This window comes from Balearica regulorum, chromosome 22 (genome assembly GCF_011004875.1).
Source record: "Balearica regulorum gibbericeps isolate bBalReg1 chromosome 22, bBalReg1.pri, whole genome shotgun sequence".
NCBI lineage: Eukaryota > Metazoa > Chordata > Aves > Gruiformes > Gruidae > Balearica > Balearica regulorum.
Genome location: NC_046205.1, coordinates 3912921 through 3964722, shown reverse-complemented (window position 1 = coordinate 3964722; position 51802 = coordinate 3912921). Strand labels below are relative to the sequence as shown.

At 50.2% G+C, this 51802-nt stretch overlaps 5 protein-coding genes across 12 annotated transcripts; 3 read left to right on the top strand and 2 right to left on the bottom strand.

Moving 5' to 3' along the window:
- Window positions 1-2016: 2016 nt before the first annotated feature.
- Window positions 2017-6466, top strand: STMN1 (stathmin 1). The gene is made up of 5 exons (XM_075773921.1): window positions 2017-2103; window positions 3706-3776; window positions 4513-4685; window positions 5409-5600; window positions 5962-6466. Exons 2-5 carry the CDS (start codon window positions 3764-3766, stop codon window positions 6028-6030), a joined length of 447 nt encoding a protein of 148 aa, XP_075630036.1. The 5' UTR covers window positions 2017-2103; window positions 3706-3763; the 3' UTR covers window positions 6031-6466.
- Window positions 6467-8516: 2050 nt separating this feature from the next.
- PAQR7 (progestin and adipoQ receptor family member 7) lies at window positions 8517-12670 on the top strand. Of its 7 annotated transcripts, none has more exons than XM_075773906.1 (3): window positions 8517-8632; window positions 10374-10495; window positions 11335-12670. In XM_075773906.1, exon 3 carries the CDS (start codon window positions 11374-11376, stop codon window positions 12412-12414), a length of 1041 nt encoding a protein of 346 aa, XP_075630021.1. In that variant the 5' UTR covers window positions 8517-8632; window positions 10374-10495; window positions 11335-11373; the 3' UTR covers window positions 12415-12670. The 7 variants fall into 7 exon arrangements, with proteins under 7 accessions (XP_075630021.1, XP_075630024.1, XP_075630025.1 ...); XM_075773909.1 differs by lacking the exon at window positions 10374-10495 and adding an exon at window positions 11071-11150 and having other exon boundaries at window positions 8538-8632; window positions 11335-12664; XM_075773907.1 differs by lacking the exon at window positions 8517-8632 and adding an exon at window positions 8893-8911 and having other exon boundaries at window positions 11335-12664.
- A 900-nt stretch (window positions 12671-13570) lies between these two features.
- On the top strand, window positions 13571-15994 carry AUNIP (aurora kinase A and ninein interacting protein). Its single transcript, XM_075773953.1, has 3 exons — window positions 13571-13789; window positions 14260-14395; window positions 14810-15994. The coding sequence occupies exons 1-3, from the start codon at window positions 13697-13699 to the stop codon at window positions 15751-15753; spliced, it is 1173 nt and encodes a 390-aa protein (XP_075630068.1). The 5' UTR covers window positions 13571-13696; the 3' UTR covers window positions 15754-15994.
- A 1366-nt stretch (window positions 15995-17360) lies between these two features.
- On the bottom strand, window positions 17361-29130 carry MTFR1L (mitochondrial fission regulator 1 like). Of its 2 annotated transcripts, XM_075774000.1 has the most exons (8): window positions 29050-29130; window positions 28753-28878; window positions 27720-27824; window positions 26930-27039; window positions 25959-26170; window positions 22684-22996; window positions 18275-18400; window positions 17361-17839 (listed from the first exon to the last, which is right to left on the bottom strand). In XM_075774000.1, the coding sequence occupies exons 2-7, from the start codon at window positions 28765-28767 to the stop codon at window positions 18295-18297; spliced, it is 861 nt and encodes a 286-aa protein (XP_075630115.1). In that variant the 5' UTR covers window positions 28768-28878; window positions 29050-29130; the 3' UTR covers window positions 17361-17839; window positions 18275-18294. The 2 variants fall into 2 exon arrangements, with proteins under 2 accessions (XP_075630115.1, XP_075630114.1); XM_075773999.1 differs by having other exon boundaries at window positions 17361-18400.
- Window positions 29131-29380: 250 nt separating this feature from the next.
- SELENON (selenoprotein N) lies at window positions 29381-47387 on the bottom strand. Its single transcript, XM_075773992.1, has 12 exons — window positions 47201-47387; window positions 42360-42477; window positions 41418-41548; window positions 40734-40946; window positions 39756-39880; window positions 38928-39065; window positions 37218-37299; window positions 36068-36256; window positions 34890-34995; window positions 33898-34010; window positions 33093-33194; window positions 29381-32290 (listed from the first exon to the last, which is right to left on the bottom strand). Exons 1-12 carry the CDS (start codon window positions 47306-47308, stop codon window positions 32120-32122), a joined length of 1596 nt encoding a protein of 531 aa, XP_075630107.1. The 5' UTR covers window positions 47309-47387; the 3' UTR covers window positions 29381-32119.
- Window positions 47388-51802: the final 4415 nt, after the last annotated feature.

Sequence of the window (51802 nt, the reverse complement as noted above, 5' to 3'; positions counted from 1 at the left end):
CTAAAGGCAGTCACACAGGTACCAAACAAAAAGCCCTGAGCCCAGGAAGCCTTGTTTCCTCTGGGAAATCCTGAGATCATCCCAGGATAAGCTCATTGATTTTACTAAAAAACATTAATATTAAAGCATCCAACACACTGTTGATCTACACGGATGATAATTAATAAATGATAAAGTAAAAGACAGGCTGATGGTATGGTCTCTTGGCTGCTTTGTCTTCCCAGCCACATTTGACGCAATTTAATCCAAGCACTCAAAACATTTCATTTAAAAACATGTGTGTTGTATGTGATATCTATGCATATACCGCTGGTATTGAGCCAGGAACTCAGTGAATGTACCAGGCATGATCCTGAAGGGCCAAGCAGCTGAACCGTTTTGAATCTGAAATCCCTTCAAACCTACAAAAAGGCTCTTCCATGCTGCTGGAAAATGGCTCTTCCCATGCCCAGCGAGCCACTCCGGCAGAAAGCTCTCCCAATTCTAGCAGCTCGGCGGCTGGATGTGGTTTCCATGGAAATAGACGTCAGATCAGCAAAAAAACAGGGCAAGTGTTTAAAATAATCTCTGTTTTGAAAGCTTTATGCATTTCTGTCACAATATTAACCTTCCTCAAGGTAGGATTTTTGGGTTTTTTTGGTGCAAAATCCTTGTTTTTAAGAGCGTGCACAACAGTGGGTCCCCTCAGAAAAGTCCTTTCTTCGGTGTTTCGGGTACGGACACTGCTGGGCTTGCATCGTAGCAGAAGATTTGTGCTGTTCTCCAGCCATCTGCCTTTTATACGTATTGACTCTTGGTGTAACTGAGGTGACCGTAGCAGGGAAACCACCACGGGAATTGTACAGAAGTCATTTGTATGGAACATGCAAAAATATAGACAGTTCATTTAAAGCACATTTGTGAGCGAACCACTTCTTTACGCTTGGCAATGGTGTTGTCTTGGGAAGGGAACCGCTCACTACACAGCCCGTAGGACAAGGACAGATGGTCTTTACACGGCCATTATAGACATACTGTGGAATCCACATGAACGGTGGCTTTTCTGGATGTGCTTTGACTTGCTGGTGTCACCCCGAAGGAGAGGGTGGCCGTGCAGCTGTCCCCCAAAGCACACCGCCAGGGTGGGGGCCAACAGTCAGACCCACAGATCCTCTTTGGGCTTGGCCTGCAGTTGCTATGACCCTGAGGTGACCAAAGGAACAGGGCATCTCGATGATGACCAAGAGCTCCAAGGTTATCGTGGCCCTGAGATAACTGACTGGCCCTGAGGTGACCATGGCCCTTAGGTGACCGTGGCCCCAAGGTAAGTGGTGATGACCCTGAGGTGATCATGGCCGTGAGGCGACCGAGGGCCCTGAGGGAGGTGGTTATGGCCATGAGGTGACCGTGGCCCTGAGGTAAGTTGCCATGGTCTTGAGTTGACCGTAGTCCTGAGGTAGATGGCTGTGGCCGTGAGGTGACCATGATCTCAAGGAGTGGCCATGGCCCTAAGGTGACTGTGGCCCTGAGGTGACCGTAGTCCTGAGGTAGGTGACCATGGCCTTGAGGTGACCACGATCTCAAGGAAAGTGGCCATGGCCCTGAGGTGACCATGGCCCTGAGATATGTGGCCAGCCTCGAGGCGACCATCCGAACGACGACTCCCGCTCCTGCCAAACGCCCCTGAGGGGACGAGGCCGCACCGGGGCCCCGCTCCTCCCCATCACCGGGGTGGGAGACAAAGGGAGTCCCGCCGCCCTCCGGACGCGGGCGGAGAGCGCGGCGCGGGGGCGCACAGCCGCGGGGCGGCCCGCGGAGACGAGGGGCGTCCCGGCGAGGTCCCACACCTTCCTCCCCGGCCCCGCAGGGCCGCGGGGGTCGCCGTCCTTCGCCGCCACCGCCCGCCCATGGCGGACTACGTGTCCCGGCATGCAGCGGGCGGCGGGGAGGGGGAGCGCGCGCCCCCCGCCTCACCCTCCCCGCCGGCCCCCCCGGCGGGCGGCACGTGCCGCCGCGCTCGGCCAATGGGGGCGGGGCGGGGCGGGTCACGTGCTATTGTTTGGCGCTTTTGTGCGCGGCGGGGCGGGCGGGAGCGGAGTGTGACGGGAGCGGCGGAGCGGGCAGGTGGGTGCGCGGTGGTGGCGGCGGCGGGGGGCTGCTGAGGGGCCACCCGGGATGGGAGCCGGGTGTCCGCGGCCATGCTGGTGTTGAGAAGCTGGGGGAGCGGGGGTCGTGATGGTTCACGGAGGTCCGGTGCTCCGTGGGATAGGGCGGTGGTGCCGCAGCGGAGGGGGGTCTCAGGATGGGTGTCAAGGCGAGGGGGGCCGTAGGGGGCTCCGCGGTGGTTTGCGGGCGCTTCGGAAGGGGGCCCCGCGCCTGCCCCTTTTGTTCCTTCTCCTCTCCGGGGTCGCGTTCCCACCCGCCGCCTGCTTCTCTGGCGTCGCGGTGACAAAGGGAAGGGGCTGCGGGAGACAATGGGTGCGTGGGGGTCTCCAGCTCCCCCCTTCCCCAATTCCTGCGGGCAAGGGGATGTCTATTGTCCCGGGCGACGCTCTGTGAGGGGCGACGCCCTACTCACTGCTGTGGCGGCGCCCCCCTCCCCTCCCTGACAGGACCCCGCCATTGTTAGTGGGGAAGGGGCGGCGCCCGGACGGCCTCGCCCCGACGCCATCGAGCTCGGGGATCCGCCGTTGAGCCCCACTTAAATGAGGGGGTGTCCATCCTCCTTCCCCCCCTTTCACCCCGGGGTAGAGACGCGGGGGGGGGGGGGGGGAGAAGAGTCCGCACCTGCGGTGGGTGGGTGGGGGGAGCGGCAGGTGCCCGGATGTTACCGTTGGCCCCGCCCTCTTTCGAGCCCCCCGCGCGGGCGCGCGCGCTCTCTTTCTCTCTCTCTCTCTTTCCCCGGCGGTTTGAATTCGGTGCGGTTAGGAAGGCGCGTGCGGGGAGGAGGCGGGGCCTCCGCCCGGCCGCGCGACGGTCTCGGTGCCTATTGGTTGAAGGTGGGAGGGGCGTTACTGCTGGAGGGCGGGGGGGGGGATGCGCGGTCCTAGCGCCGCCCGGACGGGCGGCGCTAGGACCGCGCATTCCCCCCCCCCTCCGATTTATCATCAGCTTAAAACCTGGGGAAAAACCTCTCCTTTTCGGGTTTTTAGAGGGTTTTATGTCTCTTCTTGTTACGTCCCTTTATAACGAGTTGCTGGGCAGTGTGTGTGCTTGCTGTCTGTCGTGATGTGCAGCATCGGGCTATGTACAAATAAAATCGAATTTTAAACGAGCTCAGTGCACATATTTAAGATCTCTTGGTAGCAGCAGGAGTCCTGGCTGTACCGTCCTGTTGTGTGCCGTATTTTAATTCGGAGAGTTATATCTGCTGTGTCCAATATTGGTGAAATATCCATAGCATTGTATGCCGTTGAATTAACGGTAAAATTGGAGTCTTTGTTTGCATATCTTAGTTATGGTGGAGTAAAACAGGGACTGTAAATCCCAGCTGTACAGTCGTACATACAGATAGTGCAACACCAATAATTGAGAGCATTGCTGCTGTTCCTAGCAATGTGCATCAGCCTCAGCCCTGCAGACGGACTGGAATTACTGACTGCAGTAACCTTCTCGACTGTCTTTTGTTCAGCAGGTCTAATTATACTTAGCAATTATTTCATTAGGAGTTAGAAGAAATGAAATTTATGTACTTACTGTTCAAAGGAATGTCTCTTTGTCATCTAGGAATCCAACCAATTGAAGTTCTCTCAGAGTTGGCTTCTGGAGTCATATTTTCTTGGTCATGGCTACTTCTGGTATGTAGTATTAGGTCTTAAATGCTCTTGTGGTTTTTCCCTCTTCATTTCATCAGAAATAATTTTAATATAGTAAAATAAGCTGTCATCACCATGTTTTTCTCCCATGTCTAGGCTGCTTTGGAGAAGCTGTTAGAACCGGGTGCTTGTGAAAACATACCAAAAGCCCTCTCAGCTGAGGCTGTTAGCAGATGGGCTTCAGCTCATCTGCATGCCCATCTGCTCTGTTAACAAAACTGACTATCATCTAGACATCTTGGTGATCAAAACTGGTGTGCTGGTACAACTGACACAGTGCAGGGCTGACGTGCCTGTTCAGAAGTGTTTGAAGAGAGAACACTGGCTTACATATTTCTTTGAAAACTGGTTTCAGTTCTTGGCAGTGTCAGGTCTTAGTCGAACGCCTTGAACTCTTCCTCAAACTTGTCATTGGGGAAAGAATGATTTTTTTTCATTTGAAGTACTGATAAACTTGTTTTCATGACCCTGGATATTAAGGGCTAAAATAAAATGTCAGGTGCTTGAGTAATGTAGGATCAAGGAAGAACTGCAAACAAAATTGCCTGCTATGTTTTTGAATTGTGGTGCTGCTGCTTAAAACAAAACTGTTGGCTCAGATCCTAACTGTCCCCTTAAGTGAGCTTTGTGGCATTGAATTTGTGAAGGCTATTGTTCAAGTTACCGAAGCCAGTTCCTGGCTCAAAATACCATTTAGTTTCTTTTCCCGTGTTCCTAGATATTCAAGTGAAGGAACTGGAAAAGCGTGCCTCTGGGCAGGCATTTGAGCTGATACTCAGTCCCCGCTCAAAAGAAGCAGTCCCAGAATTCCCTCTTTCTCCCCCAAAGAAGAAGGATGTGTCATTGGAAGAGATTCAGAAGAAGTTGGAAGCAGCAGAAGAGAGACGTAAGGTAAATTTGAAATGACTTAAGTGAGCTCTGCTCAACTAGTCTGTGAGAGTTGTGTAGCTTGGGTTTTAATTTACTTGTTGCTTGGGACAAGCGATTAGCAGTTTGTGTTATGGTAAAGGGAATATTGAGCTTTGGAATCTCTGGGGCCCTTATGAACCTCTCTTATGGTCTGCAAAGCCATAGCTTTGCTCCCAATGTGATCTTGAATGGTCGCTTGAAAAACTGGGAGAAAATGTTTAAGTTGAGAGGAGGATGCTCTTTCAGGAAGAAGCTGTTTGGTTTTTTTCTTGTCTTAAGCAGAACAGATTAATTTTCTCCTGGAAAATGTAGCTGTGAGGGTGTAATGAGAAGGTTTGCCAATACAATGTCTGACTTGATGTAAGACCTTGCTGTTGAGATGTAGCTTGGAGCCATTGGCTGTGCAGAGCCTTACTAATTGAAGTGCAGCCTCCTGTGTCGCCTGAATCAGTGATTCACCATTCTGAGAAGTGAGAATCTTGTAGGAAAGATCTATCAATGTTAACATAAAAAATAAATCCATGTTCTTTCTTCCAGAAAAAATCCCATTTAACAAGACTTGCAAGTAATGACAAAAACTTAACTTTCTGGGTAGTTTGCAATGGTAAAATATCCTTTTTCTCTGGAGTTGCGAGCGACTTGACTGTAGCTGTCTGCGTAGTTCCTCTGTCTTATGTTCAAAGCGTGCATCCTCTGTTTTGTTAGTCTCATGAAGCAGAAGTCTTGAAGCAGCTAGCTGAGAAGCGGGAGCATGAAAAAGAAGTGCTTCAGAAAGCAATTGAAGAAAACAACAACTTCAGCAAAATGGCAGAGGAGAAGCTGACCCACAAAATGGAAGCTAACAAAGAAAACCGTGAGGCACAAATGGCTGCTAAACTGGAACGCTTGAGGGAGAAGGTGAGCGTAGAGTCCTAGTTCCCCTTTGGGAGAGAGTTCATCCGTGCTCCTTACTGTGAGAACTGGCTAAATAAAGCCAAGTAAAGGGCCATGTGAGGAGGGTGCTGTGAATAGACAGATATCCTTGGGGTTCTGTGGTGGTCTTTCAAGGTAAGATTATTAAATCTGCAAAAGACTTTACAGAAGTCTTACTCTTTGGGGAGAGGGGATGGATTGCATTAGAGCAGCATCTTGCTTTCTGTTAGAAAACTTAATCCTTCGGTAACACCCACTGACAGGTTCCTGCTGGGGGGTGGGAAGCAAGCCGGAGCCCTGCCTCTCTGCCTGGGCAGCTAACCGCTCCCCTGCGGTTGTCTTTCAGGACAAGCATGTCGAAGAGGTTCGAAAGAACAAAGAAGGCAAAGACCCTGGTGAGGCCGAAACCGACTGACTTCATTCTGGAAACTGACTCTCTCCCCCTCCTCTAAATATCCAAAGACTGTACTGGCCAGTGGTTTTATCTTTGGTTTTGGTTTTTTTTTTTAAGTTTCTAGAAAAACTGATGTAGAACTGTAAAATTAGATCCAAACTGTACACTTTCTTTGGGGGCTAGAGGGGAGACCTTACATGTTTCACTTTTTCTAAAGTGTTGTCTTTCCAGTGTAGCTATCTTCTTGTTGCATCCTTTTCTACTCCAGTGCGCTTGCTACTGGGTTGATGGCTAGTACTGTATCAGCTCTGTAAGACATTTGTGAAAGGAATATGTAGTATACTGTTCCATGCTGAGTATCTGTTACACTTCAAAAATCTGACTCTGTCCCAGTCTGCTAAAATACTGCTGTAACTGAGTGACTAAATAAAGCTGCACAGTGCTGTTATCATGAGAATTACTTCGGAAAAATGACATAAACCCCAAAATCAGTTGGCTGAGGTCTGCAACAGGCGTACTTATCCAGGGCTGGGCGGAAAGGTCTGCGGCAGCACTCTTCCTTACATCCACAGGCATGCTGCATGACTGCCTTTCCCCTAGAGCACACTCATTGTCTTAATTTTACAATAAGAGCTTTGTTTTGACACCTCAGCAGTTGTCAGCTGTTGTGTGTTTTTGCTAAAAAGAGTTCAGAACCACCTCCCTTTGGATGCTGACACTTGAACAAATGAGTCCTTGTTACCACATGACTGATCTGAGCCTGGGGTTGGGGTTTTTTTTGGTAAGGGTTTCTAGAAGATGGCTTGTGCTATTGAATGGTGACTTGTGTACCACATCCTGCAGTGTCAGAGCACAAAGTCACAAACCTGTTCTGCGCTGGGAGTGTCAGCCAGCCTCAGTTGAAAATGCTGTTGTGGATAAAAATTAAGAATTATTTTTGACCTGGTGTCTGCTGCAGAGGTGTTGGATAAGTAGATTGTGCCGCAGGGTGTGTCTGAAGATTAACTCCTGCCTGCAAGGAGATGTGTATCTTTGTTTTTTTCTGGGGTGTGAGAAATGGATGTGACTGTACTTGTGCTCTGAGGAAAGATGCTTTTGAGGTGGATTGGGTACAGAGTTGCTGTACCAGACCAAGCAACCCAAACCCTGCCTCTAAGGACACCCACAGGTAAAACCGAGGTTGCAGTTGGTATGAACAGCCACCTAACTTCAGTACAAACACTCTGTTCTGAAGGACTCTGCGGGGAAGCCTTGGGTTTCACAGCTTCTGTTAACGCCAGACACGGGGTGGCAGTGTGCTCTGCGAGGCGCGCTCAGTCCCGTCTGCCTCCACTTGTGTCCTTGATCTTGAGGCTTGGCTACCAGGTTTGTTTTCAGGATGGAGAATCTGGTAGGAGTATTTATTTTTCTTTTAAGGCGTAATTGGGTCCTGGACCGCTTAACCTGTCTTCTGGGGCTTGCTAAAGAAGGAACCTCAGTTTAGAAAGCTTTTATGTACCACACTTACCACTTTTGATTGCATCAGAGTTGTACTTAACCAAAAGCTGATATTACACTGTTTTAATGAAAGAAGAGCAGTGAGATAAAGCCAGGCTCGATGTGCTGGAAGGCTGGGATCACATCCTCTGCCTGGAGGATTTGCGGAAGTGTTTTGATACGTCATAATTTAAGGTAAGACAGACTGTACTTCTGCCTGTTGGGGAGCAGCCACCCACCTGCATTGGGGACACAGGGATTTTAGTGGTGCCTACCAACGCTGTGTAAGCTGGGAGCGCGGGGATGCAGGTCAGGATCCACCCAGGGAGGCGCAGAGGATGGGAACACAGAGCCAAACGTGGAGGCAAAGGCCTGAACCCCTCATGGTGTGCTCACCAAAGAGCTTGAGCGTATCTAGTACCACGTCATGGAGGTTTGTGATCGCTGGATCTGTTCCCATATATGAGATTGAGCATAATTAGCGATCAGCGCCCCCCCCCCAGCTCTTATTTCTGCTGAGAAAAGACCAAGTGGCCTAAATACTGCGTGTGGGTTTCCCCCCGTCTTTTCAAGGGGTCGGGGAGGAGGAGGACAGCACTGCCAACCCCCAGAGCACAAAGAAACGTTAAACGTGAGGGTTTGACTTGCCAAAGCCGTCAGATCTCTGCTCGGGGCCTTCTGTTCCCTTGTCTGAGTTCTGCTTTACAATACACTTAACTGGAGCTTAATGCCCAGGGTCTGAGCTTAGTCCAGCTGAGAGCTGCTGGGGGAAGCTCTGAGGGGTGGGAGTGAGATTGGGGGATGCAAATAGCAAGAGGATGGTGGTGATCTGAGAAAGGGGGGGGGGAAAAAAAACCCTATAGCACAGAGCAGGAAATAAAAAAAATAGACTTTGTGGTGGGGAAAGCCGGACTGTAAACAGGTTGCTTAAAAAAAAACAACAAAAAAACCAAAAGCTCTGCAGCTTATTTCCTAGGCTGGATAGCCCGCCATGCGGCAGCAAGTCACAAAAGCAGCTGCAAGGCTTGTGGTGGGTGTGGTGAGGGAAATTGGAGAAGTGACAATTCAAACCGGCTCGGAGATAGAGAGGGGCTGTGCCCGGGGCCAGGGACCCCGCCGGTTCACCTCACCTTTCAATTCCCGACAGGTAAATCATTAAGGAGAGAAGCCCGGCGAGCGGGGCAGCACGGCCGGGTCCTGCGCCCCGGTGGATGGGAAACGGCGCGTTCTCCGTGCGCTGCCGCCGCCCGGAGCCGGGGAGAGCCGGGGACTCTGCCCGGAGCCGGGGACTCTGCCCGGAGCCGGGGACTCTGCCCGGAGCCGGGGGCTCTGCCCGGCGGGGCTGCGGGGTAAGCGGGCAAGGAGGGCTCCGGGGGGAGGGGGGGGCACGGCCCGGTCCGGCCCGGTTGGGGCTCGGCGTCCTCCGGTAGGGAGCGGAGCTGCGGCGGGTTCAGCCGGTGCCTCGGTGGAGGGGGGGGGGGGCTTCCCCCGGGGCCGGGCAGGGGGGCAGCGGGTCCTGCTGGGGCACCGGGAGGGGAGGGCAGGGTCCAGGGCCACACCGACCCTGACCTCCAGCTGTGCCCGTGTCCTGAAATATTCCCCGGGAAGCCAATTCCCGGGAGGGAAGGGGGGGGGGATCGATCCCTGGCTGCCCCAGAAAGGGTTTTTGGCAGGGCTGGGGTGCCGCTGCTCTGCCGGGAGGAGGGAGAGCCTGCCCGGGCACAGGGCCTGCTGGAGCCCAGCCACCGAAAACACTCGGGTTGCACCTACCGGGGGCTCGGTGAGCCCGTGCTGAGAAAAAAAAAAAAGATAATAACTTAAAAGAAACATATTTGTGCTTTAGAAGGCTAAATACAGATCTATGCATGGGAGCAAACAGGCATGTAAACAGCTGGGGGGTGAGTCTGTGCCATCAAGAAAAAAATTCAGCAGGATGCATGGATGCTGCTTGAGAAAGGAAATGCTCCGTAGGAAATGACAGGCCTTTGAGGCAACGTTATTGACATCTCGTGGGCATGTGGAGGTTATTATTCGGAGTACAAGCCAGATTAATGATTTCCAGCACTGCGCGGGGTGTGCTCCGTTCATAATTGTGTTGCTCAAGGCTTCATAGCTAGGAAGAGCTTTGCAAATGAAGTCCTGCTCCAACAAGTCTTGAAGGACCTGGAGTAAACACGGCTCCCTTTCCTGCCTCATGCCTAGCTGCTCTGAACGCAGCTTTTCCTGCTGCTTTCGCCACGGCGTCTCCCTGCGCAGAACCAGGGGTGCCTTTCCCGTAGGAATTTGTCCTCTGGCAGCCGTAACGGGGTCAGACGCAGCCTGGAGCTGAGCCCCCTCCCCACGTACCCAGGCATCCTTGTGGGCAGCGGCAGCCCTGGCACAGAGGCAAGTTCTCTGGGTGGTAAAATGGCAATGTTTTCTTCCAAACTGCCCATAGAATTTTGGTCAAAATAGCTTAAACTGGCAAGTTCTGCTTTTTCCCACACCTCCCCGGCAGGACTCGAGGCTGTTTCAGTTCAGTGAAGTAGCTGCAAGTCCGGAAGAGGTTCATGAAGTTAATTTTTCACTGGCAGCCTGTGCATGTTGCAGTGTTACAGGAGGGTTTAGGAGGCCAAGCGAGGGTCGGGATTATCCTCCACGAGGTGCTGCCTTGAGCCAGGGTGGGGGTTTTTTGACGTGGGGCCTCTTGAACCAGGTGAGGTGGGAAAAGAGCATTCAAGAGGGAAGCTGAGCAGCAAGTAGCCTGTTTTTATTTGCATCTGTGCTCCTCAGCTTCAGGCAGGCATGAGTTACAGACCCATCTACTCCATCTTGATGAGGAAATTACAGAGATTTTTAAGATAAACAGTCCTGTCCCCTCCTCTTCCTCCTGTTCCCAAACTTTGAAGAGCTTTTCCTGTCTGAGCCGTCCCTGAAATGACTGCACTTGCCAGGAGTTAAGGCGTAAATCAGTGCTGGAGCTGGACAGGAGTCGGCCTGTTTTCTTCAGAACTTGTCTCAGCAAGAGCAGGTAAAGATGGGGGGAAGTCTCATTTCGATTGTGTTCTGTTCAGTATGTTTTTAAGGCTGCGGTGAAAAGGCAGAATGAGCCAGCAAGGCTGCCTTTATCTTGGTAAGAACAGCAGCTTCAAAAGTGTAAACATGGAAACGCTCGCTTGCAAAGATTACGCTGCTGGACCTCAGTGATGCAACAGGATGAACTCACTCGAGCTGCGTTGGTTTTGCGCAAAGCTGCTTGGAAAATCAGGAGCTGAAAAAAGGTGGTTAAAAACTCTAAACACAGGAGTTACATCTGCTGTTACCAGCATCATAGTCATTTACGTTCTCAAATGCACCCCTTGTGAGGCAGAGCTGGTCGTCCCGCTGCTTGTGGGAGCACAGCTCGTTATTTGTAATGACAGATACTGCAAACAGTTTACAAGGGGGAGAATTTGGGCCGTTCCTGGACTGGGAAGTTTGTTTAGGATGGTTGGTTTCTTTAGCAGTTCCCAAACTGCTGGGAGGGGTTGAGCTGGGAACTGATGTGTCTGGTGGGTTTGTTTTTTGTGTCCATTAACCTCATACTTGTATCTTCTATTCCTCCAGACGGTCTGTCGCTAGTACGGCATGGGGAACTCCAGGGGTTCTTAAATCTCCCTTCAGCATCCTTCCTATTACTATTTTTGGTGATTATTTTATTTCAGCTATAATGAGGCTATTCTCCAGTCATGCATGATTTCACATCTCTTTGGGGGGGGGGAAAAAACCCCACGAACCAACAGAGCATTCAAACAGCCCCTGCTTGTTGATCCCCCCCCCTGGTAAAGTCACTATTAAACCCTGCAGCAAAACTTTCTTTCCATCCCAAAGGTTGTTTTGCGCAGCAGGGACCCGGAGTTTGGCTGCATCATGGCAACAGTCGTCACCGAAAAGCTTAGCCGCCTCTTTATTAACGTGCGGCAGGTCCCTCAGCTGCTGGCCCCTCTCTCTCCCTCCACCGTCAGCAGTTCGGAGGTGCCAAAGATCTTCTGGAAGCCCTACATCCACACCGGCTACCGGCCGGTGCAGCAGACCTGGCGCTATTACTTCTCGACACTCTTCCAGCAGCACAACGAGGCCATCAACGTCTGGACGCATCTGGTTGCAGCGCTGATCCTGCTGCTGCGGTTCCAGCAGCTCTCCCAACGGGTGGATTTTGGGCAGGACCTGCACGCCCAACCCCTCCTCATCATCATCGTGGCGTCCATCACCTACCTGACGTTCAGCACCCTCGCTCACCTTCTGCAGGCCAAATCTGAGTTCTGGCACTACAGCTTCTTCTTCATGGACTACGTGGGGGTTGCCGTTTACCAGTACGGCAGCGCTCTGGGGCACTACTACTACGCCATCGAGCCAAGCTGGCACGAGAAGATCAAGGGGTTTTACATGCCGGCGGCTGTCCTGTTAGCCTGGCTGTCCTGCGCGGGTTCCTGCTACGCCAAGTACCGGTACCACCAATCCGCTCACCTTCTGAGCAGGCTCTGCCAGGAGCTGCCCTCCGGCCTGGCGTACGTGCTGGACATCAGCCCTGTGATCCACCGCATCTACACCGCGTCGCCCTCCGGGCGGGCTGACCCGGCCCTTCTGTATCACAAATGTCAAGTGCTCTTTTTCCTCATTGGAGCCTTTTTTTTCTCACACCCTTACCCTGAGAAGTGGTTTCCCGGGAAATGTCACTTCTTCGGGCAGAGCCATCAGATTTTTCACGTGTGCCTGGTACTCTGCACGTTGGCGCAGATCGAGGCGGTGGTGTTGGACTATGAGTCCAGGCGACAGATCTATTCCGCTCTTCAGGGTGATTTGGCGCACAACTTCTCTGCCCTGTGCCTCTTCACTGTGACCTGCTCTGTCCTCACAGCCGCTTACATGGCCCGGAAGGTGAAGACCAAGCTGAGCTTCAAAGAAGAGTGAGAGCCCTGGAGGAGAAGCAGGTGAGGGGGCTGCAGCCAGCTGTGGTGATGCTGCCATGAATCCGGCCACCAAGTTCAAGGAGAAGAGGAACGAAACGCTTTGCAAACTGTTACTTGGCAGTGCTCTCTCCAGGGAGAGAAAGTAAGAGCTGCTTTTTTTTTTTTAATGCTTTTTTTTTTAAATTCAGAATTAGTTCCAGCTTGCTTAATGGTACACTGGCTTAATTCACGTGTCTGAATAAACAGTTGGAACAAAATGGTGTTGGTGCTGCGGCCCCGCGCCCCACCAGTGGTGGGCTGGGAAAGGTTCTTGGAAGCTCCTGGGTCTCGGCAAAAGGTGAGGAGATGCCATCAGGCTCCCTGTTAGTGGTGGCGGAATCTAACCCGTGAAACCAGCGTGAGGTGTGGTATAAACCACAAACACAGGTAGCAAATTTATTTAATATCTTTTCGGGCCCCTTTTACGTGGCTTAGGGAGATGCACGGAGCTCTCTGGGTGCGAGCGTGGGCGTGTGACATGGGAGTGCACAGAGAGCGTGCTCGGGGTTGGTTTGATGGAGCTGAGCCCCAGGGCAGTAACAGGGACCTCTGCACCCTCAGCGCTGGATGAGGCCCCGGGAACAGGCACTGCCGTGTGGGGGGCAGTGCGGAGGAGCACAGAGGGTGCAGCTGCTGGGCCCGCAGCTGCGGCTGGTAAAGACAAGGCGAGAGGGGCTGGGGGAGGTCGGGGCTGGGGCTGTTTAGCAAAGGGCTGGGCTGGGGGCAGCTGAGGGAGAGAGAGAGAGGAACCCCCAGGTGTGCTGTGCTGTTCCTCCTCCGACCTGCACAGCAGCCCCCTCTCCTGCCCTGCCCCCCGCTGGCATCTCTCGCCGAGGAGCCTCTGGCACCGGCCGCCCCTTTTCTGCTGCTCACGGGCCGGCCCCGACCCCGGTGCCCGCACGACGCCGCCTGTGCGCGGCCCCACGGCTGCCGCTCCGCTCCCGGCCGCCATTCGCTCCCGTCAGGGACCGCCGCCCCGGCGCCTTATATAGGGCACGGCCCAGAGTGGGCGGGGCCCCGCCTGCCGCTCATCCCGCCCCGCCGCTCGGATTGGTCCCTCTCTACCACGAGCGCGCGCGGTGGTGGCCGTTAGGCGGGTGGAGCGCGGGGCCCGGCGGGAAGAAGGAGCGGGGCCGGGGCCTGAGGGGGCGGCTCGGGGCGCCGCTCTGCCGGGGGTCCCTGCCCTTCTCTGGGGCGCAGCTCAGCTCCGGGGGGGTGCTCACGGACACGGTCCGGTGCCGGGGATGAAGCGCAGACGTAGAGGCGGCGCGGCCCAGCAGCCCGAAGCGTGCGATGTCTGGCTGGACACCGCCGCGCTGAAGCAGAGCGCGGTGCAGGTGGGGCTCGGGGTGGGGGCTCGGGGGGGGTGTCCCGGTTTGGGGGGCTGCTGCAGCCGGCGTGTGCCCAGATCCCCGTCCTGAGGGAGCGTGTGGCTCCCTGGGGTGGGAGACACCGTGGTTCCAGAGAAGCTGCCGCGGTGTTGCGGGTCAGGAGGGGCTGGGAGGTGGGTGTGAAAAGTGTTCGCAGAGGTGTGAGAGGGAGGGATGGGGTCAGCAAAGCTCGGGCAGGGCAGCACGGCAGGGACAGCCTGCAGCCTTGCTCCTGAGCGCCCTGCTGAGCTGGGGGTCGGACAAGGTCTGAGGTGACCTCCATGGGCCCCTTCCAAACACAACCGCTCTGTGACGGTGTCACAGGGAGAGCTGAAGCGTTTCACAAAGGTGGGAACTACGGCATGATGCTGGAAGAAGGGTAGAATTGTTATTAACAGCATATACTCACTCTCTGCTTCATTTCTTTCCCTACCTAGTCTCTCGTAGCCAAGCCAAAAGTATCTAGTCGAGTTCTGGAAAGGAAGCACGCCTCAGTCGCTTTCACGCAGACAAGAGCATCTCAGCCCTGCACCAAGCAAACCACCATCCCCGTCTTCTTCAGCACTCAGACAGGTAACGTGGAACAGCGTGTCCCCTGTAGGGAAGTAGTTTCAGGCTGGAAACCCATCCTGTTTTATTTCTTGGCAGCTTTACTAGGCAGAAATTTTCTAGTGAAACCTAAAGGTTAAAGGCTTGAACTCCCAGAAAGAATGTTATTGTGATGGTTCATCTAAATGCCAGCACCTTTTACAGCGTCGAACTAAAGTGGTCCCTCCTGCCGTTCCCTTGCAGCCTCGGCACCACAAACCCAGGTTCTTGAGGCAGAGGCCGTGTTGGCTGGTGAGAACTGTCTGTATGGCGCCACTTGAAGGAGCAGTGAAGCAGCAGTTCCAAGTCCAGCATCAAGGGCTGGAGCTGTGTGTAGTTACTAACCTTGAGAAATGTGTGTGCCAGCTCTGGCTTTAACCAATTCCCTGTTGTTTTCAGGTGAAAAAGACAAAGAGAACTCCATGCCATCTCCTTTTATCCTGAATAACGACTGTAAAGAAAAAGGTATTTCCTTGGCTGCCTCCCCTGTGAAGATCTTGGCTTTGCCGCGGATGGAGGAAGCGCAGAGACAATCCTTCAGAACCGAGGTGGAGCTGGTGCAGGTGACACCCCGGCCTCGTGCACAGAAAGCGCCGGCCTCGCCGACTCCTTGGCAGGTACACACGGAGCCCCGCGGCAAGAGCGAAGCCTCCTCTGGGGTGGGAGGGGATTGCTGCTGCCTCAGCTTCACCCAGGACTCAGAGGGCAACCGGATCATCGCTCACAGAAACGAGTCCGATGTATTTGCTGGAGAAACAGTTTCAGCGAGCGGCAGCTTAACTGCAGACTGCGGGATAAATGAGCGAGCGGGCCAGCCACTCCCCGAGGAGGTGAAAACTAGACTTGATTTCCAACCAAGACTTGGTGCAAACTGGCATAAGAAACCACAACAATTGAGTAGCGTGAATTCTTTAATTGATTTCACTGAGACTGAGAATATAAATCCTGCTATAACGAGAGACAGTGCCTGGGCTGCCAGCTTTTATCCATCTCCACGAAGAGCAGGTAGAGCACAGCCGCTGAGAGAGCGCAGCCAGAACACCGGTGCTGGTTCCGCTGAGGAGGGATGGGGCAGCGAGCGGGGACCGAGCAGTCCCTGCAGGCAGTTGTTCACCCAGGATTCCCAGGGGAACAGAGTCATCGCTCACCGCTGCCAGAATGTCCCGTCCCCTCGCAAGGACCACGGCAGCTCTCGCGGGCAGCTGCCTGACTCTGCCTGCAAGAGCTGTTCCAGCGATGCTGCGAACAGGCGCTTGAGCAACCTGGGGGAGCAGCAGGTAGATGTGTGCTATGATTTACTGTTCACGCAGGACTCGGAAGGGAACAGAGTGATTAAACACTAAGAAGTGACCTGGAATGGAGTCACGTAATGCTCTCTTGTGAAGTTTCAGGAAAGCTTTTTTTTTTTTTTTTGTAAGAAAGCAGTCAGAATTAGGGATGTGTACTCATTTTATATATATATAGATGGTCTCACCAGCATATGCAATAGACCCATGCAACAGGCAGTGTCTCTTTGTTCTCTAAAATTTTACTTTAATGAAAATAAAGTTTTGAAGGAGTACGGTTATAATAGTTTCGCTGTTTCAATCAATCACAATTACAACCAGTGTCGCCAAGGCTCAGCGTTCCTACACCTGGTGCGTAAGTAAGTACTGTGCTGCCAAGCAGCCTGAAAGCCCGCTGCTAATGAACGCATCTGTATTTCTTGGGATCCTGAAAGTCCACAAATTTAAAGGTGTTTTTTTTCTAGGCTCAGCTCAGGAACCACACCAGCTATCTAGGACTTACCACCTAGCACCCATCTCTGTGCAGACATGAAAGAAATAAAATATTGGTGTACTGCACACTGGGTAAACGATCCCACTTTTGGGACAACAGGATCACAGCACCTAACTGCTGCGGCCAGGCTTACCAGAGGTTTAAAGCGAGGAAGACTGTGACAAAGAGGAGGAAGTGTAACAGTGCATCTCTTTGGGTAAGTCTGAACTGTAAACCTGACAGTGGACACACCTCGACGGAGTGGGGTGGCCCACGAGGGCTTAGTGCCGCAGGTTGATGCTGTCGGTCTGGCCTAGTGAGGTGAAAAGCGGAGCAGCGAGCACTCTGGGCTGGAGTAAGGCCCGGTCAGTATTGGTTTAACTGTGTTTGCTGCCCCATCAGTAGCAGCAGCAGCACTGCCTGTACACTGCTTGTGCGACTGGTTCAACACGAGCACCCGCTTTTGGATACGCAGCGTTCTGCACGGGTGCGCTTTAGCTTGTGTCTGTTCTGAAGTGCAGGGACCAGCTGCTCAAACCCTGCCCGGGGTCACGAGCAGCAGCCAGCAGAGTCCATCTGTGACCATGAGCACGCTCCAGAGCAACAGCCTGCTCTGTCAGCAGCAACCACCCAGTTTTTTACCTTTTTTTTTTTTTTTTTTTTTAAAACATTGCATCTTTACTTTCCATTGGGCCAGAATTTCAGTACAATAGACCCAACTGGACTTCTGTCATAGTCCAGCAGTTAATTCCTCTGATACACTCTTGTATCCAGGCTGCACACGGAGCAGGGGCTCTTGCTTACAGCTCCATCTCCTCCGCAGGCCGGCGTATTCCCATTGCATCCTTGTGCAGAGGAGCCTCACTGGGACAGAGAGAGAGACCGATCGCATCGACCAGTGGCATACGGTGCCCAGCTGAGAGGGGAAGGGCTGTGGCAACCCCCCCATAAAACTGATTAAGTCATAAATGCTATTTCTGCTCTCACTGGGTGGCCAGAGGCAATTCAGCCTCTTCTCTCACTTTTAAGGTGGGGATGATGGTATAATTTAATCCTTGGCCTGTGACTGCATTCATCTGCAGCACCACACGCCCACGCTTCAGCAGCTGGAGTTCCACCCACCCCCCCAACCTGCCCAAGACACTGCTGACATCTTTGGGCATCTGTGTGTTAATAATAGCAAGGACAACCGTTGTCTTATTAAGGCTCCATTTTATATAAAGAAAAAAAAAAATCATACTTTAAATACAGCCATGAGGAACATCGCAGAGAACGTGTAGCTGAAGGAAACCTCTTCAGTTAGTGAGAACTGTAGCCACAGACAATGCCAAGTTCCTTCTTCCCTTTTCGCAGGTGAGAGCTCTTGCAGTGGGTGCTTGGTTCTTAGCATTGGTGGTTCAATAAATAGACCTTTTGAGTGCTAAATAAAATACAGTATCTGAATACAAGGACTATTAATGAAACATTAAATTACTGGCAAGAAATTAAGGCCATTCTGTCATGCAACTGTGGGGATAATTTGTGAGTTAAATAATACCCAGGGCGTTCTAAAACCAGCAGCATCCTGCAGACGTGACGGAGTGGTTTGATCATTGACTGCGGTTTCATCCTGCCCTCGGGTCAAAGTTATCGAGACGATGCCTTTTACCACCGTGACTCAACACTGAAGACCTGGAAGCATTAATTAGCTTATTCTCAGTAGCTCTGTACCACACTCAGAACAGAGGAAGAACTGGATGTTTGACACCCGTTTATACTGGAAATGGTAACTAGTTTTATCATAACAAGGTCGTTGTAAGTTAATGCTTAATTTGAACCTAAGGAAAATTGTAGGTAGAAAGAATGTCATCCAGCAGCACTTGTTGCACTCTTTAGAAGATCCTTATCAATAATCAACATCAAAATACAGGTGGAAAAGAATTTCCATCATCTTAAAAAGTTTTTTCTTAAATATAATACATGGAAAACACATCAAATTCGTAGGGTCTTTCCTAGTATGTGTCCAGTGCAGAAACCATTTCTAATTAATAAAAGAGGCAAAAGGCTCGATCCTTAGGAAGGCAGCTACTGTGGAGAAAATTCTGGGAACGTAACACTTTTGCTTACAGAGTTTAGTGACAGTGACATCATTTCTCCTTCATGGCCAGATCTTCATCCTTTAGAGCAAATTTTCTTCTCAGAACTTCTGCTATAAGAATGGCCGGGTCTTCCTCCTTCATTGAAGTTCGGGTTCTACAAGGCAGACAAAAGCACAGTGTATTAGTACAGAGAAGTGCCAAAATCGATGGTTTACAGCCCTGGTTTAGAGTCTTTTTAGTATTTTTCTGCAGCATTTATCAGCTTTTGTCGCAAGGGGAGGAGGTGCAAGAACAATACCACAAAACAACAAAAAACCAGCTGAAAATTCAGACCTTTCATCTTGGCTTAGAAAACCTGGAGCTCATTTTGTGGATCAAGGGGTATCCTGAAAATCTCAGCATCAAAGATCTTTGTCATTTTTTTATTCAACTGTGTTAGTAAAATAAAATTTCATTAATTATTTATGGCCTATGTCCCCTCAATATAAATCTGGAAGTGGTATGCTGTTTGAGCTGAAGTCCTGGAACTATTTTTTTCCTCCATGAATTTTGCTATACAATGGATATATCCTTTCATATTTAAACATGGGTAATGACAGGTATTTTAAAGGAGAGCTGGTATACGTTTCCGTCTGCTTGGCTACTGCACATGAGTTTTCCTGTAGCATTCTCCCAGGCCCATCCTGCCTCTTTCAACAAGTTCAGACAAGCAGTTCACGTTAGAAGTGTTAGTGACCTTATTATATAGAAAGCCAAAACCCTGTTCTTTTTCCTCAAGGTACCACAAATTGCTCACTAAGGTTTTGTTTAGAACCTGCAATAATAGTTTCAGAGCTTAACTTTTTTTTTTTAAAAAAAATAGCTGAAGTCCTCCCTCGGTCAGAAAACATTATAGGTGTTTTAAACATTCCTAAAAGAACACCCCCCCCCCAAAAAACTATTTCCATATGTGTTTGGGAGGGGCTTGTTCTCAAATTACAGTGAAGGTTTTTAGTAAGCTGTGTAAGATGCCATGGAGCCGCTCACAGGTAACCCCTAGCACTACGTCAGATTTGTCTGATGCCAGTTCTTAATTTGCAGTTGCATAAATGCATCACTATTTAGAAGATGATTTTGTAGCCAGAAGCATGCCTTAGATTTCACCCAGACAGAATCATTCCTTCTGAAAAGGGTGCAGAGAAAGAGCAGATACAGGGTCTGGAGCCCTCCCCAAACTCTTCCTTCCACATGGGCAAACCTGAGAATTGGGAGCTACCCAAGTATCCATCTGTCAGCTGCCTCGGAAGAGGGATGGGGGGAAACCAAAGCAGCCAGAGAAGGAGGCAACACTGACAGCAGCAAGGACAGACAGCAGCTCATCAACAAGGAAAAGCTCTCTCAGGGTGAGCGAAGAGACAGATAACCCACACCAGGGTGAGAAAAGGAACCTCTCCTACCAGGGGTACCGTGTCCTACAGCGCGGCACAACCAGCAGCAAAGCACAGAGCACCAGCTTCAAATTCAGCGTCTCAGCCCTTTATGGCCGCTCGAAGGGCCAAGGAAATAACCACGGGCAAATTAAGTTATTCAGTCCCACAACAGTAGTACTTACAAGTAACGGCGTACTCACAGTCCGAGCAGGTCCTCACGCGACCTGTCCTCACCCCCACCCTGAGCACCCAGCGTGCAGGCACGCACTCAGCCGCTCCCCTCGCAGAGGGCATCACGCTTAACAGGCTCTAGTTCACATTTGTTGAAACACACACATTTCTGCAAGTGCTTCTCACTCATTCCTGAAGCTTCCAAGGTTGTGTTTAAGCACCAACTCCTAAATAGGAGCATCGGAGAAGCACTGATGTAGTCATCTCGTTAAGCATCATGTGGTACCTTCATCCACTTAAAAAGTACACGACCCTTTTAAGTGCTACAAGCGCTGCATGCCTACATGAGCACAACTGCTCTGCGTAACCCAACGCAAGGTGAGCGCAGCTCTAGAAGTACGGGTCTGCTCATAAAACTGCACCGACACTAGAGGATTGTGTCTTGGAATTAAAGCTCATCAAGTAATGAACATCAGTGATTTATTGAATTGTAATTTTTCAACTACCTGTGATTTCTCGAACAGCTTTAATTAAGCTGTAGTAACTGTATCCTAAAAAGTCACTGTTGCACGTAGGGGACAAGTTAGAGGCCGAGATAGAGAAACAGATGAGAAGAAAACAGTTCAGCACCAGCAAGAAACAGCCTCAAGCTTTTCTGCTGGAGTGTCCCTAGCCCCGACGCAAGCAGCAGCAGAAGTAGCAAGTGTCACCCAGCCCCTGGCTAATCAGTCAAGCTGTCACAAGGGGAGAGAGGGGTCCCGGTGATTCAGTTCCGTTGCCCACTGTAGCCCAGCGAGGAGGGATTTGGTGGCTATCCCCTTCCTCCCAAGTATTCTACAAAAATCCTTGCTCTCCCCCATCTCTTGTAACATTAAACATCAACGCTGTTGGTAAATCCCGTCTTTGTGCACAAGCTGTCTCTCCTTCCACTCATTCACACAGCTTCTCCCCAGGGTAGCAGCAAGATCAAACACCCTCACCTGCTATTAGCTGTTACCAGACATTCTGTCGGGGAAATTGAACTCAAATTGTGACCCATTATATCACAACGTTCCCCGTCACCTACACACGCTGCTTTTCACACGGGATCAGCTACGAGGCTGCTGAGAACACACTGACACGCCTCACAGCTACCACACGCGGAAGGGTAACATGGGCAGAGGATTATCCCAGGTTCAGCCTCACGACTGGTAACGGCCCAGCATGGGAACGGGGCTGTGGCTCATACACGCTCCTGCGTGCAAGTCACAGTTTCATTTCTGCCTTGTGGATTTACTCCAGCCCCACCTCAAAGACTTTGCAAACAGCCTCCCCCCAGGCGGCACCTGGCTCCTTGCGATTCGGCCAGTGCTGGCAGGAGCCTTGTTGGCATATCCAGGATTTCCCTACCCTGATCTGTATTGGTACGAGTTTTCTTTTCTCCCTGAATAATGCACTTTTCCCTATCTTCATCTGGCACAGATGGTAGTAGTTTTCTTACCCTGAAAAGTCTGCTTCCATAGCAGGCTGAGATACCACTCTGCACTAATTAGAAGATTTGATAATTATATTGTTGCATGTGAATGCTTAGTCCTAGAGGTACACATGTTTCTGATAAGGTTCAAACATGTCACAACATGAAGCATCTGCGAGCTTTTCTAGATCAAACAGAGCCAGTGAATGACCACTACAATAGCGCAGTTATAGAATTCTCTCTCCCTTTGACTAATAATTCAGAATTATTTTCGGATGCCCAAAGCACTGCTTTGCAACAGACAGGAAGAAAGAAGAGGAGCAATTAATCTGTGGTCCATAAATCCTACTCACCCCCAAGAAAGATTAGAGGCATTTATATAAAGCAAATGAGCATTTAAGCTTTGAGTAGTATTTAACACTTAGGAAAACAAGAGCAAAAGGGTACGCTGTGTGAATTATGGATGGAATACTGTGCTGACATTCTGGATGCAAGCTGAACATATTTCTCTCATTTGACTATATAATTTTTTCAGTGCTGAGAATTTAATTTCTTTTAAACTGAATTAGGCATAGAAATTGCGAGCAGCCATCACACAACATGTTATTTTTTGGCCAGGAATCTTACTCACACAACAAAATGGCTGGACAGATCTTTGGGCTGAAAAATGTGGAAACTGAACATTGTGACTGTGATTTCACATGTAAAACGAAGGCAGTACAGCTAGCATGAAGGGAGGTATTTTATCAGCTGGGCAGAATCCTGTCTCAGCCATGCAGCAGCTGGCATGTCAGCAGCTTGAGGCGTTCTCATCATCAATGTGTAAACTCATCATGAGACAAGTGAAAACTCACTCTGCCCACACTCAGAGCTGGGCCAGATGCAAAAGCTGAGAAGCTGAAAACCTCCGCGTGTTAATTCCTGCGTGTGCCACGCTGAAAAAGCTACCGAGCTTCCCAACTGCTTGGGTCTCCAGGATGGTCTGAGCACCAGCACCCGGAACCACTGGCAGCAGAGAGGGCAGTGCGTTCCTCACCCTGACGGTTGCCAATGCATGGTTCTGGTTTCCATCAGGGCAAACATGAGCTTTTTTTTTTCTCAGGTGAACAAGCTGAAACAGCCAAACATTGTGGTAATCAATTTAAGTTCCCCTCCATCGCTTTCTATCCAGGCAGGTAAGCCATAATTTAAAAAACAAAACAACTCTCAGAAATGTAAGTGTTGGCAAGTTCTGCTATAAACAGCTATTTCCCCCTGTGAATCATGAATACAGAGCAGCACCAACAAGCAGTGAATGCAATGTCCAGTGTCTACAATGATCTGACAGACACAAAAAAAAAAAAAAAAAAAGATGACAAACTTTGAAAGAGAAAATAAAATCAAGAGAGTTCAGGAAGCACTTACAAGTCTTTGCTCTGCTTCATCCTATGAATGTCTTTAAGAATGCCCATCATATCTGCAAAACTGCTGGCCTTTGAAAGAGACACGGAATCTTCCTCATCAGGATCCTTTGGTTCTGGTTTACAACACTCGGAGGTTGCAGAACAAAGCATGGAGACTGACGGGAGCTCAGGGCTTTCGAGTTCTGCCTCCTCCTCTGTGATATCACTAATGACAAAGGAAGTTGTAGATTGGAAAGAGGGTCCAAAACAAGGTAAAGGAGAAGATGCGTTTGAACTTCCTGGAGATAATAAATCTGGTGTTAATGAAGCAGAAGCTGAAAAAGAAAACAATATAGGTGGATAGATAAACTCATACCAAACCATGTAGGTATTTTTTCCTGCAGCAGAATATAAATCAAGAGGCATCATCAGCCAGCCTCCCCCCATGCTATAAGAAAACAAATTCATCATATTCTGTGTTACCTTCCATGTGCACTCTACTTCCTATGACACCATGTTGCAACACAAGACCTTCTCCCGCACCTTCCATCCCACCAACCCCCTTATGTATCTCTATTCTTATCGCGCCCATCACCGTATCACCCCCCTGGTTCAAACACTGTGCCCTGGCCCTGCAGAAATCAGGCAATGTTTACTTTTTCCCATTTTTACAGATAAGAAATGGAGGAACAGAGATTTAGCTGCTGCTCGGGGTCACAAAGGGAGCCTGTGTCAGAATGCAGGTCTTAATTGTCTTAATTTTTCTCCTTTTCTTCATCGCCTTGAGAACTGCTTGCTTTTCTTCTCCTTTCAGGCTCCTTCCCCCACAACCATTACGCCTGGTGAGAACGCAGAGCTGGTTCAGGAGCTCCAGCTTTTTACACTAGACGGTCACAGCAGTTCACTCTGTGACTGCAGGCATCTGGACCTGTTTTGCTTTCCATCTCATCTGTAAAACGGGAATAGCATCCACCTATTCCACAGGGGAGATGGGATTTATTTGTTTACACTTTAAAATGCAGTGAGGATAAGAACAGCTAAATAAATTCCGAGTGTTATTAAGTGAAAATGAGTTAGGTATTTCCAGTGTAAAACACTAAGGGAAAACAACCCAAAACCTAGAAAAATGCTTAGCATGCATCTCCTTGAAAGAACCTTCCTGTATTGAAAATTGTACCTTAAAGCACTAATGCCCTTGGCCTCAAGAGTAAACTTGTAGATAGTTATCAATTTCCAATTAAGGGATTTCTCTTAACAGTATATAATAAAGCAGATTGCACAATATTTCTTTTTTGGCATCAATCTTTCCAAAATAAGCCTGTTAAATAGTTATCTCCCTCATCAGATTACCGAACTACAGCTAGGCCCTAAATCACAGCTCCCCGTTATTGACTTAGAGGACGCGAAGTCAATACGAACTGTTCTGAAATGCCAGCTGATAACAACCAGGGTCATTGCTGAGTAGAGAGGGAGAGAAAAAGGTATTAAATGATTAAATCATTTTTCTCCCTTCTGGATCTCTAATTTTTCCTTGTTATTACTCTCCTTGAATTAAAGTGGACTTTTCTAGCACACAGCTTGAGCAACTGTAGGGCTGAGACAACACTTAGAAGGGAAAAAAAAAAAAAATCACAATTTCCTCTGTTCTTTATTCCAATTCAGTTGTTCCTCTGATCTTGCATGAAGAAGAAAGAGGACACACGCAGCCTCTCCGAAGGGGACATCTGTGGTGTCTCATTTTGCACTTATTCCCTGCAGAGCTGAGGGTAACGTGGCTCCCTCACCCCCGAGAGGCTTCATTTTACCATGCTGCTGTAAGAGTTGAGGCAAGTGGCATACAGAATCCCGTGTACTGTGACAGGACCAAAGATGACAAGAAACACCAGCACAAGGAGACGGTAATCTCCAAGTGGGCATGGATCATCATAAATACCTCATCTCATCTAAATAATACTTTGCATGCTAAAACCATCCCATGTGTTCTCATGTGGTGGCATATATATTTACATTATTAATATCAAGTAGATTCTGAGAGTCCACTGACCATTACACAGAACTGAAGAACCGCCCCAAATCTCTCATGTAGAACCAGCATTTCAACTAAATCAAACTCCACAGCTCTGTTTCATTTTCAAATACATTTATGGCTTGTGGACAGCTGGACTAAATATAAGCAGCCATTAAAGCTGCAAGTCCCCGGGGCTACAATGATCAGACAACCACGGCGTCTTTTGCAGACCATGAGAGATTTGGTCCCGTGCACACCCTGTGCACTGCAGCGCAAAGCAGCAATCCAGTAATTAAAAAAAATATTTGCTTTCAGATGTAGGATAAGGAAGGTTTCATCAGCCACTATTACCCATCATAAACAGGAATTAACCTGTCTGATATCATTTCAAGTGTGGCATGATCCTGCTTTTTTTTTTTTTAAGTAACGGGAAGAATTATAGGTCCTTCTTTTCCTTGGGAAAGCAGCCATAATACAGCTGTCATCTTGGTTACTGGCAAAAGTATTCTGCATACAAGAAACGCAGCTTTTAAGAAAAACTGTCTTCAAGAAGGACTAAATTATTTTAGTTTGCAAAACCGTTCAATGTTTTCAAGTTGGGAGATCAACAACTCTGCCTTCTGAATACTCCATAAATAGATACGAAGTTATTGCTATCTTACCGGTTTCCACACTCTAAACCAGCCACTGTTGCAGCAAGCCTACCAAATCCTCAGAGCTGAGGATACAGGGAAAGCCATGAAAGGAAGAGAAGTCTTTCCTCACGGTTCAGTTTTGTGGCTAAACCATGGCTTTTAGTCACATACAAATTTACTAAAAGAAATAAACAAATCCATTCAGCTAGGCTTTTCCCCAAATACATTATTTGCTACAGAAATGCCACAGTCATTTTCACAGAAGGAACAAACACTAACATCTCATTCCTACCCAAATCAAGATGTAACCTTCTTGCTCATGGCTGACTTGGAGCAGAAATGGCAAGAATACACCAAATGTTTCATGAAACAAGGTACTTGAGACGAGTAGGCCTCCAGATCAGATGCAGCAAATGCAGTCACAAAGCAGCACTTGGTATTTCTCAAAAACAAGCAGGACTCCTCCAACGAAACAGATGCAAACATCTAAACAGAGATGCAGCACTGAGCTGACCCCGAAGATGGCACCCCACCAACAGGAGCCACTGCTCTGCTGGAAAAACAGCATGCAAGTCTACTCTGTTCAGAGGAAATAACATGGTTCACTAATTCAGCTCTTCTCGTTCTTCTAGAAAAAGCTCATTATGTTCCTACCTGACTCTGCAGCGACTATTTTAGCTATCTGACTCCGAAGGTGACTCAGCTCATCCTGGAGCTCTGTCGTTCGGCTCAGTGCTGGTAAACCAGGTTTCTTCAAGGCGAGCAGCTTCTCCTCCTGCTTCCTCAGGTTGGGGACTGAAGCATTTCGCTGTATAACGGTGAAGGGACTTGGCTTCCACTTGTGCTTCAGCGGGCGAGTGTCACTTCTACAGGACAAAAACCTGTCGGTCACTTACAAGGTCCAGACCCCTCCGTGACAACAACGCTCTGCCTCCACCTCAGGACAGCAGAGACTTCACCACAATGAATTAAACCCCTGCGCCACTCTGCCATATGTACCGCTGTATGTTCCACCGTATAGACGTGCTGTGCCGCTGTATGTGCTCTCTCTGCATTACAAGGAACATAAAGCCTGTCACAGAAAACACGACTCAATGGCACAAGATGTGAAGGACTCAGGGACAAAAGTCTGGACATGCTCACACGGTTTCAAGTAATTTCTCTCCTGGTTACTGTGTCTCCATCCAGGCAGTACTTTGGGCGCACATGGGAAATGTCACTCACCCATTAAGTTTTGCCTCTGATTTCAAAGTCCATTTTATCTTTTACAAGATACCTGTTACTACTGCCCTGCTTTAAGGGGAAAAGTTCAACTGACCAGAACCAAACTACTGGGGGCAGAATGTTCCAATCCCACGAGAACTCAGCTTTCCAACTTTCTAACCAGAAAATACCACAAATCACAGGGGTTACACATGGCACAGGCTCTTAGCACTTCTTACAGGAATTCCTCCCAGGTTTCTTTGTCCAATTTTTATTTTTCCTGTTTCTTGGGAAAAATGTCTTTCAACAGGCACCACATCAGACCTCAAGAGGACTGGAAGTTGTGAGCATTTGGTCACTGTCTGGCCTATGCCATGCAAACCAGCGTATAAAAATGAGGATCAGAATAAGAGAAAACCAACCTGACTCTGGCATATGTTTCTTCATCATCTGCTGCGATCCACACAATGTCTGCCAAGGTGGGGACTGGAGGGACGTCATTTAAATAGAGCTCTGAAACATTTGGTAGAACCTAAAAAGAAGAAAGTTACATTAAGCAAATGGTGGTCCTGCCTGCTGGAGCCACCCCAGATGTGCTGTACTGGCTGTCAGAGCCTTTCTCTTCTGCACCAGGGCAGCAGCTGCATCAGTCAGATGTGCGACAACAACATCATTTGGCTCATGGAAACGTGTGTCGGCTTCTGCATGTGTTCCTGGTTGTGTTACTGTGCTCCATGAGACTCAACAGCAAGGCAGCAAAGGGACACCCGATACAGCTTAGCACACTGCCAAGGCCACGTGCAACACTTTGGCGCTACAAGTCCCAGCGCTGTCCTTGAGCTTAAACAGTGACGTAAACGTTTCCATAAGCCTTTTTTACTGTTGAGGAAACACAGGCCCAGAGGGCATGTGGCTTGCTGGAGGTCACACGACGAGGGACCCATGTTTCTGTCTCCTCTAGCTTGCTAACCCAGTCCTCAGGCGATATTTGCGGAGGTATTTTTCTCAAGTTGCCAATGATCACTTAGAAGAGAATTTCCAAAAAGAGAAATAAAATATCTTAAAATTAACTATATTGCTACATGAGTTCTGTGGATACAACTCTGCGGACAGGTTTGGGTGACAGAACAGCAACTCGTGACAGTGCCTCGTCTTGCTCAAGAACGGCAGGTTCCTAGACGCGATCACCAAACCCCCTCCCAGTCTGCTTACCTCAAAGGTTGCTCTAGGACAGGGCTTTAGAGGGAGGTTTGACCCGATCCTCCTGACGACGCTGCGTGCTGAGCCATGGGGTTTGTTCTGCCAGATGGGGATTGTCTATAAGAAGCCATGTAATATAATTAATATTTCAAATTAGTTTCCTCTCTTAAAATTTATTAAATTGGAAATTGTCCTACACAATCTACTCAAGAGCTCTGATCTCTGACTTTTTATTTGTTGAGTTATACTTTTAATTGGGAACCTGCTAATAACTACGGTTCTAATTCCATAAAACTGTGTTTCAGCTGAACATACGTGAAAGTCAGTCAGTTACTAAGGGGCATTTGAAACACGGGTATAGTATTTTTAGGACTGAAAACTAGAGGCACTCAGTAACACACACTGAGCTCTGAATGAAAAGACGCCAAAAGGAGGAAAACAATGTCACTTGAGGGACCCAGAAGAAAAATTACATCAGAAGAAAGTCTCATTTAAAGGAACACTCTCGCTTCCACGTGATCTTTAACACAAGCAGCACTGGCAGGACTGTGAACATTTCTGGGATGTCAGCAAAGTGACAAGTGTCCAGTGCCTGTCCCCACTGAGGGCTGATCAGAATGGCCTTGAAGGGCGTTTGCAAAAAGAGCAAATGTTTTAGGGATACTTCTGAAACGGATTCACAAGGTGAAGCGCTCTGTCCTTTGACCGTCTTCCCCTCTGCCAGTTTTATGGCCATCACAGGCTGTCACGACAGGAGACGGCACGAGACTCCGGCCAGTGACAAACCAGACTCCAAAGAGGTTATTTGCTCAGTCCACCAACAAGTCCAGTAATTTATTATTGCTGGAGCTTGTTACACAGACAATGCCTGAACGTTTGGCTTAGCCACTTAGATTTACACTTCCTGATCTGTATTTTAAATTGAATCTCCGGGCTGGGAGTGCACCGACCGCTGTGACGGCCCTCTGGCTACCGGCCACGGGAGAGCCGGGGTGCCCGGGTGCCCGCCGGCGGAGGGAGGCCTCTCGGGCGGCGTTACACTTACGGAGTCCGCTGCCATCTCCGGCTCTGGCGGTGGCCGCCGGGGCGGGCTCAGCGCTGGGTGCTGCGGGTCCCGCGGGCTCGGACCGGGCTCATCTTACCCCGCTCCCCGCCGCGCTGGCGGTTCTCACTGGAAGACAGAAGCGACCCGCTGCGGGCAGTGCCGGAGGCCGCCTGCGGAGCCGGCCCACACGGAGCCCCCGGGGACGGGCCGAGCCCGGCTCCCCCCTCCGCCCCCGTCCCTCGGCCCGTGCCCACCCCGCTCCCTCCCGCTGCCACCGCCCCGAGGCCCCGCCGGTACCTGAGGGGCGGCGGCGCAGCACGGCCCCGCTCCCGGCCCCTCCGCCGCCATCCCCCGGAAGCAGAACCCGCCCCCCGCGCTTCCGGCAGCGCATGCTCCGGGACCCCGGAAGAGGGGGGGGGCCCGGGGGTGCCATGGCGTGCGGGGTCCCGCCCGCCGCGGGGGATGTGTTGTGGGGCAGCCCCGGTGCGGGGACAGGCCACCCCCTGCTCACACCGAGCCATCCCCGCCGCCGCCTCCCCGCTCCCCCAAACCCGGCCCTGCCGTGTGTCCCGCCCCCCCCCCCCCCCCCCCCATCCCATCCCGGAGGAGGCAAGGACTGCAGGAGGCCGAGGGTGGTGGGACGGGTTTAACAAGTGGCAGCTACAGCCGGGCCCGGCGGCCCGTCACGGCAACCGGCACCGAACCGCGCGGGGCTGCTTCCCCCCGAGCCTCGCTGGCAGACATCGGCTCTGACCCGCTGCGGGTTTCAGGCCAGAGCGTCACGAAGCACAGGAGGTGGGGAAAAGCAGCGCCTCCCCCCCGAGGTATCACAAACCTATCGAAAAAACTTCGTGAGGTTACAAATAGGTGACAAAAAGCTTGGCGCGTATTAATAAAAGCCTCACCCACGGCAGCGAATGGGCGGCGACAGATCAATTAGGCAGGTTTGCAGTTAATGAGTTAACGAGGGGACGCAGTCGAGTCCCCCCACACCCCTCCAGCCTGGGGAGACTCCTTCAGCCGAACCCCCTTCACCCCAGGAGCGCTCAGAGGTGCCTCCGGGCAGAGCTGCAGGGGACCGGCAGTTCCAAGAGGGAAAACTAATGTATTTTCAGGGATCCCAAAGGCTTCGTGGGGGCCCGGGCTCAGCGCGGGTTCAGGCAGGGGCCCTGCGTGCGCGTGGGCCTGTCGCAGGCACTGGCTCTGCTGGGATCCGCAGGGTCAGCCGAGCGACGCTGCCCCTCGCAACTCCCCACCTGCGGAAGGCTGCAAGGCTGCCCTGGCGCTGCAGAGCCCCTGCTCTGCCTGTTTGGGCCTTGGGAAGACAACAGCAATCCCTGCCTGCTCAGCCACTGCCCTCTCCGGCCCCCTTCTGCTGCAAAACTGGTGGAAAGGAAAACAAATGGAAGGAACTCTCCACCCGAGCACAACTGACAGGCGCCACTTCCACATCCGAAGCCCCTGACCCAGGGGTTCAGGGAAGATGCAACAAAACCTCCTCACGTGAAGCTTTGTAAAAGCCAGAAGGGCAGAGGTACCCTACAGCTGTGCCGCCCGAGAAGCCGGGGGAGGCAGGCATTCGGTCTCCTCTGCCGCTCTCCGCTTGGGCCAAAGTCCCCCGAAGGGCCGAGACCGCCGCTGTGACAGGAGCTTGGTCTCGAACGCTGCCTGGAGGCTTTGGCGCTTTCCACAGCTGAAAGCGCTGTCAGATCCGAGCCTATCATTACTGTAGGCCCTTGGAGTGCTAGAAAAGTGCAGAGCTAATGCATAGTTATAAAGCCGATACTGAGAAACATCCCAGGGGCAATTAATCTCACTACAGCAATTAGTGAAGCTACACTGGCTCAGCCCAGAGGTCCATCTAAGCTCAGTCTCCAGCCACAGACACAGGCAGGAGGGCCGGGGCAGAGTGAGGACAAGGTAATCACCACCCCTGGGTCCCTCCCAGCTATGAAAATACCCCTTCCGGAAAAAAAAAAAGGTTTTTCCCCCCCGTTTGATTTGGTCCAACAAAATTGTGCTTCAGAGAGCAGAAAAAGCATCAACAGCCATGGCTGTTTGCAGCCATCTATTGAGGATGCTTTGTCTCCTCACCTACCTACAGGTAGATGCTTTGAAACCCATTTCATTTAACCTTTCCTTCTCCAATTTACGCTCACTCTGTAGCCAGGCATTGGTACAGAATAGGAGCAACTGCTCAGGGTGGTTACAGATAAGGGACAATGGTGTTCTGTCCAATTTCTTTGGAAAAATCTCCTGAAGATTTCTTTAGTACTGCTGGCTTTAGAACTGCTCAGTTCTCAACCAGTTAATGCTCTCAGTGCAACACTGAACGTCCCGTTCCCAAAGGGAACTTCACACTTCAGTGTGACTTGGAAGCTCAAAGCAAACATGGACGGAGTATTTCACCTCTGAGGAGACACCGGGAGAACAAAGCTCTCAAAGCCAGTGGGGTGAGAGCAGCCCTGGGCTGAGTGGGGGGGGCACGACGTCCCGTAGCCTGGAGTGCATGTACTGTGCTGGTGGAGCTAACAGAAGCTCTGGCCCCCGAGTTAATCCATGCCTGATGTCTCTGAGCTGCACCATACCCCTAATGCCCTGGTCTCTGTTCCTAATTTCACTGTGTCAGCCTCACCACCTCCCTCAGGTGCACAGAACCTAAGTGAGACTGCTCTCCCACCATCTCACACAGGGTGCTGAGGAGGCTGCTCCACAGCTCCAGCCTCTGGTTCGAACCTCCTACGTTCACGTCTACACGTTACCAGCTACAGTCCCATTACACACTGGTCGCCACTGCTGTCAACAAATGCCATCGTGAAGAGCTGGCGTCCAAACCACAGGGCAGCTTACAGCTCAGAGCTGCCACTGGTGAGGAGCTGTGGAAGCCACTGGCTACCAGGATGGAGCTTCCCACCTGTGCTGGATTCTGCACCTTCGCCCACAGGGCACAGGCGCTCACCACGAGTGTTCGGTCGTAATGGCAATGCTTGTTCTCCATGATTCTACACACAGTCCAGTCCTTGAGATCTGGGGTTTCTGGGTGACGCTTGGTATAGCTGTTACATGAGTTTCACCACAGAGTCTGAATAGGAGCTGGAAATACATGAGGGTGAATGGCAGACCAAGGCGTATGCACCGAGAATATTTAGAGATTCAAGTATTTTCACTCCTCTAAAGATTTGCCTGAACTCAAAAGGGCAGGTTATGTAAACTGGTGTCACTTGAAACTTAGCCTCAAACCGACATCCTGGGACTGTCTGCATCTTAACACCGATGTCTGCCATGAAGATGAGGAAGAATTGCTGTAATCAAAATAGATCTCTGAAGTCTTTGGCCATCTCTGTGGGGCATACAGGTGCCTTTGTTTTTAGGTCTGCAGGTATGGTTTTGCTCTTTGCAGTCCTTCCTTCAGGAACTGGAGGTAAGTTGCAGTAGAAGGGTCTTCAAAATTGGTGGAGAAACTAAAGATGCTACTTTCAACATCTTCGGGCTTCATAGAAGTAATGTCCAGGAAGTAGTTGGCATTGATATGGTGAACCTGTGAAAGAAAACAGCCGAGGAGAGGAGACTTTAAAGGCCAGAACAATTCCCCAACCACTGCCTTGGCCTCTATCCAGGACACGGGTGACAAGACTGTAAAAATCTCTAATACTCTGCAAATGCTAATTCGGCATCCAGGATTCAGGTCTGCATTTTAGTCAGAGAAAGATGTGTGAAAGACAATGATCTCTTTCTTCCCCCAAGAGTCCCAACACCTCACTTAGGTTAAGAAGATGATTGAAGGCGATCTGGGAAAAATCATGCAGGCATAAAACGTAGCTCTGAGCATGGGTTGGGGAGATGGCAGCCCGACCATGCTGACTGCTGGGGCGCATGCTCTCAGCCCAGCATAGCTGCAAAACCAGCACCTGAGCTTCAAATGCCTCTGTGCTTTCAGCTGACAAGGAGAGATCTTCTCCAAAGCACGAGCACAAGGGACAACGGGTGCAGGAAATGAGCTACAATGGCTTCCCAAAGGTCACGGCCTCCAGCCAGGGACAATGATGAAACACAGGCAGACATGGGGTTCAAGTCTGATTGTTTCTCTCCCTGCCCAGAGCTGCTGCTGTTCTGTCTCTAAATAAAAAAACATTTGTTTCAGATTTCTTGATAGAGCTGCTGTATGTCTGCCACAGCATCCCTGAGAGCACAGCAACATGAGGACTGTGGTCCCACAAAGGCTCGAGGAGCCAGGGAACGGCTGGGGGAGCAGACACTCACTTCAGGGTCTGCAGATGACCCTGAAAAGAGCACGTTCTGATGGGAAGAGCCAAGCCCAGCTAAAGAGGTAATGAACGTACCACCGTGCCGTTGGGGAGGCAGATGATCATCTCCACAGGGAAGTTGTACTTCTCCAGGTGCAGGTCAGCCAGCTTGCTGTAGAACTCATTCTCTCTGTTGGTCTGTAAGAAGACCCCCCCCCCCCCAAATCATGTTTGCACACACCAAAACTAGCAGAACTGCGCAGGAGGAGTACACTGAACACCGGAGGAAGGGAGGGACCGAAGAGCTGCTTTGCAACATTGTGGTAACTGGTTCCATTCTCACCATCTGTTTTACTACTCCCTTTCAGTCTCCCTCTCACATCTTGGCTGCAGATCTTCTCCCCAAACAATAAAATCATCCCATCCCTGGCAGTTCCCAGGCACACCAGCAGTCTGATCACAGCTTTTCCCAGAGTCCGCAGCTCTGTGACTGACTCCAGCTGACAGCACAGGCCCAGAGACAGGCTGGTAAGTGGGGAAAGGTACAATCAGGAGACTCAGGGTTCAGACAGTATTTGGTTGCTCCCTGGGTTACAGAGAAGTCAGTTTGTCGGTGGCACAAATGGCCTTGCGCAGGGCTATCTCGCAGTGAAGCATCTGGTTTAGCTTTCAAAATTGGCACCATGACAGAGCAAAGGGGGTCATTGTGCCATTTTCTTAGCCTGCCTCCATCTGGTGTTTGCTTGGCCCCTGCAATCACTAGGATACGGAAGGCTTGGAACCGAAATCCCCCACTGGTGCAGGTGTGAACTCGCCCCTCCTGCTAGCACCCCCACGTCAAGCACCGCCTGCGTTCACCAGCACTGAATGCAAAGGCAGCAGCTGTGGCTGCGACACTCACCTGCAGCTCTTCCAGCTCCTTCACCAGCGACCAGCTGCTAATGAAGCTCTCGTTCAGCAGGGCGAGGATGGGCGAACTTTCCAGGACGGTCTCCCGGAGAGTTCGCCCTGAACCTGGCATAGGAAGAGGCTGACAGTGGTTTGCTGTGCTTCCTGAACTGACTTGCCATGTTTGATGCCACCACAATGCCACCGCTCTGGCTGCTGCAGCAGCTGGCTCACGTTCCCCCCAGCCCAGCCCATTGTCTTTTTTCTCCTTTGTTGGCAGTTTTCCACAGCTTATTGTTTCCCATGTGTGCTGCTGGCAGAGAAGACTCACTGAAGCAGACCCCAGCCCCTTGCAGGGCAACAGAAGGACCAGGACAAGCTTGCCACAGAGACTGACTGGTTTGGTGCATTTGGGAAAGGATCAGGCCCTGTGGATCCACCCCGAGTGCCTCGTACTGTTCATGCCAAGCAGAGCCCACACAAGCTGGAGTGTTTTTAAGCACGGATAGGGCTAAAGATACCTGCCCCTCTCCCACCCATCACTCCTGCCCAATGTGGTGTGCAAGTTCTTAGGTGTCTGTTTGGGAAACAGCTACACATCAGGACATCCCCAAACCCGTATCTGGCTCTGGCTTCTCCTGCGCAGGCGTCAGGGACAAAGCAGACAGCAGTGTCCCTTTCACCCTGCAGATGCTGCCTCTATCCAAGCAGACTGAGAGGGGAAGACAAAGGGGAAAATTAGACCCATGCCTCCCCCTTGACGAAGGCATTTGAATTAGCAAGTTGGTCTAGGGCTTGTCTCAAATAGATCTGATCCTGCCACTGGGGACCTAAGCTCTGGTCAGTAATTCCCCAATTCCAGGTCCTTTCTATTCAGGATCTTCAGTGCCAAAACAAGTAACACAACATTTACCACTGGCTCCTGACCAGCTCCCTGACCTCCAGCCATCCTCTCAGCCTGAAGGAGGCACATCATTTGTCCAACCATGCTGGGAACGTCCTCACCTCAGCAGGACTGGTCGTCCAGGGCACCCCACAGCAGGATTGAGTGTACCAGCTTCTTTTCTGCTTTTGCTCTCTCAAAAGCTTGTGTGAAGGGAAGATAGGAGACCTGGAGGCAGAGAGAGGGCTTGAGAAACAGACACAGAACAGCCCACTTCAAAACCGAGCAGGGTCTGAAGGAACCAGACCTGCCACATCCCACAGGTGACACACACAGAGTTAAATCTGCAGTAGATCCTGCAGATTAAAGCAAATGACAACCGCGGTGCTCTCCTCAGGGACAACTTCATCTCCTGGTGAGGTTGTAGCGAGTCCCTCACAGCTTGTGGGCTGCTACCAGCACCTGCAGAGCCCCATCCTTACACACTGCAGAGAGCATCTGCACAACTGCGGGCGGGCTGTCTGCAAACACACCTCAGCAGTCTGGGAAATCTGGCCTCGAGGTATTTATTACAAAACCTCACTGAAACGGCCTAAAAACTGTTTGTGAGGGACTCTGCACAGAGATTGTTCCAATCGCTCAAATGAAGGGAATTTTATTAACATCTTGGCAGCTGAAAGGGACATTTGTAAGCTCAGGCGCAAGGAGGCAGCCACTGAAATGTGTCCCTTCAGCCAAGGAAGCAGCGACAGGCAGTAGCCATCTGCTCCACAGGCTACTGGCATGTTAAATAGTTTGGGTCACCCAATGCTATAAATTTGTGTCTCACTGCGGGATGCAGAGGCACAGGCGTATTGTGTGTTTTCTGCTGATAAGGAAAGCTTGGTCCAAAGGTAGCTGAACATTGCAAAAGTAACGCCAGAGGAAAACCATTTGTAAGCAGTGCGATTACCTGCCTCGCTCAGAAATCGCGTCGGCAGCTACTGATAAGAAGAAGGAAGGATGAGCCGACATTTACAATACAAGCCTGGGACGCATGACATCTAGGCTTTGCTCCTGCCTGTGCCGCTGTGCGACCCCAAACGGCCTTTCAGAGATGCTGTACTCCCTCATCTGGAAACTGGAAGTCCATCAAACCACACACGCAGTGCCTGGGAGGGAGAGGGACCCTCACACTATCACAAATGCTGATCAGGTTGTGGCCTCTGGTTTCTGCTGGTACTCGAGGTGACTGGTGATCTCAGTGAACGTGACCTGCCTCAAATAAACGTGCCAAGGAAGAGCATGGCCCCTTCCTCACCTTCTTAAATGGATACATTGCCACTTCCAGCTTCTGGGCTGCCTCTTCCCAGGGGATTTCCTGCTGCCAGGTTATCTCTTCGAACACAAACTGAATGGGCTCCCCTGAGGGATCCCTGCTGTCAATCACATTTCCATTCTCGTCATGGATCACAGAGGGGATTGAAGGCCCTGTCGACTCCAGCTCCATCTGCAGGAGGACAGGTTGAGAGTTGGACATTGCAAACATCCCAATCCTGTTTTTTCTGTACTCCAGGACAGGACAAAGATGCGAAATAAGACTGTGCAGCTTCTAATGAAGATACAGCTTGATCTACTGTCTCCTGGAGCTGCACTTCACCAGTTGCAGATGTGTTTTACTGGGGAATAGCAGGAAAGCAACTTCATTTCCTTCAGATACTGACTGTGCTCTAGATTGGAAATGCATGAGACCTGTTCACTCCATGTTCCCACCTTCCCAGTGGAGATTTTTGACTGTGGGACACCAGATCCTTAAATCATTGGGACCTGCAGGGCTAGTTGGAAGCTCTTGCTCATATCACCAGCAGAGCCCTGTGGCTAGCCACAAGAGGGTGCAACAGGGAAAGCTGTTCAGGACCCTCCTGAACAGTTCAGTGTTCTGGTACCTCTGAAATTATTTTGTAAGTCTCTTTTCCTGATTTTTGGCAATTATAAAGAAACATGGATCTACTTTAGGAGAAAATGGGACTGTTAAATTCAGGCATTCAAAATCCTGACTTATGTTTCTGTCCCAAGAGCGGGGATTACCATAAAATAGAGGAATAACCTCATGCAGTTTCAAGATTCAGAGACACTGTTGTTCATAAACCCCTCTGGGCTTAGGGCCTGCGTTCAGCTCCTAATCTTCACCCCTGCCTGTCAGACAACTTTCTAAAAATGGAAAAAGACACATGACTCCAGGAGCTTAGGATTCAACCCACACAGAGAGAAAAAAAATAAAGTATCACAAGAACTGGCAATAGGGAGCCACACAGCTGCAGAGGACATAGACACATCAACACAGATTATATTGTTATACCTAAATGTTCAAGAGAAAGCTCTAAAGAACAGGGATAGCTGAGGTTATACAGCTTAGGGATATGGCAGCAGAGATGCTGCACACACAGAGAGGACTGAGAGTGACGACAGACCTGAGGCAGGTAACCGATATCCACTTCCATGTTGCTGCTTTCGCTCGCCCCATACAGCCACTCCATATCAACGTTCAGAGACCTGCAAGGCGAACCCGATATGTTCAGAGTCACCCAAGACTAAAGCTGTGTATGGGGAACACCAAAAAATGAGAACATCCAACGCCTCCCCTTGCAGGGCCAGCACTGAAGCCTAGAGCCTCTGGCTCCTCGGAGATCACCGTGTTCCCTGCACAAGACCAGCAACACTAGATCCCTGCTGGATCAGGGCCCAGGCACCCACCCAACACTCTGGGCAAACGCGCTCACACCTCTGAGTACTGTCAAAGTACAGAAGAAAGAGGTGTCTTTGCTACTCCTTCCTTCCCAGCACTTAACTTGCACAATCTGATCCTGCTGAACTTTTAAAAATGTTTTTTTGGAAGGAGTTTCTGGCAGAGGCCTAAGTGTCTGCTTGCTGTAACAAATGTGCTGACAGAACCATAGGGATTGAGTCACCAGGGTAATGTTGTAATAGAATTTTCACTCCAGCCGTCATGGGCAAAGAGATTTGAAGCTTCTTTTCCCTGAAATGCTTCCAGCTGCTTGCCAGAGAGCAGGAATGAGCTAGTCTGAAGCTATGCACACAAAACCTTAACCTGTGAAATACCAAGCAAAAAATACTTTGAAGCAAGAGGATCAGGCTTTGCTGAACTTCAGCACTTTGAACCAGGCACTGGGATTGCCAGGGGCTGCTCTCTACACCCTGCCCCTCTCCCCCCATCCTCCAAGTACCGAGGGACAGCTACTGGTGAGTGAATCAGACCCTCAAATGGGTCAGGGATCCTCAGTGACTAGTAGAGATGCATTTGCCAGTTTTACAGACAACTGCAGAGCTCAATTCACTCAGATTTTCCAGGGACTTGGCTGAAAAGCAGGAGCTCATCCATCACAGAAACCCAAGGAGCCTTCTGCAAGCTGGCAACAGGTATCTGACATCTGCAAGAGTCTCTGCCACAGCCAGGACTGCTGGGACAGGTCAAGGGGAGTAGTGCTTGCAGCAGTGCTACTAACGAAGAGGCTGCTGCCTGTCTCTAGGGCACTATCAGGCCAACTTAAACTCCCCATCACTGTTGCCTGCCCATACGCCTGCGGGTACCTCCCTCTGAAGTGGTTTGGCACAGGACAGCTCAGACTTGGATGCTCAGTTGAAGCACGTGCCAGTTGCGCAAGGATAACCATCCCCAACCCCACACTCTGCGTCCCCAGCAACCTCTGCCCTGCTTCTCCCCTGCCCTTGTCCTTCCCTGCCTCTTCCAAACCAGATGCCCCTCAGACCTGTTGATAAACAGAGCTATTGCTGAAAAACTGCATCAGAACCAGTTTAGGGAGCAACTGTATCTACAGCATTGAGGACATGATGACCGTGACCACCACTGGCAGAGAAGGATGTGCGGGGAAAACAGATAAGCAAACAGCAGAACTAGCCTGCCCAAAGCTCAGAGTGCAGATCTGCCTTCCATGCATGGGCCAGGATGCCCACATACTGCAAGGGACAGGGCTGTCACTGCACGCATATCTTCATATAAAAAGAGCCCACAAGCCTCCTGCCACGCACGGCCCCCAGTCCTGCACAGGATAGGATCCCAGGGCCACTGGGTTCCACTGGGCTTCCTTTACAACAATCCTCAAGTCTGTTCAGCACCCAGGAAGACAGAGAAAAAGCTGCACCTGTTGTTGGGAACGAAGAGCTTAAACTCTCTGACATGGGAAGCATCCTTGGAGAGGATGATGTGACCTGTGAACTGGCCTGGGGAAAACCAGAAAGGGAAGTCTGGTGGCTCGTTCAGCTGGAACTCAGCGTGGATCCTGAAATGAGAAAGAAGCCATCAGCTGCAGTGCCGGGAGGAGAGAATGGATCATGCACTGCAGATGACAGCAGGGAGAAGTTATCTCCAGGCACCAGAAATTATAAAGCTAAATTGGGGCAGAGGTTCAGTTCAAAAACCTTTTCATGTCACACAATGAAGAGGGAAAAAGACTGCAGCAGATCTCCTGGGTCAGGATCATCTCCAATATAGATGCCTTTTGGAACGGGGCAGTATGTGTCCATCCAGAAGGATGAATTGAATTATCATTCCTTGAAACACAGGAACAGACTAAGACCGACTCGGCGACCCTTTCAGCTTCATCAGGCAAATAAAACCTGCACGCAACACTCCCAGTAAAACAAGACGATTCTCCAGACTCTCCCCATTGGAAAGGCACTCCACTGCCCCAATTAACCAAAATCTAACAAATTTCTTGGTAATCAGACTCTCCCCTTTCAGCCAGGGATAGCTCCAAACCAAGGGTGATTGAGAACAGCTGCTGTCCTGCATCTGGGCAAGAGTCCCTGCCTCACCAGGGACTCGGTGACACCAGGAGCACGGGTGCCCTCTTTGGGCATCTGCAAAGCATCACACACAGGCAAGAGCTGGCTGCGAACCACCCTCTTCCTTGAACTGCTTGAGAAGTGTCCCCAAACCCTCCTCTAACACCCTGAACCCCTGGCCTTACCTGAATGCTATGGTATAGTAGAAGGTGCTGATGGCTTGGATGCAGGCCACTGCTCCTTGGGGAGCAAAGCGGGTTTTGACGAAGGGGCGTGGGTGGAACATGCTCAAAAGCCTGTGAATTATGATCTAGAGAAAGAATTGTAAGAGGGCAAAAATGAGAACGATTTCTCCACTGCAGGCCAGCTGCAGCTCCAAAGTAACTCCCCGCCAGATCAGGAAGGCAAGAGAACTGCTATGACTTAAAAATTAGCTTGGAGACTTACCTAATCACAAAACAAGGAGATAAAGCAAGAGACTGCTTTTAAAAATAAATCCACCTTCCACGCTTTTTATGGTATTCCCCATGTTTGCAAACTTCCATCACTCCAGTCGGTTGAATGTCTGAACTACAGTAAACTGATCTACGAGGCTGCCTCTATCAATACTACTTAAGACTTTGAAAGAGTGGGTATGGAATCAATAAACACACCAGGCTGCGAAGGTATATCAACTAGGTGATCACTAACACCTACCCAGGCATCCCGGGGGAGAGCGATATACACGCCTGGCTTTACAAACTACGTATACACATCGTTTCACTTGTCAATGAAATGCTCACCTCTGGGGTGGCACTTGGCAACTGCTCCACAAGGCATGATCACTTCATACAAGTGCTTTCTGAATAACCCTCTCCTCTCCCTGTCTGGGAAAGACTAGCCTAAAAACCCAAACACTTAAAGCAAGATGAAGTTACTCAAGTCAGCCTCATCTGGCCATAACAGACACCCAGAGCTTTTGCCTGCTTTCAGTTTTACCTCCAATTTAGAAGATGGTACTCCTGGCTGTATGCTGCAGTGTTTTTTGCTCCCTTAGAAAGTCCAGGGAGACATAATGCAATAGCTTTGTCCCTCTAGGGATTCCTGAGATTCATCTGGGCTATAAGGCAGAACATTTATACAAACTACCTCTCAGGTATATAGAAATTAGTTTTGTCTCTCACCTCTTTGCCCTTGGGAGGCGGAGGGTAAAATCTGTTGTTGGAAAGATACCCAGTGAAGATGTTCAATTCGCTAGGAATTATCCACCACGGATCCCCAAGATCCAGTTTATTCTTTGGAGGAAGGAAGGCTTTAAACTGCCTGGCAAGCATCACACTCATAGGGGCTGCTGGGGCAGTCCAATTCCTCAGCCCAGACAGAGCGACATGAGAAATCTGTGAACAAAAGACATTATCAGAGCCTAGACCAGACTCTTGATGGATGTAAGTAGGCTTTGGAGAAGGGGAAAAAAAATCTATCACGCTTTAAATTCTTCCTACCACCCCAAACACCACCAAATAGTTCTGTCAACTTTCAATTACGTGAGTAACAGGAAATGGGAGAGAGGGGAACACACCACATAACACCACGGCTTTTGGGCTTAGCTCCAGGACAGCCATCTCTAACGTCTGCTTCAAGCTTCCCAGGAAGGGCGTATTAATTGGGGCACAGTGCTGCTGAGTGCACTGAAAACACTGAAACACTGCAGAAAGCAGTGAGCTTGCTCATTGTAGCAAATCCCACGGGCTTGAGCAAGACCATCTCTCCCTCCTAACACGCTAGCACTTACTCCTGGTGATGTTACCAGCCCATAGGATGTGTTTATACCAGAATTTCTGGACATGCACATCTTGCATGATACCTACTCCCAAGAAACCGTCTTTGCTCTTTGTCATTGTTTCCATGACCAAAGGCTGGAATTTAGCCACAATGGACAACGTCTCCCCGCTTGGATCAGGCGTTTCTTCCTCTTCAAATTCTGAGATGGGAGCAACCCCTAGACAAAGGGACAAGAATTTAAGCAGCTGTTTCCCCTCCCTCCCCTTTTAAGCAACTGTGAAGCGATTACACATTTATCCTGGCAAATCCAGGAGCACTGAGAGTTTCCCAGATGTCCCTACACTGTGGCAGAATTCAGACCCAACCCAGAGACCAGCTTCGGCTGCATGAATTAAAGGGGAGCCCTCCTTTTAGTGGTTGACTCCCTAAACCCTATGGCTCAGTTAAGCAGTCTCATTTCACCAGGGAGGGATCAGGACTCATGCTTTACCCAATTCATTACAACACAAGCAAACAACTGTCTGTATTTTGACTGTGCTGTAAGCTCTCCTGTACATTATCATCACCACTTTCTTCCTGCTTGGCACCACCAAGAGACATTTCCTACACACTGATACAGTCTCCAAACATGAGTTCTCTCACAATTGCTATCTAGGAGAGACTGCTAGAGGAGTGTATGAATGAAGCGCTGCGATTCACTAATAGTTCTGGCCTAGCCTGGGCTGAGCCGTATTTGTCGCATTCACCCATCCCAAATCCCCTTTAAGCTCTAGACAAAGTAACTTACATACTTTGCTAGTCCAGCAATGGGATCTTGTGTCTTATAAAAACTCTACTTTGTGAAAGTGATGTCTAGTGCTTAAGCCTTTTCAAAAACATGTAAGCATAGCAGCCTCTCTTCATGCAAATAAGACCCAAAACAGCACCCAGAAAAAAATAAAGACATGAATAAAAACTGTTGAGGGCATTATCTCTGGCTTTTGCTCAGTCTGTGCAGAGAGAGCTCTGCAAAGTAGGCAGATACCTACCCGTCAGCTTCTCAGCTATCGGCTTGAACTCTTCTGGACTGAGGTACAGATCATTGTTTGTGTCCAGAGAAGAAAAGAGAAAAAGCCCCTCATTTCCCAAAGACTTCAGTGCCAGCTCCTAGTTTGGGAAGAAGAGGCAAGTGAGACTCCATTCTACCCTCTTGCAGAAATTCACTCCAGCCCCTCTCAGCTTCAGAGTTAATTTGCATTCTTTCCAGCACACAAACACAGCCATCAAATCGAAAGATTAACGCCCCTTGGCAGGATTTTGTGCTATTTACAATAGGGATCGGTGTCCAGGAACTGTTGGCATGAGCACATTAAAACTACATCTGGCTGAGTAAGTCAAACTCAATCATTTGCTCAGAGTTGGCCTCAAAGTCTTTTGTCAGAAAAATCTCAACTTTTTCCAGATAGTTAGGCCCATACCTGGAGATATTCAGAGCACCTGGAGATCATGATTTCTGTAATTAACTGATGTGCAGTGAAACAAAGGCAGTCAAATACATGACTATCCACATTACAAAATCACAAAGGAACTGAGCCCTTGTAACTCTGCAGAAAGGAACTTAACTCACACACGTCTGAGATCCACACCAGCACTACTGTGCACAACTGCCCTGCTCTGGTCAGGTTCCCCTCCAAGTCTCTGGCCTCACGACTGGACCGAGCAGTTCGGCCCCTTGCTCTGCAGGGAGCGCTGCCTTCTCATTTGGCCATACATGGGGGAGCCACAAACCCCATCGTCTTCTCCAGAAACTTCTGCAAGATCCCAGCCACCCTGTGCCTCAGTTTCTTCCTCTGCAAAGCCCACACGGAGACCATCCGGTGGAAGAGACTACAGAAACGCAATGTCTCCCTCGGAGCAGCCCCAGAAAGGCTCTAGATGCTTCTAGTCATTTCCACTCTGCAGCATCAGCACTGAAGGGAAAGGGACAAATTGCAAGTAGAACAAGAGCGCTCCACGTTGGTGTGAGAGAGACATACAGCAAGTCAGACAAGTCACATCCCTGCAAGCCAGCCTGCAGCACATCCCCTGTGACCCATCATTTGGGGCAGCTTCCCCTACCACCCCCGAAAAAGCCTGAAGCTGCAAGGATAAACACTCTGTATTCTGCTGTTTAACCGTGTTTATTCTCTATTGCCTGCAGCACCATTACCATCCCCAGAGCTCCTGAACTAGTTTATTTTCCATCTGTTGCCTGCCAGCCTGAAGCAGCACTAATGCAGCCTGGAAGGCTTTGCTCCCGTCAACTGCAGCAACAAAAGCACTTAAGAGCCTTCCAGGGCAGTTTCAGGACAGAGGCAGACAGAAATAAAGACCCTGGAATACAAACCAGAGATCTGGACGCAGACATGGCTGAGGAAAGACAGGGAGGGGAGCATGCAGGAACTATACAGTTGAAAAAAGGAATGAAGGAACAAGATGGTTGTTTATGCACAGGAAGAATCCACTCTGGACTGTCCACCTTCCTGGGGCCAAAACTGAGCCTTTGTTCCCCAAATGAATGGGCATGCACATTCTTGGCCCTACAAACAGACAACAGCATCTTCCTGAGCAACTGCCCTGTTCCCTGACAGCCAGGTGCCAGGGTCACGTCAGGAAGCCTTGGGCCGGGCTTCAGTACCCCTCTCGGCTCTAGACATTGCTCATGCACGGCACGTAATGCATTAACCTCGTAAGGGCCCGCATGATCGCTCACTGTCTGGGAGCCGGCTCACGGCGCAGGGAAGTGTGCAGGGAGCACACGATGGCTTCCTCCTCTGCAGAGGAAGCTGTCCTGGATGCGTACTGGGCTCTGAAGAGACGGTTCATTTCCTAGTCCTCTCCACAGCACATCAGCAATTCCCTGCTGATGAATCTTTTAGAGTCTTTCTTCTTTTTGCACTTCACAGACACAGACCTCAAGGGATGGGAGGCAAATGAGTGACAAAGTTTTCAGTTGGTTAGACTGCCTGCTGCTGTAGCATTAGGAAAAAGTCACGATCATTTACTTAACAGGGCTGAAGGCAGGAAGAGAACCAGCTATACCCTACACATACAGAAGAACATCTCTCTCTGTGTCTAAGGCAGCAGAACACGAAGGGGAGGAATACAGGTGCCTGGTGTTGCACGTTAGCACCCAAAAATCAACCCAAATTGAGAGCACGCTCTCATCCTCTCAGCCTGCACTTTCACACAGGTTAAGCAGTGAAAAGCCATCAGCTGCGGAACCATCAGATAATTATTCCCACAACTGCAGCCGGCCAGAGATACGGTAGCTTTGCGGTTAGGTGACTTACACGTGTGCACACATCCCACACGCGTGCCAGGAGCCGGCTGAATGCAGCCTCCCTACTAATAGGATCAGTACTGGGCTCCTGCCTGCTCCAGATGATGCTGCCTGCTCCTGCCTGCTCCAGACAACGCTGCCCTTCCCAGAGCTAGTTAAAACAGGCACTTCTCAGCCAAGGCATGCTCCAGGCAGCTCTGCACAGCCCTGTAGGACAGATCGCTCCCTTCGGAAACATTAATTTCTACACTCACAAAGCATGGCAGCTCAGCGGCAGCATCGCAGGAGCCCTTCTGCATGACCTCACTCACACCGGGACCGCAGGGACCCCCCCGGCCAGAGATAAGACCCCAGCCACAGAGGAACAAAGACTTCCGCAGAGCACGTACCAGTCCTGCTGCAGTCAGTCAAAAGGGATGACAAAAATTATGTTTAAAAGGGCAGAGAGATGTCAGGGCTTGGCCTTTTGCTTTCTGATAACATTCACGTTAAAAAAAGCTCTCCAGAGCTTGTGGGTTTTTTCTTTTTTCTTTCTAATCTGGATTATAAGAAATAAAAAGTTTCCCTGTTTGTGCCAGAGGAGTAAGACTGAGCTTTTTCAGTCTTTTTGTAGAGGAGGAGAGTTGTGGTTTTCACAAAGAGTTTTCTTCTCCCACCTGCTTGTGGGTTGTTTAGCTAAATAAACATTTCCAAAGAAAGAGGCAAGACATATGTTTCAAGCAAGATGATGGAAAAAACAAAAACCTTGGGCTGTTCGCATTTTGTTCTCCTCTCTGGCAGTGCCCAGTCACGGCCGTCTGCCCGTCCTCTAGGAAAAAGAAAACCTCCAGAAGACCTGGCTTTTCGTCAGGCAGGGCTGAGGTCCTCCCAGCCAGCCTGTGAAGGACTGCCCCCAACCCTTCTGTCCCTGTCAGAAGAATTCTTCTAATTATCTGGTTTGAGCCATTTTCTCCTTTTTGCAATGCAAGAAGAGACAAAGAAAAGAGACATCCTTTAAAAACACTTGTCTTTTTTAGCATAGAAATATCAAGAAGTCTGCTCTTTTCCATGAACCTTTTTAGGTGTTCAAGGACGCACACTGAAGCGAAGAGCCAGGGGAGTGTGATCTTTAACAAAGGTGTGCTTTCTCCAAAGCACGCGGCAGCCATTTGAATTATATGGATTATAACCAAAACCAATGTCAATCTGCATAATTTAAAAAAAAAACAAAACACAAAAACCTAAAAAAACCCCCTTCCCATTTTTTCAGCTCACACCCTCTACTCTTTTGCTGCTTCTACAGTCAGAGCACATAAGACCTGCATTTCTAGTATGAGAGGAAAAAAAAGGACAAAAAAATTGAGTTTTGGGTGTTTTTACAGGGAATAAAGCAGGAAGGAGGCCACCTCGAGAGGAGGTGTGAAGCATTACACCGAGAGCAGGGCTGAGCTCTGGTGCTGCCGCTCTTCCTCCTCCTTCTGGCAGGGGCAGCTAGCCCCAAAGGCACCGTTACTGCTGGTGCCTGGTGGTCACCACAGCTCCGTGGTTGTTTCAGCCTGGTGGTGGCCACCACTATCCCTGTGGCCACCTCAAGCCCGGTGGCCACCACTGCTCTGCAAAACCTCAGCCTGGCAGCGGCCATCTCAAGCCCACAGACACTGGCATGTGGTAAGTACCACAGCTCAATGGTCACCTCAGCCTGGTGCTGGCTGCCACCGTTTCATGGTCACCACAGCCCAGCAGTGGCCACCTCAAGACTGCAGCCACTAATGTACCGTGGCCACCACAACCCAGTGGCAGCCACCACAGCTCTGTGGTCTCCTCAGCGTCGTGGTGATCACCTCAACCCTGGTCATCACCTTTGGTGTTGTGGTCACCTCAGCCCAGTGGCAGTTATCTCTGCCCCTGTGGCCACCTCAATCCCAGTGGCCACCAATGCCTGGTGGTCACCTCAGCCTGGCCACAGCAACCTCAACCCCAGTGGCCACCTATGTGTTGTGGTCCTCTCAGCCCAGCAGTGGCCACCTCAGGCCCCGTGGCCACCTCAAACTTTGTGGCCATCAATGCCTGGCAGTCACCTCAACCCTGGTGACCACCTCAACCCCCACGGCCACCACTGCCTAGCAGTCACCTCAGCCTGGCAAGAGCCACCACATCCCCAGTGGCCACCTCAACCCCAATGGCCACTGATGCCTAGTGTTCCCCTCACGCCTGGTGGCCACCTCAGCCCTGGTGACCACCGCTGCCTGGCCGTCACCTGAACCCTAGTGGCCCACCGATGCCTGGCAGTCACCTCGACCCTGGTGGCCCCTCCAACCCCCACAGCCACCACATCCCCAGCGGCCACCTTTGTGTGGCGATCCCCTCAGCCCAGCAGCAGCCACCTCGCCCCTGCTGGCCACCTCAAGGCCCGCGTTCCCCTCATCCCCGCAGCCGCCACTCCCCTCGCGAAACCCACGACGGCGGCGCGATCGGGTCCGCCCGCCATTTCATCCCTCCCTCCCTCCCTCCCCTCCGTGAGGGGCAGCGCGGCCTCAGGACCGTTTTCCCTCCTCCTCTCCCCCGCCATTTCTCCCCTTTCCCCCTTACCTGCTGACGGGCTACTTCAGCGTCCCGGTAGTACTTAACGGCGACCAACGCTGCCAAAACGGCGAGGACCAGAGCCAGGCGTGGAGGGGCCCCGCCGGGACCCGCCATACCCGCCTCCCTTCACCGCCGCCGCGCCGCCATGGCCGCGCCGACCGGGGGAGGCGTCAGGCGGGCAGCGCCCGGCGAGGAGGGGCCGGGGCCGGGCGGGGGCCTACGTCCTCCCCGCTGGGGCCCGGAGGGGAGGAGAGGGGCCGGACGGGGGGGGCGCCCCGTCCGGCCCCTCTCCTCCCCTCCGGGCCCCGTAGAGACCTTCATACAGTCCGGAGAGAAACGCGCTTTTTGGCCTTAATCGTCTTAGAGAAGCTCAATCACTCTCGTCTTCAGCAATCTCATAGCTTTCCCTGATTTTTTTTTTCCTTTTAATTATCGATGGGAGAGTCCCATGTTCCCCCCCCCAATAATTTCCAAAGTGGTTTTCAGTCCTCAGTTCCGCGGTTCCCAAAAAGAGCCATTTGTTGCTGTTCTAGTTGGTTTCAGCTCACCAAAACGGCTATTTTTATATATATATATATAAAAACAGGTATTAGCAGTTTCACTCGCAGTATTTTAACTGAGGTTTAAACCCCAGGACCGCAGGGATGGGAAGGACTTTGCAGCCGGGAGGCGACGGTGCTCGTCCGCAGCTGTCACCAAGCCTCAGTCTCCTGCCATCGCATCACGATCCCCAAATTTTGAGTCGTTGCTACCATCACCCCATATTTTGAGTCATTTCTACGATCCTTTACGACACCCCAAACCTTCCTACCCTCCTTGTGTTCTTTGTGCCCTTCAGGTTCTTCTGCACGGTTGTCACATTGCTCCTTAGCAGTGGCTCGGCCAAGAGATATATATTTAGTCATTTTAATCTTTCTTCATAAATCAGTCTCCCGCTCCTCCTTACATGCAATCCTGCACCGCCACTGAAATCCCCTGATTGCTGGGGAAGATTTAGTACCATTTTCTGCTGCTGCAGGGCTAACAGCGCAGAATGTTTGATCTCTCTAAGGGTAGCAGGAAGCGTTAGCATTTAATCCTTTGAAGCTTTTGCTGTTTCCTAAGCCTGCCTAATCATTTTTGTTTTAGGTTTAAAGAGCATTTTGGTTGGAGATGAGGAGAGCATGACCAAGCCATTAAGAGAGCAGCGGCAGCTGCATCAGGGAAGGAGGAAGAGGCTGGTAATCCTGGGCAGAGCAAGCCAGGAGCATGTGGAGTTTTGAGCAATTCCTGGGACAAGAGAAAAAGCACATTGTGCTTTTTGTCAGCAAACTGGAGGGAGCAAGACTCGGGCAGTGAAGGAGAGGTACAGCCTTCTCCTTGGAACTTGGGCACTGTTCCTCTCCCTGCTGTAGATCCCCACATAGCTCTTGATGTTTGTCTTGCAGGGACGGTGCAAGCTTGGGCAACACAGTGGACCAGACTGGGGAGCCCAGCAACAGAATAAACACTCAGATCAGTGCCATTAAATCTGCGTGGCCAAGGGAGGAAGGAGAAGGTTCCTTCTGCCAGATCAGCCATAGAAGAAAACCTTTGTGAAACTCGGCCGCTACTCTTTGCTCTCCACCTCCTCATCCATCAAAGAACTGGTGGCTTGGGCCATGGGGAGGAGATGGGAGGAACTGAATTAACAGGAATAATGTCTGGCAGCAGAGACAGGTGTGAATGAGTTAAGCACTCAAGCACTTTAAGCAGATGTGCTTTAAAATTTCCCGGACTCATTAGGTTGGGCAGTGAGGTGTGGAGAGCTTTTGCTTACCTCAAATAACCTAGCAAGTACCTTTAGAGCACAAAATGTAACAGGAGATAGCTTTGAAACAGGATAAATGTACTTGGGTGTCTGGGAAACGAGCAAGAGGTGATAGGAGATGACAAAGCCTGCAGCCACCGAGATGGAGAAGGAGACCTGACAGGGGGGCTGGCAGAGCCAAAATGATACTATTTAGATGAGAAGCAGAGGGGCTCATTTTATATCTGAACCATTTCCAGTGTCATCAGCGACCACATAAAGATGACAAACGGATGAATTATTTGATAGGAAAAAGAATGAAAGACAAAAGGTGAAATAATTCAGGGCATCTGCTGGGAACTAATCCTCCTCAAAGGAGAACAAAACCAACAACTCCTGGCTCTACACTACTGGTTCTTGAGATTACAGATTACTGTGCTCAGGAAGAATTTTAAATATCCAGACATCTGCTGTGTGGCCCACCCAGGCACACTTGTATCAAAGGAAATCCTCTTGACAGAGAAATAACAAGGAAAATTTCCACCAAGAAAATTCACCCAGCAGGAAGAAGTATCCCAGATTTTCCTTTTGCCAGCAGGGAGAGTCCAGCTGAAAATAAGAAAAACAGTGACAAATGGTAGCAGGGATAAAAAACTTGGAGCGACCGTTTTTGCAGTAGAGGGATGGGTTTTCCATGTGTCGGAGTAACTCCACATTCCAGGGTGGCACGTTGTGAAAGCAGGGAAGCCCTGTCCTCATTTAAATTGATGGCCGCATTCCCATAGCCTGAAACCCTGACCCGTTTTAAAGTCAAAGAGATCGCAGTGTAACGGAAAGCAACATTAAAATCTGAGCTCTGTGTACAAATGGAGAAAGCACCTGGGAACAGAAACCCCCCTGAAGAAGCAAGTCCCAACCAGGCTGAGGCCCCAAAACATTAATCCTCCAGAAAACAGTAAGGAACGTGGAGTATCCAAGTCTGGTTTCACATGGGGCTTTTCGAAGAGGGCAAGAAAACCAGAGGTTCGTTTACCACAGAAGAGAGAGGGGCTTGCCTCCTGCTCCTGGGATGCACTGCAACAAAGCTTCACAGCCACAGACAACATACAGTTCATCCCAGAAAAAGAACGGCCAGCAAAGGCTGTGGAGGGAAATGACCGCTTGATTAAGACATTTTGAGGTAGACCATGGAGTTGAAGAGCGAGAGCCAAGGCCTACCCAATTCCCAAAGGCTTGCATTCCCAACTCCCTTGGGCCTTTCCCGTGCAGTAGGAAGCAATTTAATCTGGTGGGTCACTTATAGTTCTGACACTTGCTGGCTCTCCCTAAACAAAAGCATTTACAATCCAGGGGTGTTTTACTGAGAGGATTCCCAATTACAGCACGGTACCTGTTTGAGGCTCCACAGGGAATGAAGCCAAAGACCCAAACGTGATCAGAAGTAACTGCTGAAACTTTGAAACTGCTAGCACTGGGAGCCAGCGCTCGATGCATCACATCTGAAACAATCAGATAAATAGATCAGATCAAAATGTATGTGGAAAAATACTATGACTGCCAGGCTTTTGAATTCAATAACCAATTCTGCTGAAAGCCTTCCGAGGGAATTTAATAACGTCGTAAAAAATGAAGTGTGGGTTACAAAAAGATGCATTTGTTTTCTGGATAGTTTTGTCTTATCTCCTTGTATGGTCAGGCAACAACAGCCGGCCGTTCTACAAGCGATAGTTCTTAGTTTTCATCCCTACCACTAATGCAACTTTCTTTTAGCAGAACTTAATTTACAGGAAATTCCTGCTGACGTAAAGTAGGGCCACATGTTCTGATGGTGAAAATTAACGTGGTAATCACAGCTCCTGAATTTGAACATAACAGAGGAAATGGGAAAAAACCGAGACTGGTCACATTTCCTGGTAAGGTGACTCAAAAATAGAAAAAAAACCCATAAATCAGCAACAGAATTCCCACTCAAAACACACATCTTCCCAGATTCCTTTCCATTAGACATTTACACCCAAACCTCTGGTTCAATCATAACACCCCACCTACTTATCTACTCAAAGTCTGAAAACAAAGGGGTTCCCATCTGGACGAACACAAGTCCCGCCACCCCCACCTAGCAGGAAATATGGGCACAAGATAAGAGAGGTGGAATCCCAGAGGGCTCCTGGAGTTGGAGCGAGAGCATCCAGCCAAGGCTCGAGGAGCAAGGAAAGAGCAGAATTATTTCACACCACCAGCGGGGCAAATGTTTCTGTTACCTGCATTGCTGTAGGACAGAAAAATCCCAGTCGCGGATCAGGGCCAGGCCTTGGAACAAACCTGACCCTTGGAACGAATCTTTACTCCTGCTAAGCACACGCTCAACTTGATGCCTGTGATGAATCCACCAGCCTCAGGGATTTCACTGTGGATATCTGTGAGCACAGGCAGAAGTGTTTGCAGAATTGTGGTCTGCGAGAGCAGTAAGCAAACTTATCAATAAGCTCCACATCCTCAGGCAGGCTGGGCAACTGGAAAACCTCCCTCCCTAGTTGTGATGCAGCCACTGAACTGCAGGAAAGCAGCGGGTCTCCTCTAGAAGCGTATGTGACTTTACGAACACTGTTCTTGCTCACTTGTGTGGAAGAGAAAACAAGAGCAGAGTTTTAACGTAACACCAAGGATCTATTTCTAAAGGAAATTAGAACCATGCTATTTATTTTGGGGGGTTTAAATTTTGCCAGGCAAAGTATTTTGAGTTACTCCAAGAGCAGGACATTTTTATTTACGGAATTCCCTTAATCCATTACAAAAATCCTCTGAGCTAAACCAGCTTCCTGGTATCCAAATCTCTCGGA

Bases quoted from the DNA above. Each gene is read 5' to 3' on its own strand.
- AUNIP (XM_075773953.1), top strand. From the start codon at position 13,697: ATGAAGCGCAGACGTAGAGGCGGCGCGGCCCAGCAGCCCGAAGCGTGC. The intron at 13,790-14,259 runs GTGGGGCTCGGG...TTCCCTACCTAG, and splicing joins TGAAGCAGAGCGCGGTGCAG to TCTCTCGTAGCCAAGCCAAA. The intron at 14,396-14,809 runs GTAACGTGGAAC...TGTTGTTTTCAG, and splicing joins CTTCTTCAGCACTCAGACAG to GTGAAAAAGACAAAGAGAAC.
- STMN1 (XM_075773921.1), top strand. The intron at 4,686-5,408 runs GTAAATTTGAAA...CTGTTTTGTTAG, and splicing joins CAGCAGAAGAGAGACGTAAG to TCTCATGAAGCAGAAGTCTT. The intron at 5,601-5,961 runs GTGAGCGTAGAG...GTTGTCTTTCAG, and splicing joins TGGAACGCTTGAGGGAGAAG to GACAAGCATGTCGAAGAGGT.
- PAQR7 (XM_075773904.1), top strand. From the start codon at position 11,007: ATGTGTCTGGTGGGTTTGTTTTTTGTGTCCATTAACCTCATACTTGTA. The intron at 11,151-11,334 runs GTGATTATTTTA...TCCATCCCAAAG, and splicing joins CCTTCCTATTACTATTTTTG to GTTGTTTTGCGCAGCAGGGA.
- MTFR1L (XM_075773999.1), bottom strand. The intron at 22,997-25,958 runs GTAGGAACATAA...TTTCTTTTTCAG, and splicing joins AATAGTCGCTGCAGAGTCAG to CTTCTGCTTCATTAACACCA. The intron at 18,401-22,683 runs GTAAGTGCTTCC...TCTGCCTTGTAG, and splicing joins ATGAAGCAGAGCAAAGACTT to AACCCGAACTTCAATGAAGG.